Source organism: Cannabis sativa, chromosome 6 (genome assembly GCF_029168945.1).
Source record: "Cannabis sativa cultivar Pink pepper isolate KNU-18-1 chromosome 6, ASM2916894v1, whole genome shotgun sequence".
Taxonomy (NCBI): Eukaryota; Viridiplantae; Streptophyta; class Magnoliopsida; order Rosales; family Cannabaceae; genus Cannabis; species Cannabis sativa.
In genome coordinates, this window is record NC_083606.1 from 17527113 (window position 1) to 17599201 (window position 72089).

The 72089-nt window shown below is 36.1% G+C and overlaps 7 protein-coding genes across 7 annotated transcripts in view; 6 read left to right on the top strand and 1 right to left on the bottom strand.

The window, feature by feature from the left end:
• Positions 1-7730: 7730 nt before the first annotated feature.
• LOC115725700 (2-alkenal reductase (NADP(+)-dependent)-like) lies at positions 7731-14823 on the top strand. Its single transcript, XM_030655292.2, has 5 exons — positions 7731-8076; positions 13382-13562; positions 13743-13909; positions 14015-14097; positions 14187-14823. The coding sequence occupies exons 1-5, from the start codon at positions 7843-7845 to the stop codon at positions 14563-14565; spliced, it is 1044 nt and encodes a 347-aa protein (XP_030511152.1). The 5' UTR covers positions 7731-7842; the 3' UTR covers positions 14566-14823.
• Positions 14824-18223: 3400 nt separating this feature from the next.
• LOC115695656 (2-alkenal reductase (NADP(+)-dependent)) lies at positions 18224-21348 on the top strand. The gene is made up of 5 exons (XM_030622713.2): positions 18224-18737; positions 19121-19307; positions 19424-19590; positions 19703-19785; positions 20729-21348. The coding sequence occupies exons 1-5, from the start codon at positions 18501-18503 to the stop codon at positions 21117-21119; spliced, it is 1065 nt and encodes a 354-aa protein (XP_030478573.1). The 5' UTR covers positions 18224-18500; the 3' UTR covers positions 21120-21348.
• Positions 21349-24248: 2900 nt separating this feature from the next.
• Positions 24249-36068, top strand: LOC133039183 (uncharacterized). Its single transcript, XM_061118017.1, has 2 exons — positions 24249-24782; positions 34881-36068. Exons 1-2 carry the CDS (start codon positions 24249-24251, stop codon positions 36066-36068), a joined length of 1722 nt encoding a protein of 573 aa, XP_060974000.1.
• Positions 36069-36320: 252 nt separating this feature from the next.
• Positions 36321-37759, top strand: LOC133039184 (uncharacterized). Its single transcript, XM_061118018.1, has 4 exons — positions 36321-36748; positions 36845-36935; positions 37011-37200; positions 37263-37759. The coding sequence occupies exons 1-4, from the start codon at positions 36327-36329 to the stop codon at positions 37757-37759; spliced, it is 1200 nt and encodes a 399-aa protein (XP_060974001.1). The 5' UTR covers positions 36321-36326.
• Positions 37760-38110: 351 nt separating this feature from the next.
• LOC133038805 (uncharacterized) lies at positions 38111-39645 on the top strand. Its single transcript, XM_061117136.1, has 3 exons — positions 38111-38744; positions 38853-38951; positions 39030-39645. The coding sequence occupies exons 1-3, from the start codon at positions 38688-38690 to the stop codon at positions 39312-39314; spliced, it is 441 nt and encodes a 146-aa protein (XP_060973119.1). The 5' UTR covers positions 38111-38687; the 3' UTR covers positions 39315-39645.
• Positions 39646-49695: 10050 nt separating this feature from the next.
• LOC133039185 (uncharacterized) lies at positions 49696-50816 on the top strand. Its single transcript, XM_061118019.1, has 2 exons — positions 49696-49944; positions 50017-50816. The coding sequence occupies exon 2, from the start codon at positions 50019-50021 to the stop codon at positions 50814-50816; it is 798 nt and encodes a 265-aa protein (XP_060974002.1). The 5' UTR covers positions 49696-49944; positions 50017-50018.
• Positions 50817-71518: 20702 nt separating this feature from the next.
• The window catches only part of LOC115695022 (uncharacterized), an 810-nt gene continuing 239 nt past the window's right edge, over positions 71519-72089 (bottom strand). Inside the window, exon 1 of the mRNA XM_030622121.1 lies at positions 71519-72089. This exon is cut by the window's right edge and continues 239 nt beyond it. Within this exon, the coding sequence (XP_030477981.1) occupies positions 71519-72089 (571 nt within the window).

Consider the following 72089-nt stretch of genomic DNA (forward strand, 5'->3'; position numbering starts at 1 on the left):
AAATCCCAGCTTAGTGTTGGTTCCTACCAAGTCGAGAGAAAGAGGGAAAGAGAGAAATGATTTCTAGGTTATTCTCCTTATTTCTTCACACCAAGGATATTTGACTTTTCTTCTTCTTTTTTTTAATTAAGCTTATATTCAGATCTAAATAAAACCAAATAAGACAAAATCTTCCCTTGGCAATTTACTAAATTGCCCTTAACTAAAATCCCAATATTGACCAACTACAAAGGGTAAGTTGGTAATTAAAACCCTGGCAATTCTAACGCTTCTAACATCTAACTATAATACTCCGATGATATTCTATAACATATAAAATACGACTCTCTAAAGGCCCAACGTCGCTGTCCACAACCTCCGAACACAATCACAGAAATTAGGTAATTTACATAAAATAGCATAATAACATATATAATAATAAATATATTTCCAAAATATACATTTCATAATTATTAATTAATCTCATACACAAACCTTAATTATTTAATAATTCAAAGCATTAACCATATGCGGTCTTTACATGAGTAGTGTGATCCATTTCAGCACCATGATCCTGGGCTTCGTCATGACTTCAGCACCCGTTTCAGTTTTTGAAAACCGTGTTTTAAGGGAGTCAACCATGCTGGAAAGTATGAAGTATCGAGCTTTATTGTTAGCATTCTGCCAACGCTCGTACTTCTCTTTAACAGCTTTGGTTGCATTGTCACCCGACACTTCAGGAGACGGCTCAGTTAACACAAACAAGGCACTTTCTCCTATGAGAGCAATATTAATGTTCTCATTCCATTTTGGAAAGTTAGATCCATTTAGCTTATTTTCGATCAAGAGTGATAACATGGGATTCGACATGGTTATACAGGATACTACAAAATAATAAATAGAAATCAATAATGGTTTAACACAAAATCCAATTCAGAAATTATAAGCACATAGCTTGTAGGAATAATAAGAGAAAATACTAAAAAAAATACAATCCTAAATAATTTCCAAGGTTTTCAAAAAACTGATATCAGTGTCCCGTTTAGGCGAGAGTCAAAGCTACCATCCATTGAATAGAGTTGTCAGCTCATCTAAAATGTTAAACATTCTAGCAACCTTTTATTCGATCAAGATTGGAATCTAGCGTTGTCTCGTTTAGGCGAGAGTCAAGGCTATTCTATCTTATGAGCTTCTACCATTGTTTCATATTTTGTAAGTCAAATACAGTCGCCACCATTAGGGTGATCCATACCATATAAAACACTTACAAAGCTACTTATCTTTCGAGATTAAACGGTGCTAACTTGCTAATGAACGTTCCTCCATTAGGGAGGATTACTCACTAAAACAAACACTATGTAAAACTAACAATGGAAATCGAATATCTTAATAATAATAATAAAACTCATTATTTAAAATGTATTTTCTTATTATTTATAATAAATTATATTCATTAAATATCGAATTTAGAATGAAATTCTAAATTAGAATTTAATTTAATATTTATAAAATTATACTTAGATGGTGATTAAAATATTATTTCCATCTTAGTAATAATTTTCCAATAAATATTAAGAAAATAATTTAATTTAAGTTGTATCAATTTAAATTAATTTGCAACTCAAATTTAAATTTTCATAAGAATATATTTATTATATTTTGAAAAGAAAGTATAAAACTTTATATTTTCGAAATACTTAAATAATAATTACTTAGAAAAAATACTTCAAGCAAGAATATCACCTATCTAGATTTTCTTTGACTAATTAATTCAATTTCTAATAATATACTTTAATTCATTTATTTTAAATTAATCATTAAATGAAAAATAAAATCATTGATTTAAGTTGGTCCAAAAAATTAATTAAAATAAATAATTAATTTACAACTTAATCTATTTTTCAAGATAAATTCAAAATTACCTTGCATAATTAAATGCAATTTCAAAATTGATTAATAAAATAAAGAAAATATATTTTGAAAATTATTTAAATTTAAGTTGAAAAAATAAATTTCAACTAAAAATAATTTTCTATTTAATTAAGTGTCATGCAAAAGAAATATTTAAGTATCATGATGAAAATCAACTTAGATATTTAATTTTTCAATTTAATTACATGTATTAAATTCAAGAAATAAATAATTAAGTGTAGAGAAAGCTTAATTATTAATCTCTAGTTTAATACTAGGAAAAAATATACTTAACTTAAATTGTACCAAAATTAATTATTTAAATAATTAATTTCACAATGTATAATATTTTCCTATTTAATATTAGAAATAATAAGTAGTCTAGAAATAACTATCTAGAAAATATCTTATTTCAATAAGTATTTTTTCCACAAAAAATTTGAAAAGATATCTAATTTAAGTTGTTATAGAAAAAAAATCTAGAACTTAAATATTTTCAAATTTAAATTTAACTAAATATCAAAAATTAAGTTGTAACCACTTAATTTGAAAAATATTCCATTTTAAGTTTAAAACTAACTTAAAAAAAAATATCTTAAGAATCTTCAATAACTACTTCCTAGAATTCCTCAACTTAATTTTAAATTTAAAAAAAATATTCAAGCTTAAGTTAGATAAGAAAAATCAGTTAAAATAACTAATTTATAACTTAAATAGGAATATTTAATAAATAAGCTTCAGAAAGAATCTAGTTAGTTAAAATTCTTTATTTAATTAAATTCAAGAAAAATACAAATAGTTTGTTCAGAAATAATATCTAAAACTAAGAGTGTTTTTCTTAAAATTAACTTTAAAATATTAAAATGAAAATAAATTTCATATATTTTAAAAGTTAATTATGTTGCTAATCAATTTTATTAGGTTAAACTAATTTAATTAACCTAGCACAGTTATTCAAATCAGGCAAATGGGCCTTCACAATTGGGTAGTTCATGTGAGGGGGAGCTGGGTTCAATATGTCGTACCCACTACTATTGGCCCCCAACTCTCACACAAGGCCCAAAAGAGAGGAATTTAACCTTAAAATAAATAACTGTTATTAATTGAATAGGTCCAAAAACTAAATGGACCTAAATAAAATCTATCATGGTGTGACATTTTATTTAGCAACAACCTATGTGCATCTATATAATAAAATAAACATATAGGCTCACACAGACACACATTTGGATGGATCCTATCATGTTGCTAGGTCATACACAAATGAAAGAAGATTGTAAAATTTACCTGTTACAAATTATTTACTTGACCTATTGACAATTGAACCATGGGTTAAAATGAGATCATTGGATCTGTCAACAAGTTAACCATGGCAATTTAGATCAAGCGATAATAGGTTTTATAAAACTTACACATAAGCTAAAACACATACTCATGCAACAAGATGAACTGGATAGTTGGATGTAGGATTTATTTAATTTTAAATAATTAAAATTTTGAAAAATTAAATAATTAATAAAAAAATATATTTTCGAATTTAAAATAAATAAAATAATATTTAAAATTAAACCTACAATTTTGAAAAATTAGGTTTCAACTAACCTAACTATCATTTTAAAAATTTGCTAACTACTTTTAAAAATTTAATGTTATTTTATAAATTAAATATTCAATAAAAATTAAAAAAGATCAATAAATATCTTTTTCAAATTTTATAATTTAATTTAAATAAATAAAATAACAAAATTTAAAAGTTAGCAAAATATCTTATTTCTATTCAAAATATCATGATTATAGTTATCTTATTTTAAATTTAAATAAGGTCAAATTATTTAAAAGAAATATTTAATTTAAAAAAAAATTAATATCTAACCTAAAATTTAAAAAAAGGATAAAATATAATCAAATTTAAAATAAGATAAAAAATCAAGCAAAAAGATAGAATTTTACTTGTTTTCAAATTCAAATTACACTAATATCTAAGATTAATTTTAAAAAATTCAAATTAATTTATTTCTGATTTTAGATTTGAAAATTGAAAAATAAAAATCTAAATACAAAACTACACAAAAAATCGGAAGTTAATTCCATGAAATAGCATGAAAAATCGAAGAAAAACGAAAAAATTGCGAGCTGTACGGACAGTATGCATTGCATACTGTCCGCGCTCGCTGGGGAGGGTGCATGGCCGAGAAAACTCGGCGAATAAGGACATTTGCAGCATATCCGCGTGCGGATGAGGGGTTTTAGACACCCCTGGGCGTGTTGCTCGGACAAAATCTTCTCCGAACACGCGCCTGACCGAGGAACACTCGGTTCCGCGAGCGTGGGGAAGATGCATCACCCTGATATTTTTCGAAACTTCAAAAAATCATAACTAATTCAAATTAAATCGAAATTGAGTTCTGTAAAAAAGTAAATTGCTTAATTTTTTTCCATACTATCCAATAAAAATAATTTCAGAAACACAATTTCAATTATTTTTCACGAAAATTCACAAACATCAATCAATCATCATATAACACACAAAACAACATGAAACCATCCAAATCACAAACAAATCATTTTAAAGTCCAAATTTCTTGCAAGCAAATCAATTACCATGGCTCTGAGGCTAGTTGTTGGAATTTATTTTACCAGGATCTTAGATCTACTCACAAGTATATTGTTTAACACCCTAAATATGAACTTTCTAAAACGATAATTAAACACATATAAAGTTAAGAAAACCTTACATTGATGCAGCGGAATAATGTCTCCTTCCACTCAGATCTCTAACCCTTGTATCCTTTCTGTCGCAGAGTATTATCAAGATCTGAGCCCGAATGTCCTTCTCTTTGTGTGTGATCCTTCCTAGTCTTCCAATCTATGATTGAGGTACCACTTGCTGTGTGTGGGCACTACTCTATCACTAAGGTTTCGAAATTGAGAAGAGGAAAAGAGAGAGAGGTAGGGTCGGCTATAGAGAGAGAAGTGGAAGGCTCAGCTTTTTTCTGAAAAGGTAATCTCTGATTTTCTGAGAAAAAGGTTATTTTGGACTGAGCCATCACTCTCTATTTATAGGCAACTACTAGGTTTAGGTTAGCAATTATTTGGCATTAAAATAATGAAAATATCAACTGGAAATATCTGCTTAAGTGGCCGGCCACAGGTGTTATTGGGCCCCACTTGGATTTTGTAGTTTTTCACAATTTTATTTCTATTTTCTCAAAAACGCCAATTTTACAATTCTAACTTTTTAAATGCCAAAACTAATTATTTAATAACTAAAATAGATTATTAAATAATATTGTCATTTAATTTAATTATTAATTAGACATATAGAGTCTCTTAATTAATAAATAAACTTAGAATCTCTTTTCTTTACAATTTCACCCCTGCTTAGTGAAATTTCACAAATTAGACATAGTCTAACTTTAGAATTATAATTGATTAATTACAAATCAATTATTGAGTCTTACAAGCAGTATAGTCTCAACTAGAATGGGGACCATGGATCTATATGCTGAGCTTCCAATAAGTGAACCGAATTTACTAAGTAAATCCTTACTTATTAATTCCTCGTTGAATCCACTCTTAGAACTTAGAATTGCACTCTCAGACTTATATAGAGCATATTATATGTTCCACGATATAGATATGCTATCTCATTTAACCATTGTTATAATCTTATTGTGATCAAAGATCCTCTATATAGATGATTTACATCGAGATGGGATAATTTTACCGTTTTCACCCCTCAACGTATTTTGCCCCTTAAAACACTTAGCTACCTGTAAATGATGTTTAGTGATCTAAGAATTAGTCACTTAAACAAGAGCTCATCAATTTACTTCTATTTAGCTAAGCTCGAAGGGAATCATCACTTGACCTCTATACACCAGTAGAAGCTATAGATTCCATATTTATGTTCAGCAATCCCACTCAATCATACTATCATATTCCCAAAATATACGTATCATCCTGACCCAAAAGTAGACTTATTTAATAAATTAAAGAACATGAATAGCACTCCTGAGTTGAGCCTAAGCATATCAGGATTTAGATTCTTTTAATCTTAAGATCAATTACTGATATTGACTTGGAAAGATACAATGGTAAGTTTATAATATCTTAACTAAGTTCAATATCGGTCTAGTCCAATGTATACTCCATACATTCGAAACTAGTATACTTTACCAATGTCCTGGAAAGAACATAACACTTACTCCAAGTGTAAGTACACATCATCGCTGATTATCACATCAGTGTAAATCCAAAACACTGATGAAACAGGGACTTAGACTTTTGAATCATATAATCACAACTACATTCCACTGTGTTGACAATACTGTAATTGTGAATAAACATATGATCTGGACTTAATAAATTTTGTGTATTAACATAATAAACATATTAAACCATAAGCATGTAAAATTCATGCAAACATAAATCACTTCAAATTTCTTATATTGATAACTAATCAGATTGTAAAGGGTTTTATTTAGGGCACAAAACCCAACACTAAGATCCTGGTAAAATAATTTCCAACAATAATATAAAATAAAAATAAAAATATATTGCATGTTAATAAAATTATATGTCATGTCAACAAAAGTATAATAGAAAATAAAACTTAAATATTATTTTAAAAATATTATATACCATATAACAAAAAATATATATATAATTCATCAAAACATATATAATAACAATAATAAAAAAAAATATATATTATTAATATGTATATGTATACTATACTAACTAATTATATACCACAATTAAAATATATATATCATGACAATAAAATTATATACCACTTGTATATAATAAAATAAAAATTAATTAAAGATTATTTAAAATCAATAATATATCGATACAATAAACATTTATAAATATAATAATTAAATATATGCATCATACCAATAAAATTATATACATACATTAAAATATTTGTATTTGTTAACAAAATTATATACCACTATTATACATAGCAAAATAAAAAATAAATATTATTAAAAATAATAATATACCATACAACAAGAAATATAATATACTGTACAACAAACTTTATATATTAATAACCCATAACAACTTATAAAAAATTAAAAAAAAAATCGACATAGTTTTAAGATAAAAAAGATTTTAACAAAACTATATAGATACACGTACATAATCTTTAAGTAATTTAATTCTAATTCCAAAAAAAAATATGAAAAAAGATATTAATTTTTGGGGCTTTTTCATTTTTACACTTCAAAATAGTTTTTTTTTATTATTATTTTTACGTAATTCTACATAGAAACCTTTATTGCAACTAGCGCTGCAACCTAAATTGCAACAAAAAATCGTATAGAAACTCCTATTGCAACTAGCACTGCAACCACTTTAGTAACCTAAACAAACTGTTATTTGATAAAAAATAACAGTTTATATAAATAATAAAAAATAATATAAATAATAAATAGTATAAAAAAGTCATTTTTCTAATAATTTTGAGATGAGAATCATTTACTACAATTTCTCCATTTTTAAACATGACAAAAGAGAAGCCTGCAGCAAAGGAGAGTGAGAACAATGAAATGATTCCATTGATGATGCTGACCTTCATATACTTCTTCTTCATCTTTTTTTAATGACAAAAGATGCTGATCTTGACATTGAATCAAGATATTTGATTGTTAATGTGACCATTTATTTGAGCAACGTTTTGAAGGAGGCTGCCGGCCACATGTAATTTTTTTTATATATAATATAAATATAGTAAATATAAAATTTGGTCATTGGTGTAATATATTTAGTTACATTCATTTGTTTTTATATATATATATATATTTGTTCTACTCTTTAAACGGAGTCTATGTAATTATTTATATATATATAAATGGATATTAGCATCAAACCTTTCAAACTCTTCCAAACTCACATTTAAACAAAAAAAAAAAAACTCTTTCAAACTCTTCTACCAAAAAAATGGAAGTAATGAACAGATATGTTACAATAAAGACTCAGATAAATGGTGATCCAAAAGAGTCAGACTTTGAGATTAAGTGTTCAAGCATTGTTGTATCAGCACAGCCTGGCTCAAACGATGTCGTTTTGAGAAATTTGTATGTGTCCATTGACCCATACCAGATAAACCGCTTGAAGACTCATAGTTCCTCTCAGAACACCTCTAGTTATGCAACAGCCATACTTCCCGGCGAGGTACTAAAAGTTTAACTTAGTATTTTGTAATAATATATGTATAGGTGCACTCTTAATGAGTATTATTCGTGAATGAGTAAAATTAAAATTTTTTAAGTTTTTAGGCTCAATTTTTTTATCTAATTAAAAAAATCTCTCATTTTTACTACATATTAGATAAAAAAAATTAAAAAAAAGTTTTTAACCAAAAAAAAAAAAAATGAAAAAGAAAAAAAATGAGTTTGACTCAAATATATTTATATGAACATATTTTTAATATGATGTAAAAAGAGATATTTTTTTTTATATTATTTTAATTAAGTAGTTAAATTAAGCATAGAAGTTCAAATTTCTCTTTTATTTATCATTAAATCAAAATTTTAATGATTTAATATTTTTAAAATTAATATTTATAGCTAAATTTTTTAATAACCATATATGAGTAATATTAATTGAAAAATATTCCCCATATATACATACTAATTAGAGTATATAATGTATGTACTTCACTACTTTTAATTGTTATTTTCTAAAAATTTGTCCTAACATTATTGTCATAAGATGACAAATTTAGATATATACATAAATATAATTTTTTTAATAAATAATTACATAAAATTATTTATTATTTGGTTGAAGTATTATTAGATTGTTGGAATATAAATTTGTCATTAGGAATCATAAGAAAATGTATTAAGTGATAAAATTAATTAAAAAGATACATATAGTCTTAAAAAAAAAAGATATATATATGAAATTATATAAAAAGATCATACTAATTTCTCTTAGTTAAATACTAGGTGATTCTAGCACGTGTACAATGTATGTGCTTAGGAGTGTTTATAAAATAGTTAATCCAATTCAATTCGTACAATTTAATTCAATCCAATCTGCAAAGTGCGGATATCTGCACTTGTGCGAATTGAATTATTAGATTGGAAAATTTAACGGATTGAATGTTGATTGACATATAAATGTAGCCGATCCAATTCAATCTACACATATTTATAAAAAATTAAAAAATTATACACGCAAATAATATTTTAATGTAAAGAAAATAGTAATTTAAAAATCTAATACATATAATACAATTAAATTTCAAAACTTAATAAATCAAATGTATATTCTATTCTTATATATAATTTTTTTCTACATACAATTTAAAATAAAATTAAACATTTTTTTATACATATATTTTTTTTTCTTCCTTTTATTATTTACTATTTTATTTATTTCAAAATATTGTTGAAGACATGAAATAACTATAGTTTATTTTATTTTGTTGCTAGTTATGTGAAAAAAATATTTTTTTCATAAATATTAATTAATTTAATATTAAAAAGTAATTAATCAAAAATAATCGATCCAATCCGCAGTTTTACGGATTGGATTAGATTGGATTTGAGTCATTCTGCCGATTGGATTGGATCCAAAAAATGAAATCTGCATTTAGTGCGGATCGGATGCACTATGAGCAAAATAGTGCAGATTGGATTGAATGAACACCCCTATACGTGCTTAAGTTTTCTTGTTCCATTTTATTTATATTTAAATTTATTTAATTTTTATTTCATAAATAATTATAACAAAAATGTATATAATTTAATTTTTACATCTTATCTTAATTATAGTACAAGTTACAAAATACATATTTTATTATTATACTAGAGAAAGAATGTAAGAGACAAACATTAAAGTGGATATTTTAGATTGTTTGAACACTGCTTTTTATATTCTAAATTATTTTAAATTTCTTAAAATTTTGCAGAATAACTTTAACAACTACTATGTACACAACCTTGGAAAAAAAATTAAAAGGAGTGCATCCGTACATTCTTTTTTAGGGAGTGCACCATAGAAAAGCTTCCTACTATATATACTATTAAATTTTCAACCTGTAATCATTTAAAAAAAAATTAAGAGAATAAACTTAGAGAAAATCTATAATAAACGGGTGTTGTAGTAGATCCCATTATATTTTTCAGTATCTAAGAAAGTTTTTTAATTCAAGTGTCTTTTATGACCATGTACGTACGATGTAGTATTTTATGATCATCTGTAAATTTTTACAAAATTCTAAATAGTTTACAATATTGAAAATGAAAATCAAACAATTACTTATTACATGTATAAGAAAAAATAGTCACACGTGCGACAAAATATTTGAATCTTATTTTTAGTATTCAAATTTTTTTGAAAATTTACAGGTTGTCCTAAATAACTATAATATACACAATCATGATAAAAATTAAACTAAAAAATTCTCATGTATGCCAAAATAGGTTAGGGGTCTACCGAAATATCTTTTTGGGGTAAATTATAAATACCTAATTTTATAAATGAAAAAATTATTTCAAAATTATCACACCACTAACTTAATTAAATAAATATTGTAAGAGATTTTAGCTTTACAAAAATTATTATAAAAAATTTTGAATCTTTTTAATAGGGGTGTTTACGGATTGATTTGGTCTGATTTTGAAAATTTTCGAACCAAATCAGTATTAAGGTTTTTTAAAAATTTAAAACCAAACCAAACCAATCCACTCAAACACAGATTTGTTTGGTTTAAAATCATGGTTTGTATTTTATAGTTGTTCTAAATTTTTTTGTACAATAATTATTTATTTTTTCGGTATTTCTTTTTATTTTTATACTACATAACTAACAATAAAAAATTATTATCATAACAATATTAAGTCAATATCAATATTCTACTTAAAATTATTCTCAAATATCAACATTTTGTCCAAAAATATATATTAAGTACAAATAAAATAATTATATGGATTGATTTGGTTTGAATTGCTACCGAGATTTCTAAAACCGTGACCGAACCAAACAATTTTAAACGGTCCGAATTGATCAAATCATTGACACCAAATTCATTTGGTCCGATCTCAAATGGTTTGGTCCGAATTAATTAGAGTTTGAAACTACAGATTGCAAATTATGTGAACACTCCTACTTTTTAATAAAAAAATTGTATGTAAAAAAATACTATATATAAAGATTTTTAACTAAAATATAGAGACATAATTATTTTTGTGATAATTACTTAAGAAGATATAAAAATAAATAAGTAAATTAAAAATATTATATAACACAAGAAAAAAAATGGTACAAAAAATACTAAATTATTTAATTATGCATATAAATAATGTGATAATATACATGTGACAAAAGAAATAGAGTAAATTGGCTATTACTCATGTTATTAATAATAATAATAATAATAATAATAATAATAATAATAATAATAATATTGATTTCAAATAATAATAATAATAATAATAATAATATTAATAATTTATGTGTTGTCACAAATTTTTATAGACAGCAACGTCTAAAAATATTACTATTATTATAATTTTATAATTTTATTAGGAGTAAAATTGGTATAATCAAAGAGTAAATACTATTTTGGATCCTGTATTTTGTAAAAGTTGTTGATTGGACACTCTGTTTTGTTAAATGATAAGATGGACCCTGTATTTTTCAAAATGATAAAAATAGGACCTTGAGCTTAATTTTTGACAACTTTTTATTTTAATATAATTAACTTGAAGACAATTTCTAATACGAACAGATACAGAAAATATAAACAGTTTTGTCATAACACCATTAAATCAGATTATTATTAAATTTTATTTTGATAACAAATCAGTTCGGGGTCTTATTTGTACTGTTTTGGAAAATATAGACTCTATTTTGTCATTTAATAAAACAGAGAGTCCAATTGGTAATTTTTATAAAATATAGAATCCAAAATAGTATTTACTCTATAATCAATATAGACACCATTACCACACTTTTATAATAGTAAGATATGTACATATTACTTAAAACTTACTACTTTTTTTATTTCTTTTATTTTGTAAGAAAAACTTATCAAAAAATTTGTACATATTAAATTAAACAACTCAGTATATTCATTCTAAGATGCTCATTTGGCAAACTAACAACATAAAAATAATATTAGAATAAAACCCCTAATTAACAATTAAACCAAATTTAAAATATATTTACTTTTTGTATACTTTTGAAGAATCAATAAATATTTAGAGTATTCTCTTTATCAATGTTTTAACACCTAATCAGTCTTTACAAACTCAATGAACAATATTAGTAACATAATTAACTAACTACATGATAATTGCTTTTAAGTCTCTTTAGAGTCATGCAATTGTTTTCTTAAACACCTGCAATGCCATGCAATGCATTATAAACAAGGCTTATTTTTTTTTATTTATTATTATTACTATTATTTTTTAAGGGTAAATAGACTCATTATTATTTTTATATAACCGTGAATAATTGTCTGTTTTATGAGATGATGCTTCTATATATACTAGGTGATTGTTACGTGCCAAGCCACGTAGTGTTAGTTTTATTTAATATTTTAGTTTTTTATTTGAATTAATAATTAAAATAGTATAATTATTTGAACGATTTGTTTTATAAAAATAAAATATGTGTCAGTATATTTAGTAAGTAAAATATAGTTGTGTTATAATAATGTATGTTATTAATAGTAAAATGTACATTAATCTTCTAATTGAAAAAAGTTCTATTATCTGATTTCATATCTAATAATAGCTACACAACTATATATTTATAGACTTTCACATTCTTTGCAAATTACTAATAAGCACCAATAATATTTTTATATTCTAATATTTTTTAACCTTCTCCTCTTAGTGGTAAAATTAAAAATAAAACTAAAAATAAGCACAAACATATAAGGTAAATACTAATTACAGCCCATTTCATCTTTTTTTTTAAGCCCAAGCCCAAAAATCTCTAAGCCAACACAATCAATCTTCTTTTATATTATCTTTTCTAGATATTAATTTATCTATATTTTTTTTTTAAAAAAATAAATAAAAAAATTATTAATATTCTCCCAAGATAAGTTTGTTAGAGAGATATGTGGCTAAGATGATTTTTTTAATTTAAAATGAGATTATTAATATTTAAAAGATTGTTTATTTAAAAGATTGTTTAATTTTTTGGATTTAATTATTAATATTCTTTTATTTTTAAGTATATTCTGTTAAACCAAGAATGTTAAACCAAGAAATGCCGTTAGATAGGCACTTTTAATATATAAAGATATAAATGGATGCTTTTTTTTTTAATGACTACCTCTTTTGTGAGAGGATATAAATGTTATATTTCTATTAAAAACATTTTTTGTTAAAAAAATACATAAAATTATGTTAAGACGCAACAAAATCGTTAAGAAATATAACAAAAAATGTTAGATAAACATTTATATAATAGAGAAAATATATATACACATATAATGAATTTAATTGAACAGGTCATTGATGCTTATGGGGTGGCTAAAGTTGTGGCATCTGGGAATCCTGAGTTTGAGAAGGATGACTTGGTTGTTGGAATGATTAATTGGGGAGAGTATAGTGTCTTAAAAGGAGAAACGTACATGTTGAGGAAACTAGACACTATGGGGTTTCCATTGTCACACCATGTTGGAATTTTTGGTGATTTTTCATTACTCTAATTAATGTAATTTTTTCATGGTAATTATAATTTTAAAGAAAACAAAAGTGTTGATGAAAATCTCAGCTGAATGAATCTCAGTTATACATTAGTTGATTTTTGAAATTCTAGTCATATACAGTCTTTTATTGTACTTATTTAGTTATTATTAATTATTGCAGCATTTAGTGGATTGACGGCTTATGCGGGGCTATTTGAAGTTGGGAAGCCTAAGAAGGGTGAGAAAGTGTTTGTGTCAGCTGCTGCTGGGTCAATAGGTCATTTGGTTGGCCAATATGCTAAACAATTTGGTTGTTATGTTGTTGGTTGTGCTGGAAGCAAAGAAAAGGCAATTAACCCTTTGTAACTCAATGTTTGATTCTTGTAACAAAATAAGTCTTTCAAACAAATTCATGCTAATAAAAATATTCTTGTTCTTATTATTATGTTACAGGTAGAATTACTCAAAGAAAAACTTGGTTTTGATGATGCATTCAACTACAAAGACGAGTCTGACTTGAAATCAACACTCAAAAAGTAAGTCGAAAAATTGTTACAATACTTAAAATTGCCTAATAATACATGTTTCAAAGACTAATAGTTTTCGTACAAATTTAATATTTTAGGTACTTTCCAAATGGAATAGATATATACTTTGACAATGTAGGAGCTGAGATGCTAGAAGCAGCAGTGGCTAACATGAACACTTTTGGCCGAATTGCGGCTTGTGGGGTGATATCTGAGTATACAGACACAAACAAGAGAGCTGCCCCCAATATGTTGGACATTGTCTACAAAAGAATTATGATGAGAGGATTTTTGGCTGCTGATTTCTTGAACATCTATCCAGAATTTCTTTCGGCTACTGTTGATCACATTCGAACCGGTGTTTTTCAGACACTTGAAGACATCTCAATAGGTTTGGAGAGCATTCCTCAGGCTTTTCTTGGACTATTTCATGGTTCTAATGTTGGAAAGAAGATGGTGAAGCTTTCAGATGACTAAAATCTCCTTTTACATAAGGAAAAAAATAAATTACTTGAACGTTTGTTTCATAACCAAAAAAAAAATATGTATTACAGTTGCTTATCGATCAATACTTTAGAATAGAAATATTAGGGTTTTAAAAAAAATGGTTGACTTTTTGTCTTTTCTATTGAATAATTAATGTCCTATGTATACTAGTTTTTTCTTACAATAAATGTGACTTTGGTTTCTACAAGAAAACAAAATTGTGACTTTGTTGCATTTTATTTATATGAACATTGTATAATAGAATTGAGAATCGATTCTATTTTAGGTAAATTGTAATTTGTTACAAATGAAGAAAAAGAAAGCTCTTTATATACAGTGACAGACCCAGAATTTTTACTTTGTGGGGACTTATTTATCATTAAAAAAATATTTATACATATATTATAATCACTCTTGCTAAATTTATTTAATTTTGTGGAGGCTTTTCTATTATTTTGGTCTATAATTATCAAATTAAAAAATTACATTTAATTTTTTAAAAGGCAATATTTTTGTTAATGGAGCTATAACCCCCACATTGTTACTTGTGGGTCCGTCCCTGTTTATATACATACATATTCTCACTAGCCAGTGAAGTTAGTCATAACTAACTAAATAACCAAAACTATTACCCTGCAATGGACTAACTAACCAAACAATAAGTACAAGTATTGGGTTCTAATACACCCCCTCAAGATGACATATAAATGTTTTTTACATTCATTTTGGACAATAAATCTTTAAACTGAGAAGGGAATAGAAGTTTGGCTAGAGATCAGCCAGGTTGAGCATGGATGCGATGTGGAGAAGCTTGAGTTTCCCATCTTGAATTTTCTCGCGAACAATGTTGTCCATATGGATGGCTCTTGCATTCATAGTATAGGGCAGCAGGTACTTGATGAGAAATAAGGAAATCCTTCTGTTGAGCAATGAGCCAAGTAACCTCATAAGTAGCGTTAGCCATATCCCAGTATTCTGCCTTTGTAGATGAGCACGATATAGTAGGTTGCTTCTTTGCTTTTTAGGATATGAGAGAGTCTCCTAGAAAGATACAATAGCCTGTGACTGATCTATGAGTATCCACACATGTACCCCAATCAGCATCAGAGAATACTTTGAGTGAAATGTTGTTACCAGATAGGCTGGAAGCGACATAGGCAGTGTGTTGGAGTAAAAGAATAAGCCTTGACTAGGAGTTCCTTTGATGTATTGGAGAAGTCTATGAGTCACAAGGAGAAGTTGTTGGGATTATTTTACCAGGATTTAGATTTACTAACAAGTATATTTCATTAATATCCTAAATATGAATTTTCTAATACGATAAAATTAAACACATCAGAGTTTAGAAAACGTTACATTGATTGCAGCGTAATAATATGACTTCTTTCGCTCCACTCTTGTTCCTTTCTATCACAAAGTAATAACAAGATCTGAGCCTGGATCTCTTTCTCTTCTTCGGGTTGGTTACCACCGTCTTCCGCACTATAATTGAGTACTTGACTTCCTATGTGTGGGCATGACACTCTATCACTATGGGTCGATTATGAAGAACAATGAAGGAGGCTCCAAATCACTATAGAAGGTGTCTCTCATCTTCTAGTTGTCTGACAGAGTTAGAAACTAGATTTGGTAGGTTGAAAGTGTTGGATGAGAATAAGAGCATCGTGTTCTTTTTGTAGTGTTTCAACTAGGGCTTAGGATTGAATTATATGGATTAAAAAAGAATAAAATATTGGGTAAAAATCAACCTAGTGGCTGGCCACTTAATGTGTACCTCTCTATTTACAATTTTGTCACCTTATTTTAATCACTTATTCTTCTTTCAATAATACTATATTTTCTTAAAAATGCCAAAACTATTTATTTAATAATTATAGTTAATTATCAAATAAATTTTTCATTTATATTATTTATTAATTACACCATACAAAGTCTCTTAATTAACAAATAAATCCTAAAGCCTCTTTTCTTCACAATTAAACTCTTGCTTAGTAAAAATTCATAAATAAGACATAGTCTAATTTTAAAATTATAATTGATTAATTAAAACCAATTAACTGAGTCTGTAAGCAGTATTATCTCACTAGTGAGAGGACCATGGGCCTATATAACTGAGCTTCCAATAAGTAGATCAAGAATTCACCAAGTGAATTCCCTAACTTATTCATTCCTCTTTGCGCCACTATAAATTCAGAATTACACTCTCAATTATATAGAACGCTCTATATGTACCAAGATATAAATACGTTATGATTATCAATTGTTACAATCCTAATAGTCAAAGATCCTCTATAGATGATCTACATCGAATAGGGATAAATTTACCGTTCTACCCTTCAATGTATTTTATTCTTAAAACACTTAGCTACCTATCAATGATACTTCAAAAAACTAATATAATTACTAAAATGAGACATCAATATCAAGCCAAGCTCAAAGGAAATCATTGTTTCACTTCCAAATCCTTATGGAAGCTATAAATTATATATCTTATATGATCAGCGCTCCCACTCAATTGAACTATCATGTTCCTAAGATGTAAGTGTTCAGCCGACCAGACTTTAACGAACACCTTTAAGAACATAAATAATACAGTTGAGCTGAACCTAACCATATTAGGATTAAGACCCATAGACCTATAAGATCAACCAGTGATATTGACAAAAAAAAATATAACAGTAAGTTTATGATATCTTATCCAAGATCAATATCTATCCAATTCAATGTATGCTCTATAAATTCGATACTGGTAGACTTTGCCAATACTAGAAAGGACTTAACACTTATCCAAGGTGTAAGTATACCTTATTGTTGATTATAATATCAGTCTAAATCTAGTGTACTGACAAATTATGGGACTTAAACTTTTGAACATATAATCGTGATTATATATTCAATCTAATAGTAATTGGTAGTTAAAAATAGGAGTGTTCAAGGATTGGTTTGGTTCAGACTTTTATATTTTTTGAACAAAACCAATATATAACAGTTTTTTGAATTTTAGAAACCAAACCAGACCAATAAATTTCTCTAACCAAACTCTTAAGAACGGTTTGGTTCGAAACTACAGTTTAAGTGAAATTTATAATTATTGATATTTTTTAAATAATTGTACTATTTTTACTAAGTTTTTAATTTAATTTTTTAAAATACATATTTAACATGATAAGTAATAGATTTATAAATATAAATAACAATATAAAAATATTCTCAAAAGTCAAACATAACATAAAAATCTGAAATTCATGTAATAAAAAACTTGACACACAAAAAGTTCAAAATTATATATAAAATATATATATAAATTAATTATTTATTATAAACGGTCCGGTCCGGTTTAACCGTTAATTATTTATTACGAACCACAATCGAACCATTATACGCGGTAAACGGTCTGGATTAACCAGACCACCAAAAATGGTTTCCTCTGTTACGATCTTCAGTAATTCAGATTGTGACGGTTCAAATTTAAATTGCAATTTTTCGATTTCAATGAATAGCCCTAGTTAAAAATTTTAGATTGAGACCATCTATACCAAATTACAAACTGAAAATGTAACCACTGTATAACTTATACCATAGCATTAACATTAAAAATTCTTCCACGTATATATGTAGATTTAAATAGACGAGCAACGTACTTTGTGTCAAGAGTTTTTTTAATGATTGAGTAAATTTTTTTGTTATTCTCTCACCTTTTGGAGTTCTCCTTTATAAATTGTCCTCTTTATTACCCTGTGATCTTTGTCTTCTTCTCGGTCTATTCTCGAATATTAATAAGTTTTATCTAATATTAATTCTATTCATACATATATCTTTTTATAAAAACAAAAAAGAAAGAAAGAAAGTTTTCTTCAACCTCTGTGTTGTGCAGTATATATAATTACTCTAGCACTCACTTATTACCAAAGGCAGCCCCAAAAAATATGGAAGTAATGAATAGATATGTTACAGCAAAGAATTACATAGAAGGGAGTCCAAAAGAGTCGGATTTTGAGATTAAGTGCTCAAAAATTGTTCTGTCAGCAGAGCCTGGCTCAAACGATGTCGTTCTGAAGAATCTATACGTGTCCATTGATCCGTACCAGATAAACCGCTTGAAGAGTTACAGCTCCTCTCAAAAGACCTCATCTTATGTGGTAGTAACCATAGCTCCCGGCGAGGTAACTTAATATACTTTTATTGCTATTTAGAATAATTTATTTGAGTTTCAAATATTTAATTATATATGTATTTTTTTTAAAAAAAATATATATTTATATAGTAAATTATTTAGATTTTTTTGAAAGTAGTAGAATGTCTAATAATTTAAAATATATAAGGAAAAAAATCTAAATATACTTGACTGTTTTAAATTATTTTGGAATGTTTGGCACATTAAAATAGCAAGCGATCACAAATGTTTTTCTTTTGTTTTTTTATGTCCATGTGAAAATTTTTAGCGTCTGTTGATACTTGTACTATGTATCTGATATGGTGATTATACAATATATATAATTAAATATTCTTATTTCATATCTATATATGCATTAACGAAATTGGACAGATTATTAGTGCTTATGGGGTGGCCAAAGTGGTAGCTTCTGAGAATCCTTTGTATAAGGAGGATGACTTGGTTGTGGGAACGACTAGATGGGCAGACTATAGTGTGTTAAAAGCATCTGAATATGTGTTGAGGAAACTAAACTCTTTCGATATGGGGTTTCCATTATCACATCAAATTGGAGTATTTGGTAATTTTATTTCATAACTCACCAGCCACATTTTTCATGTTAATTAATTATGATTTTTAAAGAGTACCTAACACAATTCTTTGTTGTTTAATTATTAATTTTAAATTTGGGTTTAGGGTTTAGTGGATTGACAGCTTATGCTGGGCTATTTGAAGTGGGGAAACCTAAGAAGGGTGAGAGAGTGTTTGTATCTGCAGCTTCAGGATCAGTAGGCCACTTGGTTGGCCAATATGCCAAACTCTCTGGTTGCTATGTTGTTGGTTGTGCTGGAAGTAAAGAAAAAGTAATTAATAGTAAAGAAAAGTAACTCATTACGTACATAACAAAACAATCATTTTTTTTTTATATATAGATAAATCAATCTAACTAAAATGTTATAATTATTGTTATTATAGGTAGGATTGTTGAAGGAGAAGCTTGGGTTTGATGATGCATTCAACTATAAAGACGAGCCTAACTTAGAATCAACTCTCAAAAAGTAAGACAAATCTTGTAATTAATGATTAGGTCAATAATATCTGTTTATTACTTTCTAATCCTACCATGCTATAACTAGGGATTTTGGTGATGGCTATTAATTTATTAAGCGATCACGACCTAAAGTTATTTTTGTATTATAATATATATAATCTGTTCGGCTATTAATTTATTAAGGGATCAGGACATAAAATTATTTTTGTATTGTAATATTTATAATAATAAACCGATACTATAGCAAGAGACACAATAAATAATAAGATAAATGCATTTGAAATTTATCAAAAAAAAAAAAAGTGACACAATAAATAATATATATATATAGTGTATATATAATTATATATTGTATAGATGTATTGTAATATTTGTATATATATTTTTTTAGTTCTTATATTATTAGTTTTATAATTGAATTGTAACTAGTACTTATCTTTCATTAATAATTACTTGCAGATTTTGCTTTTACATAAGGATTTAAGTGTAAAACAATGACTATATAAGAATTTTTCAACTAAATTAATTTGCATGAGAATTTAAGTACAACAAAGTGAATTATATAAATATTTATGTTGTAAATATCTTTAATTTTTTAATAGGGAAAATAAATTAAAAAGAAATACTATACAATATTTATATATTGAAACACATTAGTAGATATATTTATTTTTTATTTAAATTGATATTTATATATAAACTTTGGGGGAATTACTCTATATATATATACTATTTTTTTAATTTTTTTTTTCAAAGTTACGATTGGGTTTCTAAAATGGTTGCAGCGTTAGTTGCAATAGGAGTTTCTATACGATTTTTTTGTTGCAATTTAGGTTGCAGCGCTAGTTGCAATATGGGTTTCAATGTAGAATTTCGTAAAAATGACAAAAAAAAAAAAAAAACTAATTTGAAGTGTAAAAATAAAAAAGCCCTTAAACTTTATTTTGTAGGTACTTCCCAGATGGAATAGATATCTATTTTGACAATGTTGGAGGCAAAATGCTAGAAGCAGCATTGGCTAACATGAACAACTTCGGTCGAGTTGTGAGTTGCGGGACGATATCTGAGTACACTGACCCTAACAATAAAGTACCACCAAATATCAATATGCATGATATGATATATAAGAGAATCATGATTCAAGGATTTTTGGCAACTGATTTTTTGACTATCTTTCCGGACTTTCTCTCAGCTACCATGAATCTCATTCGCTTAGGGAGAATTAAGACTCTTGAAGACATCTCTACTGGTTTGGAAAGCATTCCTCAAGCTTTTGTTGGACTCTTTCATGGTGCCAAAGCCAATGCTGGAAAAAAGATTGTGACATTGGTAGAGAATTGAACTATTTTTAGACTCAAATATGACAACTCTATTTATGGGTAGCTAATGAATAAATAGAAATTACAATAGAATATAGAAAATAATGTTAGGACTACTTGCTTTTCAATAATATGTCACAAAATTAAAATTTGCAAACATATTAAAATTTAACGACACGTTTTATTGCCATATGGCCATGACCTAATAATATGTCTTGTGATATTATATGTAATTTTTCAATTTAAATGATGCATTTGTTATTTCATCAAAAAAAAAAAAAAAATTCTTTTTTCAACGAAACTAATTCAAATTCATTACTACAATATGGGCTTTTAGTTTCCCATTTTTCAATCCATTTTATAAAAAGGGAAGCTAAAAAGTGTGAAAATATCCGCCTGATTCGAAATTGACATTTAGAGGCAGTTTTTTGGTAAGAACCTTAGGGGTATACATTAGTAAATCCTATGTCGTCAGTTGAAAATTGGGAAATTTTAAGAGTTTTTATTAAACCCTATACCATCGGTTCCTAGCAAAGAATCGACGGCATACACTACAACAAATAAACCCAATAGCAGCGGAGTTATTAGCGGCGGGCCCTCTCCGCCGCTAATAAGAGGGGTATTAGCAGCGGAGGGTGGGGTCCGCCGCTAATAGTTGGCCAATTTTTTTTTTTTTTTGAATAGCATTAGCGGCGGGCAGTCCGCCGCAATTGCTTCGCCGCTAATACTAATAGCGGCGGGCCCGCCGCTATTGGTCCGCCGCTATTAGTATTAGCGGCGGAGCCCGCCGCTAATACTCCGCCGCTAATAAATGGGCGGGATAATTCCCGCTCATGTATTTCAAACTATTAGCGGCGGACTATTAGCGGCAGGGGTCCGCCGCTAATAGTATTTTTTTTAATTTTAATACTATTAGCGGCGGACCCCCGCCGCTAATAGTCCGCCGCTACACATATTATAAATACCCCCATCAGCCCCACTTCTCCAATTTTTCTTTCCATTTCAAAATTCAAAACCCTTTAACCCCTCTTCCACCCAAATCCGACCCTTCCCCACCATCAGCCCCACCCCGAAGCACCCCACTCGGCGCACCACCACCCCGGCGCACCACCATCCCGACGCACTCCCGACGCACCAACAGTACATCCCCACGCACTCCCGACGCTTTTTAGTATGTTTTTTTTTTAATCTTATAATCTGAGTATTTGTATTTGTATGCATATTGTAATCTTATAGTTTTAGGTTTTAGATTTGTATTTGTATGCACATTTTGATTTATAATCTGGGTATATATTTATGTTTAGATCGGATTTTTTTTTTTTGTTTTTGTGATAGATCTGTATATGTATATTGTGTATTTGGGTGTATAATTAATAATATGTGTATATGTATACATTGTTTGGGTATTAATTTTTTATTTTTTGTATATATATATTTTATTTATATATATATTTATTTGGGTATTTATTATTTTATTTATTTATATATTAACTGTATATATATTTCTGTATATATATATTTATTTATATATATTTATATATATATATTAATTGATATATATATTTTCTGTGTATTTATATAATTTATTTAAGTATTTATTATTTTATTTATTTATATATTAACTATATATATATTTCTGTATATATATATTCACTGTATATATATATTTTTTATGTTTTATTTGGGGATTAATATATTTTATTTGTATATTAATTGTTTTATATTTGTATATATTTCACTGTATATATATATATTAATGAGATATATTTTTAAAATGTAATGTATTTTTTTTTTGTATATTATATATATAATATATGTTTTTTATGTTTATATATATGTAAATTTAATATATGTAATTTTAGTGAGTGTATATACTAAATAAATATATTTTGTAAAATTTATATATTTATTTTATTGTTGTAATTTTTTTTACTTTTTTAATTTATTTGTTGGAATTAAAAGTATTTATTTTTGTTATTTTTGTTGTTATATTATAATTTTTATTTGATTTAATTTATTTTATCGGGTATGTTTAATATCTAGTATTATCATAATAAAATTAGGATAGTTAAAAAATTATTTGGTATAATTTTAGGTGTTAAGTTTTGTAATTTATTATTTTTTAAATAAAGAAAAATAAAAATAATGAAAAAAATTAAAAAAGTATAATATTATATAAAAATTTGAATATTAAAAATTAAAAAGTTAAATAAAAATAATTTTTTTAATTTTAATAAAAATTGTAATTAAATTATTAAATTTTTATGTAAGTTTTTAAGAAAAAATATGTTAATGGAAATTTATGTATTTTTAAGGTGGTAAAAATTAATTATTTTATATTTATTTTAATTTAGAAAATAAATTTATTTTTATGTAAATGATAAATAATTCGAAAATTTAAAAATTAAAAATTAAAAATTTAGTAATTTAATGAATTTTTATAGTGTAATATGTAAAATGAATTTTTTTTATAATATAATTAGTTTAAATTTTGATAACTAATTTTAAGTTTTAAAAAATAATAATTCATTTAAAATTTAATTATTTTATATTTATTTAAATTTAGAAAATAAATTTATTTTTTTATGAATAATAAAAATAACACAAAAATTTAAAAAATAATAATAATAAAGAACAATAATAATTCATATTTATAATTATATTTAAAAATATATCATAAAATTTGTACTCATAAAATTTCATAAGACTTTACAAAAATTCAAAAATTAATAATAAAGAACAATAATAATTCATATTTATAATTATATTTAAAAATATATCATAAAATTTGTATTCATAAAATTTCATAAGACTTTACAAAAATTTAAAAATTAATAATAAAGAACAATAATATTTATAATTATATTTAAAAAAATATATCATAACTTTTGTACTCATAAAATTTCATAAGACTTTACAAAAATTTAAAAATTAATAGTAAAGAACAATAATAATTCATATTTATAATTATATTTAAAAATATATCATAAAATTTGTACTCATAAAATTTCATAAGACTTTACAAAAATTTAAATATTTAATACTTCATTTGTCGTCGAAATTGTAGATGGCAACAATCGATAAGTCTTGGACCAAAATCAGAAATCGTGGTTGCCATGAATTTTGGAATGGTCTACAAGCCTTTTTAGCAATGGCATCAGAACATAAGGATTGTGATGGAGGAATACGATGTCCTTGTGTGAGATGTATAAATAGTAGGTTTGAAAAAATAGATAGGGTTAGAGCACACGTATTTGATCGAGGTTTTATGCAAGGATATGAGAAATGGATTTATCACGGGGAGCCTGAGGATGCCGTCGTTGATGTAGCAGTTGCCGATGTTGAATCAGAGGATGAAATGATTCCTATTTTAGAAGACTTCTTTCCCTCGACAACTGAGGAACCACAAGGAGAAGATGAACAACCAACCACAAACCCAGAATTTGATGACTTATTTGAGGAAATTGAAGCTGAATTGTATCCCGGTTGTGATTGGATTTCATCTCTTAACTTTTTAGCAAAGCTATTGCATTTAAAAGTTAGGGGAAAAATTCCTAATAACATCTTTGAAGAATTATTGAAGCTTTTAAAGTTTGCGTTTCCGAAGGAAAATAATATTCCATCAACTTACTACGAGGCAAAAAAGAGATTGAAGAAATTAGGCTTGGGTTATGATAATATCGATGTCTGTTTGTATAATTGTGTTGGAAATTATTTTACCAGGATCTTAGATCTACTCACAAGTATGTTTATTAACATCCTAAATATGAACTTTCTAAAACGATGAAATAAACACATATAAAGTTTAAGAAACCTTACATTGGGTGCAGCGGAATAATATGACTCCTTCCGTTCAGATATCTAGCCCTTGATTCCTTTACGTAGCGAGCATTATCAATATCTGAACCTGGATCTCTTTCTCTGAATCTTTGATGCTGAATCTCCTTTGCTGATGATCTTTCTTCACGATCTTCCTCACTATGATTGAGGTATCACTTGATGTGTGTGGGCACTACTCTAATCACTAAGAGAGGTTCGAAATATTGAGGAAGAAAAGAGAGAGAGAGTGGCGGCTAGAGAAGAGAGTGGAGGCTCAGGTTTTTCTGATTCAGAAAGTGTGTTTTTCCTGAAGCCTTCACTATCTATTTATAGCATTCCTCTAGGGTTTGATTTGAATTATATGGCATTAAAATAATGAAAAAAAAACATTTAAAAAAGCTACAAAGGTGGCCGACCATACACTTAATGGATTGGGCCTTGGGCTTTGCAATTTTGCAATTTTAACACCTTTTGTATCTGATTTTCTCAAAAATGCCAATTTCCTAATTCAATCATTTAAATGCCAATTCTAACTATTTAATAACTATAAATAATTATTAAATAATATTGTCATTTATCATATTTATTAATTGAACCATACAAAGTATCATAATTAACAAATATGCCCCTATAAACTCTTTCTTTACAATTTCGCCCTTACTTAGTGAAAATTTCACAAATAGACATAGTCTAATTCGTGAATTATAATTGATTAATCAAAACCAATTACATGAGTCTTACAAGCAATATTATCTCAACTAGTGGGGGGACCATGGGTCTATATAACCGAGCTTCCAATAAGTAGATCAAGAATTTAGCACTAAAATTCACTAACTTATTAATTCTTCGTTGAATCCACGCATAGAACTTAGAATTGCACTCCCAGTATATAGAATGCTCTATATGTTCCACCATATAGACACATCATTAGTTATCCATTGTTATAATCCTAATGTGATCAATGATCCTCTATATGAATGATCTACACTGTAAAGGGATTAAATTACCGTTACACCCTACAATGTATTTATTCCTTAAAACACTTGACCCCGTATAAATGATATTTCAGCTTATGTGAAATGAGTACTCCACCATTTATGTTCGTTTGGTCAAGCTCGAAGGAGATCATCCTTTGCTTACTATTCGCCAGATAGAAGCTATAGATTCCATGTTTATGCTAGCGCTCCCACTCAATTGCACTACCGTGTTCCCAAAATGTACGTATCACCCTGACCTAAAAGTAGGCTTAACTAACAAATCAAAGAACACGAATAGCCTTTCAAGATTGAGCCTAATCATATCAGGATTAAGATCATTTGATCTAGGATCAACTTGGCGATATTGACTTGAATAGATATTACGGTAAGTTTAATAAATCTAAGTCAAAGTTCAATATCGGTCCCTTCCGATGCATACTCCATGCATCCAACCTAAGCTTTACTTTAACCAATGTTCTGGAAAGAACATAGTATTTCTCCAAATACAAGTAAACTCTTGTTGTAGATTATCATATCAGTAAAACCCTGTGTCTGATAAATCTAGGAAACTTTATTCACATAGTCATGTTTACTTTCCAATGTGTTGACGGCACAATAAAAAGATCAAGTATGTGAAAAGGGTTTCAGATGAATTTATACATTATGTACATATAATCAAGAAATAAATCATGTGAACCATGCAACATTAAATGTTGTTTCTGATCTATATTAATAAGTAAATTTGATTATATTGAAATGAGTTTTATTTAGGGCATTAAACCCAACAAACTCCCACTTGCACTAATATAAAACAAAAAGTGCGTTTCAAATAATCTCAACACCTTGATATACAAATCAAGTGTAGTAGTAGTAAACTCCTCGTAATAGGATCTGAAAGGTTAAATTAAACACAACCTTTTCTCCACCATTACTCTTCCTTAATCACAAAACCATTGATAATGTGAAATTCCTCTCTATATGTCTACTCTCTTGGGATACTGGATTCTATACCTTTGGCAACTACTTTTGGTTAATCAGGAAATTAACACTAGTAGTTTAAGGCAATTTGGAATGGTGCCAAAGATGTATAGAACTTTCCTTAGACTGAATAAGTAACTTTCCCCGCAGCTTTAACATTCGGTCTCTCTCTGGTAGACCTAGAGACTTCGTATAGGTTTTTACACTTCTCCGAAATCACTATTCCACCCCCGGAAGTAATCACCATCTTATCGTAAAGATTTACTAGCACATAGGCAAATTTCGAAATCGATATGGTGTAGTCTAAGAGTTTTAAACACACCCTTATTGACTAACATATAGTTCCTCTTCTTTATCTTAGGATTTACTTGATTGTCTTCCAATGTTCTTCTCCCGGATTAATCGATACCTACTCATTACTCCCACTCAACGAGGTGTCTGGTCTAAGGCATACAAAAGCATATCTAAGACCTCTCACTGTTGATGTAAGAAATTCTTTCATGGTTTTATCTTTTCTGGAATAGTTAAGACTTTTCCTTAGATAAATAAAATCTATACCTAAGAAGTTGTGAAGCTTCTATAGATTGCCATTAGAAAGAAAATGCTTCAGCATCTTACTAAAGTAAGTTGCTTGCATTAGAGTAAGTAATTACCAGGTATACCACAAGCCATAGGTTTAGATAAACTCAACCTATAATAGTAGGAACGGGAAGTTTTGTTAAGTCCATAGAATAGACTTATTAACGAAAATTTCCTTTTATGTCCTTGTAATAGAAAACTTTAGGTCATTCCATGTGAATGGATTAAACCATAGTTCTATTGGCTTTCTTCTTAGTTTCTTATCTTGACAATCCATTACTTGTTTAAACTCACAATGGATTTTAATCACTTGTGTCTCCCAAGTCATAAGAAGGTGAGTTCCTAGAAACTCTCCCACTACGACAAGGTACCGTGAATTATGTCGAAGAAAACTAAATGGTATTGATCTCTTCGGTTGTGACAAGACAACAGAGGCAGTGGGATCATCATATGTTATAAGATGATAGAACACTTTTGGAATCAAGAATAAATATCTCCTTTATTTGCTACTTATTTTTCAGACTTAGTCATTTTCTTAGAAAAGTAGTATTTGTTTGAACAAACACTTTCTTATCTATTGACAATGGGATGGTCCACCCCTAATCACTTAGAAAAGCTAACAAACCATGGTTAACAGTTCTAGCCTTTCTTAAGATTTTGATTAGGTCATCCATGAATCTAGTAATGATTTACATTAAGTATACAACCATTACATCATTCTGAAATTGTATTACCATAGAAGGATTTAGGCAACGACTAGTAACTAATCATCAACATGCAACTCGAAATTTCTGGGGAGGTAAGTTTGGATATAATTCAAAAATCAATTTAATGATCTTTGAACTGCATATCTACTAACTATTTCTCCACCCCTATCAGTTCGCAAGATCTTTAACCACTTACCTTAATGGTTTTAACCATTGCTAGAAATTTATGAAATTTTTCAAACATTTCAAATTTCTTTGCATAAGGTATAATCTAGAGTTATCGTTTTAAGAATACAACGAAAAACTCATATCCACCCCTGAATGTACATTCATCTCGCGAATGAGATGAACTACTTTCGGTGGATACGAGCATATTAACTCTTTGCGAGAGATTGATCTTGTCAAATCCACTATGAACAAGATACAAATGCCATAGATTAAGAAAATGTGGTAGTGTCTATGATGACATAGGTTTAGTTACATCAAAGAGTTCTTAGAATACTTCAAGTGGATCCCGGTCACAGAATCACCTAACTCATATTCCATACGGTTTAATCCATTAATAGAAGATGGATATTAAACACTTGAAAAAGTGTAACTGTATGGTATTCTGGAATTAGAAATATAAGAAAATTTCTATTTGGAATCTAAAATTAAAGTCAAAGACTTAAATTTATACCAAATATTATGAGTAATTCTATCTTGGACCAAAGACTACTAATACAAACTCTAAGTCAGATTTGCCCATACAAGTAGGAGATTTCTAAGATTGAGGATTTATATCAATTGGGAATAGAATTTCGGGATTATAATCATATGCGTCATATAAAATGACATGAAATGATTTATAGACCATTCATCCAATGATATGTTTGAAAGCTAATTCGAAATGAATAAGCTAAGAGGAATTAGGATAATTTCGTTTAAAATAAGAATCCAACGATGCTTCGATTAGCGAAAGTCAAAGTAATCTTATTTATATAATCTTCTTGTTTCATATCGTAAAAATACTAGTCTAAGGTGTCATCAATTGATGAACAGCTAGATGTCGCATATACAATATTTATCTTTCGAGATCTAACACTATTATGTATGTCTAATGGTGAAAATCCACTAGGGATTTATCTCATTAGATAAACAAGCCAAGTTAGACCAACAATGAAGATTCGAAATTAAACTACAACTTAATAACAGAAATAACATGGTTCAATATAAATTCATACACAATTCAGAAATTATAAGCATATAGCAAGTAGGAATGACAAGTGAAAATACTAAAACTTACAATCCTAAATAATTTCCAAGGTTTTCAACAAACTGATATCAGTGTCCCGTTTAGGCGAGAGTCAAAGCTACCATTCATTGAATAGAGTTGTCAGCTCGTCTAAAATGTTAAACATTCTAGCAACCTTTTATTCGATCAAGATTGGAACTCAGCGTTGTCCCGTTTAGGCGAGAGTCAAGGCAATTCTATCTTATGAGCTTCCACCATTGTTTCATAATTTGCAAGTCAAGTATGGTCGCCACCATTAGGGTGATCCATACCATACAAAACACTTACAAACTACTTATCATGCGAGGTTAAACGGTGCGAAATTGCTAATGAACGTTCCTCCATTAGGGAGGATTACTCACTAAAACAAACGCGGTGTAAAACCCACAATGGAGATCGAATGTCTCTTGATAATAAAGCTCATTATTTAAAAAGAGTTGTATTTTCTTTTATTCTCTTTATTTATTCTATTTATTTTAAATATATATTTATTTATTTAAAATTTCCAATTTAGAATGAAAAATTCTAAATATAAATTTTAATTTAATATTTATAAATTTTACTTAGATGGATATGAAAATAACATGAATTATTTCCATCTTAGTAATAATTTCCAATAAATATTTAGAAAAAAATATTTAAGTTGTTACAAAATTAATTTAAATTAATTTACAACTCAAATTTAATTTTCTATAAATATATATTGCATTTCGAAAAATTAAAGTATATAAGAATACAATTTTCGAAAAATGCATATTAAAATAAAAAATAAATCCTGGAAAAATTATTCTAATTTAATGTTGGCCCAAAATTAATTAATAAAATTAATTTACAACAAAAAATATAATTTTCCTATTTAATTAAATATATAAGAAAAATTACAAATATTTAAGTATGATGATGAAAATCAACTCAAATATTAATTTTCTATTTAATTAAATACACTAGAAAAATACTTCAAGCAAAAATATCACCTATCTAGATTTTCCTTTGACTAATTAATTCTATTTCTAATAATATACTTTAATTCAATTTATTTTAAATTAATCAATAAATGAAAAAATCATTGATTTAAGTTGATCCAAGAATTAATTAAAATAATTAATTTACAACTTAATCTATTTTTTCAAGATAAAATTCGAAATTCTAGCATTTAAGAAATACAATTTCGAAAATTGATTAATAAAATAAAGAAAAAATATATTTTGAAAATTATTTAAATTTAGTTGAAAAAAAAATAAATTTCAACTAAAAATAATTTTCTATTTAATTAAATGTCATGAAAAAGAAATATTTAAGTATGATGATAAAAATCAACTTAGATATTTAATTTTCAAATTAATTAAATGTATTAAATTCAAGAAATAAATAATTAAGTGTAGAGAAGGCTTAATTATTAATCTCTAGTTTAATACTAGGAAAAAATATATTTAAAATAAATTGTACCAAAATTAATTAATAAATAATTAATTTCACAATTTATAATATTTTCCTATTTAATATTAGAAATAATAAGTAGTCTATAAATAACTATCTAGAAAATATCTTATTTGACTAAGTATCTTTTCCACAAAATTTGAAAAAATATCTAATTTAAGTTGTACTAGAAAAATCTAGAACTTAAATATTTTCAAATTTAAATTTAATTAAATATCAAAAATTAAGTTGTAACCACTTAATTTGAAAATATTCCATTTTAAGTTAATATTTGAAAAAGATATTAACTTAAAAAAAATATCTAAAGAATCTTAATAACCAATGCCTAAAATTCCTCAACTTAATTTTGAAATTTTGAATTCAAAAGATATTCAGATTTAAGTTGGTTAGTTGAAGATAACTAAATATCAACTTAAATAGGAATATTTAATGAAAAATTTAAATTAAGTTCCAGAAAGAATCTAGATGGTTATAATTCTATATTTAATTAAATACAAGAAAATACATATAGTTTAGCTTAGAATATAAAATTCCTTAAACTATATTTTTCTTAAATTAATTTCAAAATAAATGAAATTAATTATGTTGCTAATCAATTTTATTAGGTTAAACTAGTTTAATTAACCTAGTACGATCATTCAAATCGAGCAAATGGGCCTTCACAATTGGGGTGGTTTGTGTGAGGGGGAGTCTTTGAGTTCGGTATGTCGTACCCACTTCTATGGCTCCCAACTCTCACACAAGGCCCAAAAGAGAGGAATTTAACCTTAATAAGAACAACTGTTATTCATTGAATAAGCCCAATAACTAAATGGGCCTAAATAAATTCTATCAAGAACTATGATAATTTATTTTAGCAACAACAACCTATATGTATCTATAATCAAATTAAACACATAGGCTCACACAGGCACACTTTGGATGGGTCCTATCATGTTGCTAGGTCATACACAGATGAAAGAAGATTGTAAAATTTACCTGTTACAAATTATTAACTTGACCAAGGGAGCCATCAGATCATTAGATCTGGCAAAAAGTAACCATGGCTATTTGCAATCAAGTAATAATAGGTTTTGAAAACTTACAAACAAGCTAAAACACATACTCCTGCAACAGGGTTAGTTGGATAGTTGGATGTAGGATTTATTTAATTTTAAATTAAATATTTAATTTCGAAAATAATTAATTAAATAAAAAAATAATTTTTCGAAAAATTTAAAAAAAATTTGAAAAATTCGAAATTTTTTTTTTTTTTTTAAAAAAAAATTAAAATTTAAAATTAAACCTACAATTTTTGAAAAATTAGGTTTCAACCAACCTAAATATCATTTCAAAAAAAATTTGCTAACTACTTTTAAATTTTAAATGTTATTTTATAAATAAAAATTAAATTAAAAATCAGAAAAGATAAATAAATATCTTTTTCAAATTTTAAATTTAATTTAAATAAATAAAATAACAAAATTTAAAAAATTAGCAAAATATCTTATATCATTTAAAAATTACATAATTATAAATATCTTATTTTTAAATTTAAAATAAGATAAGATATAATCAAATTTTAAAATAAGATAGATTTTTAAGCAAAAAGATAAATACTAATTCTATTCGAATTCAAATTACACTAATATCTTGAATTAATTTAAAAAAAAAATTAAATTAATTCAAAATGATAATTAGAATTGAATTAGGAATAGTAATAGTATATATACAAAACAATACAAAAAATTGGAAGTTAATTCCATGAAAAAGTATGAAAAATTGAAGAAAAAGGAAAAAATCCGAAACTGTACGGACAGTTCTGCGATCGCAGGAAACTATCAAGACAAATTTCCGATTTTGTCAAATCTTCAAAAAATCATAACTAATTCAAATAAAATCCAAATTGAGTTCTGTAAAAGGCTAACTTGCTTAATTTTTTCCATACTATCCAATAAAAATAATTCCAGAGATAAAATCGCAATTATTTTTCACGAAAATTTCACAAACATCAATCAATCATCAAATAACACTCAATACAACATGATACCATCCAAAGAACATACAAACAATCGTTTTAAAGTCCAAATTTCTTGCAAGTAAATCAATTACCATCGCTCTGAGGCCAGTTGTTGGAAATTATTTTACCAGGATCTTAGATCTACTCACAAGTATGTTTATTAACATCCTAAATATGAACTTTCTAAAACGATGAAATAAACACATATAAAGTTTAAGAAACCTTACATTGGGTGCAGCGGAATAATATGACTCCTTCCGTTCAGATATCTAGCCCTTGATTCCTTTCTGTAGCAGAGCATTATCAATATCTGAACCTGGATCTCTTTCTCTGAATCTTTGATGCTGAATCTCCTTTGCTGATGATCTTTCTTCACGATCTTCCTCACTATGATTGAGGTATCACTTGATGTGTGTGGGCACTACTCTAATCACTAAGAGAGGTTCGAAATATTGAGGAAGAAAAGAGAGAGAGAGTGGCGGCTAGAGAAGAGAGTGGAGGCTCAGGTTTTTCTGATTCAGAAAGTGTGTTTTTCCTGAAGCCTTCACTATCTATTTATAGCATTCCTCTAGGGTTTGATTTGAATTATATGGCATTAAAATAATGAAAAAAAAACATTTAAAAAAGCTACAAAGGTGGCCGACCATACACTTAATGGATTGGGCCTTGGGCTTTGCAATTTTGCAATTTTAACACCTTTTGTATCTGATTTTCTCAAAAATGCCAATTTCCTAATTCAATCATTTAAATGCCAATTCTAACTATTTAATAACTATAAATAATTATTAAATAATATTGTCATTTATCATATTTATTAATTGAACCATACAAAGTATCATAATTAACAAATATGCCCCTATAAACTCTTTCTTTACAATTTCGCCCTTACTTAGTGAAAATTTCACAAATAGACATAGTCTAATTCGTGAATTATAATTGATTAATCAAAACCAATTACATGAGTCTTACAAGCAATATTATCTCAACTAGTGGGGGGACCATGGGTCTATATAACCGAGCTTCCAATAAGTAGATCAAGAATTTAGCACTAAAATTCACTAACTTATTAATTCTTCGTTGAATCCACGCATAGAACTTAGAATTGCACTCCCAGTATATAGAATGCTCTATATGTTCCACCATATAGACACATCATTAGTTATCCATTGTTATAATCCTAATGTGATCAATGATCCTCTATATGAATGATCTACACTGTAAAGGGATTAAATTACCGTTACACCCTACAATGTATTTATTCCTTAAAACACTTGACCCCGTATAAATGATATTTCAGCTTATGTGAAATGAGTACTCCACCATTTATGTTCGTTTGGTCAAGCTCGAAGGAGATCATCCTTTGCTTACTATTCGCCAGATAGAAGCTATAGATTCCATGTTTATGCTAGCGCTCCCACTCAATTGCACTACCGTGTTCCCAAAATGTACGTATCACCCTGACCTAAAAGTAGGCTTAACTAACAAATCAAAGAACACGAATAGCCTTTCAAGATTGAGCCTAATCATATCAGGATTAAGATCATTTGATCTAGGATCAACTTGGCGATATTGACTTGAATAGATATTACGGTAAGTTTAATAAATCTAAGTCAAAGTTCAATATCGGTCCCTTCCGATGCATACTCCATGCATCCAACCTAAGCTTTACTTTAACCAATGTTCTGGAAAGAACATAGTATTTCTCCAAATACAAGTAAACTCTTGTTGTAGATTATCATATCAGTAAAACCCTGTGTCTGATAAATCTAGGAAACTTTATTCACATAGTCATGTTTACTTTCCAATGTGTTGACGGCACAATAAACAGGATCAAGTATGTGAAAAGGGTTTCAGATGAATTTATACATTATGTACATATAATCAAGAAATAAATCATGTGAACCATGCAACATTAAATGTTGTTTCTGATCTATATTAATAAGTAAATTTGATTATATTGAAATGAGTTTTATTTAGGGCATTAAACCCAACAAATTGTTGCTTATTTTATAAGGAAAATGCATCCAAGGAGGCTTGTCCAGTTTGCGGAACTAGTCGTTGGGTTACTTCCGAGAACGGGAAAGGAAAAAAAGTTCCTTGCAAAGTCATGCGATACTTTCCGTTGACACCTCGACTTAAAAGATTATATAGTTCGAGGATTACAGCGAAAAGCATGATATGGCATCATACTGGAAAATCAAAAGATGATGGGGTGTTGCGACACCCGGTCGATGGTTTAGCTTGGAAAGACTTTGATGCAAAACATCCCGAGTTTGCAAGGGACCCAAGAAATGTTCGACTTGGGTTAGCTGCTGATGGATTTAATCCATTTGGCAACATGAGTCTTGCATACAGCATGTGGCCAGTGGTGTTGGCTAACTATAATCTACCACCTTGGTTATGTATGAAAGATAATTATTTTTTGCTCTCTACCCTAATTCCTGGTGCAAAATCTCCAGGTAAAGACATGGATATATTTTTAAGACCTTTGGTGGATGAATTAAAGGAGTTGTGGAATAATGGGGTAGCAACGAGAGATAGTTCGACCAACTCGATGTTCACCATGCGTGCTGCGCTTTTGTGGACAGTGAATGATTTTCCTGCTCGTAGTAGCTTGTCTGGGTGGAGTGGTCAAGGTTACAAAGCTTGCCCTACTTGTAATGAAGGCACGACGTCCATTCGAGTGATCGGGAAGACATCATATGTTGGTCATCGAAGGTTCTTGCCAAGTAACCATGCAATGAGAAGGGATACTCGATTTGATGGTAAAGTTGAAAGAAGACCTCCTCCAAGACGATTTACTTGTGAAGAAATATTATCACAAGTTAATGCTCTCGAACCCCAAATTCCCGGACATCATGAAAATTTTGGGGGCGTGAAACGTAGAAGAGTTGCAGAAAATTGTAATTGGAGGAAAAAAAGTATTTTCTACGAGTTGGAGTATTGGAGCACGAATATTTTAAAACACAACATTGATGTGATGCATGTTGAGAAGAATGTGTGTGATAGTCTCCTAGGAACCATCTTGGATAATGATAAATCAAAGGACACAACCAATGCGCGCCATGATTTAAAGAAGATGGGTATTAGGGAATCGTTGTGGATTTATGAAGATGGGAATGGGAGGCTAATGAAACCGCATGCTCCTTATGTTTTGACTCGTGAGAAAAGACAACTTTTTTGTCAGTTATTAAAGGAATAAAGTTTCCCGATGGCTTCTGTTCAAATTTAAAGAGCAAAGTTTCTCCAGATGAGTCTAACATTATTGGGTTAAAATCCCACGATTGTCATGTCATTATGCAGCGAGTACTAGCGGTTGGTGTCCGTAAATTTCTACCTCGTGACAACTTTGCAACAACTATTACTCGGTGTGTAATTTTTTTGTCGATTATGCTCTAGAACTCTAAATGTAAAAGATATGGAGGATGCTCAAAATAATTTAATTTCGTTATTGTGCAAGATGGAATTGATTTTTCCTCCAGCTTTTTTTGACATAATGATACACTTGGTATTGCATTTGCCTGAAGAAGCGATATTGGGTGGCCCGGTCTTTATGAGATGGATGTATCCTTTTGAAAGGTACATGAAAAAATTGAAGAATTATGTGGGAAATAAGGCACGTCCTGAAGGGTCAATTGCAGAAGGTTATGTTGCTGATGAGGCAGTAACCTTTTGTTCAATGTACTTTAAAGGGTGTGAAACAAGATTTAATCGGCTTGATCGAAATGAAGATGCGCCTTCTGTTTGTCGCTATCTCTCAGTTTTTAATTCTCAATCTCGTCCTTTAACTAGCGGACTTATCAAGCCTCTTGATCATATCAGTCGTGAAAAAGCTGAGTGGTACATTCTTCAAAATTCTCCTGAAATCCAAGCTTACTTAGAGTAAGTTTGTTACATTTTTATAAATTATTTTATTAAATTTTTAGTTTTTATTTTCTATCTCCCTCTATCGTATCTTGACATTATCATACTTTACAGTGAACATTTGGACAAGATCAGGCATGAATATCCTAATGGTAATCACGATGTCTTGCATAGGCAAACTTTCCGTCCGTGGTTTCATAAGAAGGTATAACGACAAAATTGTAAAGTTTTAATTCAATCATTTATATTCCTCTCATATTAATACATTTTATGTATTTAGATATATGAGTTGCACAAGCTTGGAACTTTACAAAATGGTGATGAGTTACTCGCTCTCGCTTCCGGGTCCGATTACTTAGCAACATTTTACGAAGGTTGTGTAGTGAATGGTGTTCGGTTTATTGCATCAAAGCGAGACCAAAAGCGGAAGACACAAAATAGTGGTGTTACCGTATTCTTGGAACTGAAGGGTTTAATTATTACGGCACACTTGAAGATGTAATCACTATATCTTATACTGGTGCATATACAGTGTCATTGTTTGAATGTAAATGGTATAACACTAATCCATTAAGAAAGAAGACAATCACTGAAAATAATATAACTAGTATAAATACTCGTGGATATTGGTATCAAGATGAACCGTACATCCTTGCTAACCAGGCGAAGCAAGTTTTCTATCTTGAAGATCCACTCAGAGGTCGCGATTGGAAGGTTGTTGAAGATATTAGCCATCGACAAATTTGGGACATTACTGACAACGAAGATGAGACTGATGTAGATGTTGTTAGTGATTCTAACTCTGCCAATTTTGTGTTGACAGTTGATCTTGGAGAGTTGATTATGCAATCGAATGAACCTCCAGTAATTGTTGAATCATCCGATCAGTTAGTGGATTCTGAGATAGAGAATAATGAACTTGATGAAAATTATGTTGCTGAAGAAGTAGATGATTTACTAGTTGAACATGTGGAGGATGAAAATGTAAACTTAGTGAATGATGGAAATGATAGTGATTCTTCAGTGTAACTTTTATTTTGTAAACATTTGTTACTTAAATTTTTTACAATTAAAGGACTATTTTATTTCTTTCGCATTAACATTTGTGTGATATTTCAATTATGTGTTTCACATTTGTGAATTCTTACATTTTTTTCCGTCTTCAAAGTAAAGTAAAATGTCAGCTACGTTAGCGACATACCACGGTGGGGATGGTGATGGCAGGGATCCCCCTGATCCTTCTAGGGTACCGTCGTCTTGCGAAGCAGGTTTCATATTTTTTCAAATCTACAATTGTTCTGAATATAAATAGTGAATGTATGATTTACTAATAAAATTATTTTTTCCTCGAATATATATAGTTCCACCTCCGGTCAGAAAGGGTCGTGGGGTTGCCGCAAACGCTAATCTCGAAAAAAAGGAGAGATGCTGGTAAGCCCTTACCGGTGGAGGTAGATCTTGAAACAGGCAAAGTTGTTGGCACTGAAGCAAGCAATTATGTTCGATTTCTTGGCCAACAAGTAAGCATGTTGTGCCCGGGTGGTCATCTAAATTTTTCTGATGTACCCCAACAATACAAGGATCAAGTGCTCAATCGAATTAGAGTGAGTGATTTTTAATTATTAAAAGTTGTAATAATTTTATGTCCTCATTTATAAATTAACATAACTTTAAATTACTTTTATTACATAGTTCTACTTTGATATCGATGGGAATCCCCATCGAGACCTACTTATGGGGACTTTATATTCGGTGATGGCGGAGCGGTATAGTGAGCGAAAGACACTCAGACACAAGCATTTCAAACAACATTACAAAAAACCAGAAGATTGGGACACAGTGCTCAAATTCCCCCCCTGACTACTTGAATACCGAGACTTGGAAACCGGTTTGCGAATTGTTCGTTAGCGAGGCATTTTTGAATCGTTCAACTAAAAATAAATCGAATCGGCAACTAATGAAATATCCAACAACGCAAGGCACAAAATCGTTGGCGTCCATACGCCACGGAATGGTATGTATTAATTCTTTAATTGTTAAATGTTTCATAAAAAAAATTCTTTAATAGTTAATAATATTTCTTTCTTATAATAAACTAATTTAATTGTTTATATTTGTATAGGGGGGTCCTCCTGGAGAGCATGTAGTTGAAGCATGGAAGGAGATCCATGTGAAAAAACCGTCTGGAACTTTCGTTAATGAATTAGCTGCAAAAGATTATGTAAGTGATTAAAATGATTTATTATTAAAATTTATATTTTATATTAATTACATATTCTAATAATTTTGATTTAAATAGGAGGAACTGATCAAGGAGCTTGATAGGAAGCGACTGGAACGACAATCCCAGAGCGATACTGGGACTGAATCTGAATCTGATACTGGTTATCAGTTTGACGTTATGGAAACAATTCTAGGCCAAAGATCTGACTATCAAAGAGGCGTGGGTAAAAGGCTCAAGGGCAAAGGAAAGAAACCAATCCCTCAAACTCAATCAACGGTGCCTCCCCAACCAACTACTGAAATGATGAGCACTGTGGCAGATATATTCTCAGCTATGCGTGCCACTTGGGGGGTAATTTGACGCCTGAACAACGTGCCCAAATATTTAACCCACGTTTTGACAATTTCATTCAAACGTATAGTCAGTCGCAGTCGCCTGGTGGTTCGTCTTCTCAGAGTCATGCCGCTCCTCCGGAACAGCAACAACAACCTCCTTCGCAACCACAATTTCAGCCTTCCTCGCAACAACAATTCCAAAATTTGTCACAGCAGCAATTTGAAAATTTTTTGCAGCAGCAACCCCAATCTTTTCCTCAGCAGTTTCCTCAGCAGCAACAACAGTCTGCTCCGCCAATGGGAAATCAGTTCTTATACCGAACACCGTCAGAGTCTCCTCCGCTCGGCTCAAACTTTGCTGATTTATGATTATTTGGGAGTTCATCGCAGGAGAACCAATTTTTTTCAACTCCCATTTTCAACCAAGCTGAGCTCGGTAATTTAACGCTGGGTTTATCATCAGACCAAGCGTATGTGCCTTCTCCGCCACGGGCTTCGGGGACTCGTACCGAAAATAATCCAGATCAAGACTTCATAATTAGAGACCTGAATGAAGATGTTAATGAATAATTTATTTATGTTTTGTAATAATTTAGTTTAATTTTGAGACAATATTTTATTAGGATTAATATGTTAAAGTTAATTACTTTGGAGACAATTTTAAATTATTAATAAATTTTATTAAATTGTTTTAATTATATTAATTAGATTTATTTATTAAATATTCGTATAAATAATTAATTATTTATTTTTATATAAGATTAATATATATTTATTATTATTTATTATTTATAAATATTTGTTATTTTTTTTTATTCTAATGGGTATTAGCGGCGGAGCAATAGCGGCGGGACCCCGCCGCTATTGCCCTTTGTCAGTCTCGAAACACGAAACTGACAAAGGGCAATAGCGGCGGGGTCCCGCCGCTATTGCTCCGCCGCTATTAATATTATTAGCGGCGGACCCTGTTTTTGGCCGCTAATACTATTAATAGCGGCCAAGCAATAGCGGCGGACCAATAGCGGCCGAGGTCCGCCGCTATTACCCTTTAGCGGCCAGGAATGATACTAATAGCGGCGGAGAGGTCCGCCGCTATTAGTGATAAATGTTGTAGTGATATGTGAACACTTTATTGACACGTGTGCACCTATGCCGTCGGTTCTTTGCTAGTAACTGACGGCATAGAGTTTATATAAACAGCCCTATGTCACCTTCTTCTTCCCCACTTTTTCTTCTTCACACGATAACTAGCAGCCACTAGACCCCCTGAAAACCCACGAAACCCTCACCGACCACGATTAAAAACCACCCTATCTCCCTCATTTCTTCACCATTTCATCCCATTTTTGTCTTTAAATTTTCTATTTTTAATATCTAATCTCATACACTAAAAAAGTTTTGTTTTTTCACCCATTTACACTGTACCTGAACCTATTTTAAAAAAAGGTAGTGGTATAACTCCGGCTATCGATTTTAGCGGAGAAAACGTTGAATGCCAACGTCTATTAATGTATAAATATGCTTTCTATTCATTTTATTAATGTACATTAATATTATTTCCTTTTTTTTAAATTTTTTTTGGAATTTTTTCATTTTATTAATATTATATTGTGTGTGCTATAGGTGACCCGATTTTTGTCGTAATTTATCGCTGAATTACGTTTATAAGGTAAATATTTATAACTTGATATATATAATAATATATATGCATATATTTTGTGTTTTATTATTGAATATGTATTTTTATATATATTGTGTATATACTATTTGTGTATATTTTGTGTAAATGTATTGTATATATATATTTGTTGTGAATGAGAATGAAGTAGTAGGGATTTAATTAGTTTAGAATTAAAGTTTTTAAAATTATGTTAGTGTGATATATAATTGATTGTATATGTAGGGACACGATTTTGTCCCGTGATGTACTTTCACGGAATGTATTCCGTGATGTACGACAACCGTTAGATGGGGAGTTATTTGATCTGAGGGCTGGGGTTGATCTAGGGGTAATTAGGGTTAAAAAATGGTAACGTACCCTGAGACCCATCTAATGTATCTTGAGACCCATCTAATGTACCACGGAATACATTCCGTGAAAGTACATCACGGGACAAAATCGTGTCCCTATATATATGTATATGTTATTTTTTTAAAAAAATTAACTATAGAATCTAGTAGCTAGTAACTTGTTACATTTTTTAATAACTAGTAAGTAATTTAATAATTAAAATTCTAATTTGGTTGTGTTGACCGAGGTTTTCGACAACCAATAAAATAATAAAAGATTAAAAAGCTATAAGAAATTAAGAGAAGGATTTTTACGTGGTTGGGGCGTTAATGAGCCTTAGTCCACGAGTCTGTATATTTATGAGTGCATTTAATGCAAAGAGAATGTTCTTTGTGAGTATCTACTCTTCTTGCACTTATGCAACCCAAAAATTCTCGACCCCATTAATGAGCTTTGAGGGGGTATTTATAGTGTTTTTGTGGGGTGATTCCCAGAATTATAGTACATGTATTTCTGTAGCTATCAATAAAGTTGGGTAGTCCCAATGAATATACCATGGGTAATGCATGGTCAAATCCCTAGGTGCTGTAGGGATTTTATGTGGATTGTCCTTATTGCCTTTTGACTGATGTGATTCTTCACAGTGTAGCCGTCATTAGACTTAAGTGGTCATAGCCTTGTAGGTGCAGATCGGGGGTTGTGTCGTCAGATTTTATTGCGTGTGGCAGTTCCAACACGCTTCCTCTCATGCGGCATTAAATGCGAGATGACTGCTCAGTGGAAGCCTGACATCTCCCGGAGGTGCTTTGATATCATTTAGGTCTCCGGGAGCATGGAGGACTTTGTATGCCTTCTCCGGGAGGAAGGTCCCGGATAACACCTTTCTTTACAAAGACTTAGCCATTAATTTGAATGTTAAGGTCTTCGTGTCCACGTGTCCCTGTGTGGTTGTTCCACGTATATTGGGCAAAATCAGGGGCAATATTTACCCCAAGCCTTGTTTAATTGAAAAATGAACAAGGCTTGTTCAGATGCCTCCGGTCGGCTCCTCGGTTTCTTGGCACGTGCTGTGGGCGCGTGAAGGTGTAATTAATGATAGCCATTACTGCAGCGATTCACTTTTTGCAGGCGTCGATTCGTTTCACGTCCATTAATTGATACGGCGCATTAATGGGTGTCAGACGGACACTCAAGCGTTTCCACCGCCTTGATTACAAATCAATCTAGCCGTTGGATCTTGGGAATGCAAATCGTGTGCCTTCCCAACCGTACGATTGGTAGGTGATCGTGCCTGTTCCACATGCACTTTTGCCTATAAAAGCCACTATTCTTCTTTCATTTTGGTTACTTTCAGCCTTTCACCAAATTTCTTCGAATTTTTCAAAGAGAAAGAAAACCCTCAAACCAGGAAACCTTCAAACACCATAGGTTTCTTACTAACCTTCATTCGTTACTGTCAATCAACATTTCGTCGTCGATCAACAACAACTCTCAGTTCTAACATTTTATGTAAGTTTTTCGCATTATCATGGCATGCTTTACTGTTCATCTTCTTTTTCTGGGTTTAATGTTCGAAGTTTCTGGGAATTTTTTGCCTTGAGTTTTTGTGTAACACGTTTAGATTTCTCTTTTCTTGTGTTTGAGTCACTCTTATTTTGCACATTATATTTTTTCAAAGGCCCATCTGTTCTTTGCGTGATGACCTTTAAGGGTACAGAGAAGACTTTGTCTTTCTCGATTTTTACCCTTTCTCTTTCTTTTCCTTTCTTTGCTTATGTGTAATGTCACTATCTGTAAGATTCTTGCACCCGACTTTTGTCCAGAAAAACCTTTTGAGGCTTTCTTGTTGACAACCGTCTGGAGGGGGCCTCTTTCCAGCGGTTAGGGGACCCCCATTCCCTTTTTTGATTTAGGGTTTGTTATGGGGCCTGACTACTGGAATTTTAAATCTTTTTCAGAACCAAAATGTCTACTTCTGGTTCCAAATCTTCCAAGAAAGGAAAGCACCTGGCCACCCTAGAAGAGATGATGATGGTAGCCGTCGCCCAGGAGGGGTATAAGCCTCGTGCCACGGGGTGGGAAGCGGCCGAGCTTCACTCCACTTTAACTTGCCCTCATCAGTTGGAGCATATTGTGGTGGTGGCCGGCATCAAGCCTGCTACTTCCGGGACGTACCACCGGCCGCCCCGCGACGCGGAGACGCCCAATCACAATTACGGAGGCTTCGGAGCTTGGAGCCAGACACATTTGATGACCGGGGCTATGCTTCCCCTTCAGGATTATTTCATTAATTTCCTTGTATTTGTCGGCCTTGCGCCATACCAACTTATTCCACAAGCTTACTGCCTACTTTCAGGCTTATTTATTTTTTACGCTGCCCGGGGCTGGGGCTCTCCCAGTCCAGCAGAAATATTATATTTTTATGAACTCGTTTCTGTCCCCAAGAAGGGGGACAAACTTAAGGACGACTTTTATGGCTTCTGGGCCCACCCTTTGAATGAGGGCCCGGTCCCCTTCAACCAGCAAAAGCACGTCAAGGAGTACCGTCACCGCTTCTTCTTTTCCTCTGGGTTCCTTGCTGTGGAACATCCGGAGCTTCTCACAGAGTGGGTTAGGATCCCTCCTTATGAGCGGATTGCGCCTGCTCAGCTCTTCCTCCAACGGGCCAAGACCTTCGCCACATATGACAAGAAGGACCTTGACGTCGGGGGGTTGGTCACGACGGAGAATTGCCGGAAGGCCAAGCTGATCTTGGGACACCAGTCGGTGGAAGACTCCAACCTTTCCAAGGTTATCTGCCCGAACGTAAGGGTTCCGACCGCGGAGAAGACCTTCCGGGAGGAGATCATTGCCACAGCGGAAGAGGAGTACTGAGAGTACCTCTACCGGAAGGCCCAGGAGAAGGCTTACACTAAGGCCCAAGCGACTGCTGGGAGGCCGCTTCGCGTTGGGAGCCCGGTCGAGAGGAGGACCTAGGCGACTGCCGGGAGGCCCCTTCGCATTGGGAGCCTGATTGAGAGGAGGGCCCCCAGACCAAGGCCTACTGTCCAGATGCCGAATACGGGGGCTCCTGATGCCAGCACTTCCGGTTCTGGTAAGTCTCCTTTAACAATTCATTACGTCCCTCCTGTCCGTGAGTACGCTAGCCTTAGGCCTGTAGGGTTCGATGAACGTCTCTTTAAGTTTAGGATGCTCTCTACTCGGTGGGGGGATCATGCAAAGGAGTATTATTTCTCCAACTTAGGAGATTATTTGGGTCGGTCCCGGATGGGCTCTGGACCTCCGGTGCCCGTTCTCTTGGATCCTTCGACCTATCTTTCTTCTAGCTGGTTCCGTCCCTCGGACAGCTATCTCGGGGACGATGCGGCCAGTGCTAAGATTCGGGACTTTGCTAGGGCCGAATTAGAGAGTCAGGGTAGGACTAGCTTGATTACTTTTTTAAGTGTTCACTGCTTTCACAGATATTCTAACACAACTCTTTTCTCTTGTTGCAGCAGCTAATCCCATGGAGGCGATCTTGGCCACCCTTGCTGGAGCCCACAGTCCTGATGCTGCTTCCCTTCCTCCCACTTCTTCCCGGATGGTCACCCCCGTGAAGGCTTCTTCCAATGCCCCTCCAAACACTATTGACTTAGTGGATGAGGAGGAGGTACTTCTTGAGGAAGCTAAAGAAGGTCAAGAAGAGTAATGGGCTCTTCCTGGGGAAGTTGAAGAAAGTGAAGAAGAGCAAGAGGTTGCTCTCGTGCGCAAGCGCAAAGGCAAGATGGTTGTAGAGGAATCCTCCAAAAGGCCGCGGAGGGTGGACACTCCGGCCCCGAGCCATGATTCCGGGATCCCTCCCAAGGCGGACAGTTTATAGTGCCTCACGGCATTGTGTTGACTCCGGTCCCCGGAGATGAGGCGAGGCAAGAGCTTCGGATAGCCAAGTACAATTACGCCCTTGACGAGTACTCTCGGGGGCATGCTGAGGTGGAGGCCTTGAGGAGTGTTTTGCGAGAGAAGGTGCAAAATTCCCTCAACGAGGAGAACTTTCAGAACCCGTGGGATCTAAACCTGGACCCCCTGACGGACTGGTTCAACCGTTTCCTCGAGCCTACCTTGGCTCCTTTTGCCGCTGAGATGACCGGTGAGTACGTCTCCCAGCTGACTCGGTGCACGCCTAAGCGGTACGCTGCTTGAGCATCCTTGAACTCCGTCTTCCAAGTTCAGGATCTCAGCCACTCCTTGGTCGCGGTAAGTACTTTGTGATTTACTTCTTTTCTCATTATTTTATTTAAGGCCTTCACTCACTCTTGCTTCCTTTTCCAGATTACTGCAGACGCCGGCCGCCTTTCCAAAACCATAATTAATCACGGCTTCGTCTTGTCCGAATTTGGGGGCATAGACGAAGTCGTGAAGATCCTGCAGGACCTGTCTGCTGAAAGGCGGGCGCTCCAAGAGGAGGTTGCGCGGCAGGAGGCCCCTTCTAAGGCCAAGTTCAAGGAAGAGGCTAAGCAAAGGGAAGCCCAAGCGGAGGCGATGATCCGAGAGGAGGTCCTTCGAAGGGATAGGCTGGAGGCGAAGCACTAGGAAGCGTTGAGGGAGGAGGGCGAGGCTGTCGCCAAGGCCAAACGCGAGCTTTGGGAGGCCAAGGAGGCCTTAGACGAGATGGTTGCCAAGGTGAGGTCTTTAGAGGAACTGCACCAGGCGGACTTGGAGTCCAGGGCTAACTTGGCCGTGGAGCTGAAGGAGCTCAAGGACTTTAAAGTCCAAGCCTTGAAAAAGGCTAAGAAAGATGAGCTCCTCTCCCCTATCTCCTGCAGCCGTTGCATCAAGCGTTTCGATGATGGCGTCTAAATGGCCTGGTCGACAAATGGCCAGAGTATCAAGCTTGACTTCTACCCAAAACCTTCGGAGATGATTGCCAAATTCCGGGAGAAGAAGAAGAAGCTTGACGCCATGCTTGAGGCGCGCATTGGTCCTCGCCTTCCTCCTCGCATTGATTAGGTCGTTCCGAATCCAGCCCATTTCAACCAAGATTTTTCATATCTCTCTCTCTTTTTTTTTTTTTTATTTACAGCTATTTTGCTTTTATTTAAGACAATCTTTATTTAATAGCTGTTTTATTTTCTAAGGGGAGACAATGAGTAAGGCCTGTCCCCGGGCCCTTTGTATATATTTTTTTTTACCTGCCCTTAGGGCCAGGATTTTATATATATATGATCTTTTTTGACGCACATATATTTTTCTTTTTGGACCTGCCCTTTGGGTCAGGATGTTTATACATACGCTCTTTTTTGATGCATACTTTTTGTTGTTACTGATATTTCGCAACACCAAAAAGTACAATTTAACTGGAAAAAGAGAGAATAATTTGAGAGATGACAAATGCGAGTATTCAACCTAGAATGGCGAGTACTCGAATAGGAATGCGAGAGTAAACAACAAAGCTGGAAAAATAAATGAGACGGTGAATTATAGTGGTTCAGTCAGATTTCGTTCTGCTTAGTCCACTGTAGCAAGGGATTCGTAGGTGCATTTTCACGGTGGATCACCCCTTTATATACAAAGCAGGTGCCCAATCGGTTACATGAGGATCACATTTATTGTTAATCCATTATTTACACATTGAATTGCAATGACTAAACTCAAACAACGTTAACATTAATAAATGTATGACAGTTACTGAATTCATCAACGTATGCGTCTTTCGCATCTGCGAGTTGACCGTTCATGTACCGTCTGTTGAGCTCGTAGGATCGCACATACGTTTGGAACGTCTGCGTCCTTAAGTAATCGCCCGTTGTAGACGTCACATATTGAAACTGGTAACATCTGGACATGCGAACTTATACTGGTCTGTTAGGGCTGTTGGGTCGCTGAGACCAAAACTACCTCATAGGGCATCGGTCTCCATACTCGTCGCGGAGGTATAGAGGGAGGCACTCGCACATGTTCTGACATATGCGAGTTGGGTCTACCCTGCGTGATGAGGATTACGGTTATGCGGTGTGAATTAGGTCGCACCCGCAATATCTCGCTTGTTTTATCCTGGGCGAGGTCTAAACTTCGAGAAGTCTCTCACGGACATTTCAGCTTTCATTGGGAATCTGAATACACGTGTCCTCTTAAAGAGGGGTCTGGTCTCGAGTTTCTAGGTGAGAGAAATCTCACTATAACACATGCCCCTAGTTTCGCGACGTGACTAGAGCGGTCACTGAGGGAAACTATTGCTCGAGAGACAGGTGAAAGGTTGTCACGAGGAGGTGACCTTTTGGTTGTCCCATCGAGGGTTTCGAAAAATGACGGCTGTAATGATTAATTTTCATTATCTCTAGGATGCCACGTCACAAAACCCTTCGGCTTTCGTGTAGGCGTGGCCATAATTGGCCGTTAGATTGGGCGACCTTAGGCATTCTGACTGCCACGTGTCACGATCCCAATTAATAAGGGATATGGGTATTTAAACGCTTTGATACGAATCAAATTTCCCATTTTTCCCTCTTTTCTCTTAACTTCCCTCCAGTGCATATACTTCAGACAAAATCCACTCCCAGATTTTCTGCCACTTTCCACAACATTTTCATTCTCAGAAGTGATCGAGAATAACCGCAGGAATCAAAACTAAAGGTTAGCTTCTAAATCACTGCATTTTCGCTTTCTGTTTTTGGAGATAATGTGCTTTGTTTTCTGGGTTAGGATGTTTTTGAAAACTTTTAGGAGTGTATGCTAGTGGGTATTTATGTGTTCTGGGTCCATGAAACTGGGTAACATTCATAGTGTAGGACCTGTAAACTGACATAACCGTATACAATTCATAGGCACTGATTCACGTCTCGAATGCTCGTGGACATTCGGATGAACAATTTGAATGTTCGCGGGTATTCGGTTGAACAGCTTGAATAATCGCATATTTCCAAGACTTATTTCCGCTTTAACTGTTGACTAGACTTTTTAGAATCTTTACATGTCGCGGGCTGAGTGGTGAGAGCATTAATTGCCATTCCAAATGGTGGGTGTGTCACAGTATTCTAATGGCTATATATGCGAATATATGTCCCTTGAGATACTGAGATACACCCAGCCATTTGTTGACGTGCGTTAATACTCGAATGATCGTACTCTTTGGTTGGTAGGTTGTCTCGAAACGGTGGGTGTCTCGTAGTAACTTCAGGGTTATGCTCGAAAATGCATACTTCTTGAGTCACTGCGATACGCCCAGCCGTTTCTGGAGGTATACCGCATAACCAAGGATGCGTGAATTACTCGCCCAAAGATAGTTACATTTCTTCTCGCATGCTGATAGGAGGGTCAGTGTTCGCATGGAGCCTGACTTTCTTGTCGAATGCGACTTTTATACTCTACTGCGGGTGAGATCACTTACCTTTATTTTTCCACACATCCATCACGCTGAAAAGATCTTCTATCTTTCAGATGAGCGATCTATCGGACAGCCAGCAGCTCGGCTCAGGAGGTCGCGCTTTTGACGGGGAGTCGTCACAAGAGAGAGACAGTTTTCTCCCTACGGACATCTCCGAAATGGAGGCTGCGGAGATAGAGTTAGGTCCGATGTCTTCTGTAGACATCGAGAGGATGGTACAGGAGCTCGCTGAACCTGGGACAATCGATATCCGAGATAGCGAATCCACAGTGTCAGCACGCGACTACCTCATCCATACGAGACACGCTCCCGACATCGAGGTCGAGGAGGTGGAGGAGGAATGGACTACTCCGGTCCGCGAATCAGGTGAGGAAGAAGAGGAAGCGGAAGGGAGTGGGACGGACTCAGTCGACGACTCCCAATTGAACGAACCCTTCTCATGCGAAGACCTAGTCTCGAGAGTTGTCAAATCTGACTTCACTACCTTCGTGAGGTTGAATTTGTTGCGACTCGCGTTTCAAAGTCCCAAACCCTCTCAGAGAGCGCATCTTCCGTTCACCAACCCTGCGATCATCCCTACAGAGGACGTGGTCATCTCAATACCCATTCTTCGATGTGGTGTATCGGTCCCGTTTCATCCTTTCGTCGCAGCCATTCTCAGACGTTATGACGTATCGCCTTTTCAGCTAACACCCAACAGTTATCGCACTGTTCTAGCATTCTATGCGATGTACATGGAGTACGCCCATAGGGCTCCGTCAGTAGAGGAGTTTAGTTACTTCTATGACATAAAGAGCGTGGGTCTTCATAATGGCTTCTTTTGCTTTAGTAAATGGGCGACTTCTGAAATAAACGGTGTTGAGGGGATGGTCTCGAATATGGGCGACTGGAAGTCGAAATGGTTTTATGTTTTTAAGGTTCCTGGGATCAGGACCGACTTTAATCGCAGACCCAGTATGTCGCATATTTGTTGACTTAGATAAAATCTGTTACTTTGTTTTTCGAGATCTTTTGCTAACTCGTTTTTTTTTGTTGTCATCGCAGATAGACCAGCTCGACCAACGCTTGACGCGAATAAGAAGGGGGTAGCTGAAATTCTTGGGAGTCTTCCGGTACAAGATCGCGACTGGCGATTACTGTGTACGACTGCCAAATTGCGAGAACACAAACTGATCCCTGAGAACGCGAGTCTTCAACGGGAGCCAGTATATAAAGAACCATCTGAGAAACAGCAGGAGCGGATAGATAAACGTCTTTCTAAGCAAACTCCTCGACAAACTTCAGGTAATTCGTCCTTTTGCTATAAATTGACGGGTAGGATTGTGATTGTTACTTATCTGTTCTTTGTGCTTGTAGACATGACTTTCTTGAAGTCTGCCCCTGTCCTGAAGATCAAGCAAAAGGGTGGAACACCAGCGACTTCGCCGGTCGTTGCCCAGAAGAGGAAGAGCGATGTGATGACTTCGCTTGCTGCAGATTCCTCCAAGAAGTTGGCTAAGACTACTCAGGACAAGGGGAAGAAAGTCGTCATCGACTCTCCTGTTCGTGCTCGCGATTTTCTGGCCATGCAGGAAAAATTACTGGCTGAGATTCCTTACGAGGATCTTGCTTCTCGATCTACTGAACTGGCCGTGCAATCCATGGCTTTGTTCATGAAAGCCGCGGCTACTCCTTCGAAGGAAACTGATTCGCTGAAGAGGCAGAACGTCCATTTTCAAGAGAACATAAAGAAGCTGAAGCAGGAGGTGGCGAGGATGGAGGAGCTTAACAAGGCCAAGGAGAAGGGACTCGAGGAAGTCAACAGGGCAAAAGAACAGGTGGAGCTCGAGCTCAAGAAGTCGCAGGACACGATCGCTGAGATGGCTCGCGACTTGGAGGCTGAGAAAGAGAGTGGGAAGAAACAGTACGATCAGGCCGTGTCTGACTACATTTACACTACTCTTTCCAAGGTCCCTGACTTCGACTTCTCGCTGCTTGGAGCCGAAGCTGCAGAAATGGCTGAAGCCTTTCGCGCGATGTCTCCTACCCAGACTCAGGGTAACCTTCCTGATGAAACCGAGGGAGTACAGGCTGAAGAGGTCGAGAATGAAGTCGTGAGCAAGATTGCAGACGAGGCTGCTCCTGATGAGACTACTCCCATTGCTCCAGGCGTTTGATTATTTTCTATCTTATGTTGTTGTTTAATTTCACTCTTACTCTTTTTTTTTATATATATGCGGTACACGGGTACTCGTACTTCTGTACTTAGAGAATTTTATCTTACTTTTTGGACACATTTTTCTATCCTCGCAGGGATAGCTTACATTTTAATATTTACGCAGTACACGGGTACTTGCGATTTTATATATATTTAACTTTGATCACAGCTTGGTGTGAATGCAATTATATATATATATATATGCGATTTTAATTACAGCTTGGTGTAATAAAGTAGGAAAAACTCGGTAAATCAAATTACTCGAAAAAACTTAATAAGTGATTTTATTCAAGCAATCAGTAATACATGCGGGTACCATGCCCCTATACTTAGGAAGTATTTGGAACAAAAAATATCTAAGTATAAGTACTCGAATTATCATAACTGAATAACGCGAATATTACTGATAATAAAATTTCAAGCTCTCGCTATTCCATGCTCGTGGAATCGCGGTTCCATCGAGTGTTGCGAGTCGATAAGTGGCATCACCAATTTGATCTGCGATTTTGTATGGTCCTTCCCAATTGTCTCCAAAGACTCCGTGGGCTGGGACTTTGGTATTTGGCATTACTTTTCTAAGGACCAAGTCTCCTACTCGCAGAGGTTTTATCTTTACTTTCGAGTTAAAGTACCTTGCTGTTCGTTGTTGATAAGCCGCGTTTTGTAGTTGCGCTTTATCACGCTTTTCTTCTAAAAGATCAAGGCAAAACAACTGATTCTCGCTGTTCTGCGAGATATCGAAAGCATCTCTACGCAAGGATCCTGCCCCAACTTCTACTGGTAACATGGCCTCGCACCCATAAGAAAGTGAGAAGGGTGTTTCGCCAGTTGTAGATCGAGGGGTTGTATTGTAAGACCATAGGACTTGCGGTAATTCATCTGGCCATGCCCCTTTGCGGTCTTCTAATTTTCCCTTTATTGTATGCTTAATTATTTTGTTGACTGCTTCAGTCTGCCCATTGCTACGCGGGTAAGCGGCTGCAGAAAAGGCTTTTTAATTCCTAAATCATCGCATAGTCGTCGCATCTCTTTACAACAACTGTTTCCCATTATCTGAAATGAGCTTGTGCGGAATGCCAAAGCGACAGATGATGGAAGTGTAGACGAACTCGCGCAACTTCGTTGCTGTGATGGTCGCGAGTGCTTTCGCTTCAGCCCACTTTGTGAAATAGTCAACCGCGACTACAGCATATTTGACTCCGCCTTTTCCCTTGGGTAACTCGCCAATTAAATCAATTCCCCATATTGCAAAGGGCCAGGGACTCGTGATAAAATGGAGGTTACTCGGGGGCTGGTGTGTGTAAGTGGCTATTCGCTGGCATCTATCACACCTTTTTGCAAATGCGAGGGCATCTTGTCGCAATGTTGGCCAGTAATACCCTTGCCGCATAATTTTTAAGGCAAGGGAATTACCTCCGGCATGATTGCCACAAATTCCCTCGTGTACTTCACTCAGTATGTAACCGCAGTCTTCTCCACTGATACATTTGAGAAGTGGTTGACTAAAACTTCTGCGATACAAGCTCTGGTCATATATCACGTAGCGGGCTGCTCGTTGTCGCAATTTCCTTGCTTCTATTTTATCATTAGGTAAGAGCCCCTTGTCAAGGTATGCGAGGATAGGGGTCATCCAGGTAATCTCCTGAACGTCATCGATCTCCATGATTGTTTCTCGATCTATGGTTGGATGAGACAATACGTCTACCGGAATTACATCGAGTAATTCGGCTTCTCTAGTGGAGGCCAGTCGGGCCAAGGCGTCTGCATGGGCATTTTGAGTACGCGGTACTCGAGACACAACCACATGTTTGAACTTCTGCATGATTTCGCGAACGATGGCTAAGTATTTAACCAATCTTCCGCCTCTCGCTAGGTATTCTCCACTTACTTGACATACCACGATTTGAGAGTCGCTAAATGCTTGTAGGTATTCGACTTTCATCTCGAGAGCCAATTTCAGACCTGCGATTAAAGCCTCATACTCGGCTTCATTGTTAGATGCAGAGAATTCGAAACGTAGAGCAGCGTGTACCTTGAAATTATTGGGACTGATTAACAATATCCCACTGCCAGAACCTTCATTATTTGAGGCCCCATCGACATACAATGTCCATACCTCTTTGTCTATCATGGCGATGTCATTTCCACCCTCTACAACCGCTACCTCTGTGCTCGGGAACTCAAGTATAAAATCTGCTAGGGCTTGCCCCTTGATCGCGGTTCTTGGTTTATACTTGATGTCGAACTGACTCAACTCCATAGCCCACTTTAATAATCTCCCCGATGCCTCTGGCTTTGCCAAAACCTGTCTTAAGGGGAAGTTTATCAAAACTTCAATGCTGTGAGCCTGGAAATAAGGTCGCAATTTTCTTGAGGATATTATCAAGGCAAAAGCTAATTTCTCCATCTGAGGGTAACGCGTCTCGGCGTCCAATAATCGCTTACTGACGTAGTACACCGGGTGCTGACGTCCTTGGTCCTCGCGAACAAGTACTGAACTGATTGCATACTCGGAGACTGCTAAATAAATAGACAAGACCTCTCCGGGCAACGGTTTTGAAAGAATTGGAGGTTGCCCCAGATGCGTTTTTAACGCTTGAAAAGCCTTCTCACATTTCTCATCCCATTGAAACCTCTTGTTACCCTTCAGGATCTGAAAAAACTCTTTACACTTGTCAGAGGATCTGGATATGAAGCGGTTTAAGGCCGCGACTTTACCTGTGAGGCTCTGAACCTCCTTTGGCTTAGTCGGAGACGGCATTTCTACCAACGCTCTAATCTTCGCAGGATTGGCTTCTATTCCTCGCTGATTCACCATAAAACCGAGGAATTTTCCGGAACCCACCCCAAAGACGCATTTTAAGGGGTTTAGACGCATCTTATATCGTCGCAATATGTCGAACATGGCCTGCAAGTGCGTGATATGATCCTCCGCATGTTGCGACTTTACGAGCATATCGTCAACATATACCTCCATTGTCTTTCCAATCAAATCTGCGAACATCATATTCACTAGCCTTTGATAAGTCGCACCTGCGTTTATTAAACCAAAAGGCATGACCTTGTAACAGTATAATCCTCGATCAGTAATGAACGAGGTATGTTCTTGGTCTGGTTCGTACATCGGGATTTGATTGTATCCCGAGTATGCATCCATGAAGCTTAAAAGTGCGTGGCCTGCAGTGGCATCGACAAGCTGGTCGATGCTAGGAAGAGGAAAGCTGTCTTTGGGACAGGCTTTGTTCAAATCTGTAAAGTCAACGCATGTACGCCATGAGCCATTGGGCTTTGGCACGAGTACCGGATTGGCTAACCAGTCGGGGTAAAATGACTCCCGTATAAAGCCGCAGGCAAGGAGGCGGTCAACTTCTTCTTTCAGCGCTTGGTACCTCGCGGGGTCCATTTTGTGGCGCTTTTGTCGGACACCTCGCATTTCAGGGTCAATGTTCAAGCGATGACACATGACCTGTGGAGATATCCCGACCATATCTGAATGTTTCCAGGCAAAGATATCAAGATTTTGTTTCAGAAAAGTTGTTAATTGTTCTCGCAACTGTATGTTTAATCTAGAACCAATTTTTAAAACCTTGTTATTATCTACAGGATCTATAGGTACCTCGATTGTATCTTCCGCGGCTTGGGCTGCGGCGGTGTGATCAAGGATTCTCGGATCCAAGTCTGGTTTGTCTATGTGCGGTACCTCCTCGATCCTGAGGATCTCCTGGCGAGGTGGTGGTGCGTCCAAAAGGTGGATAACATTCACTGTCCTTTTTTCTGCGAGCTTGACCGCATTGTAACATTCTCGAGAGTCGATTGGACTCCCTCACTGATCCTACTCCAGAGGGAGTAGGGAACTTCATTGTTAGATGATAGATCGAAGTCACGATCTTCATCTCCTTCAGAATTGGCCGTCCAATTACGGCGTTATATGCTGAGTATTGATCAATTACTGCGAAGTCGGCCATCGACTTGGCAGTTATTGGGGCAGTTCCCAAAGTGATTGGGAGTTTGATCATCCCTTTGATAGCTATGACATCTCCCGTGAAACCGTAGATGCTCGATGTCATTGGCCGCAAATCTTTTTCTTGTAGCCCCATTTGCTTGAAGGCTTGGAAGTTCAGTAAATTCACTGAACTTCCATTGTCGACCAATATGCGATGGACATTGTCTCCACCTATATTGGCGACTATCACAAGTGCGTCAGAATGCGGGTGGTGGACCCATCTCGCATCGCTCTCCATAAAGACAATGTCCTCACATTCTCTCTTGAAGAGCTTCTCTGGCCGTTCACCAAGATTGTTCACATTGGTAAGCGGCTTCTCTTTGGCTTCTCTGGCATATCGTTCTTGTGATTTGCGAGAGTCGCCTGCGATGTGTGGTCCTCCGATTATAGTCAGGATATTGCGAGGTGCTCTGGAGCCACTCGCATTCTGGTTTTCTTCCTTGTCATCCGCTCGGGGGTGACTTTCCTCGCTCCTTTTATACTTGTCGAATTTTCCCCTTCTGATCAATTCTTCAATTTCGTCCTGCAAGACCCAACACTCAAGGGTAGTGTGGCCGATATCCTTGTGGTACTTACAGAACTTTTTGGGGTCTCTTCGGTCGCGATTTCCCCTGATGGGGGGCGGCTTCTTGAAGACGCCGTTCCTTTCCTCAACCGCATAGATGTGGTCTCGAGGTACGGCAAGTTCGGTATAATTAACGAAGCGTGGTCCTCATTTTCTTTTGGGCGAGGACTCCTTTTTTGGAGGCGACTTGGCCAACTTCGGGCTCCGCGGTTTGCGTGGGCTGCGTCTTCTGGGGCTTCGGCCCCTGGAATTCTTTCCTCGCGGACTGCGGGACCGCGACCGCGGTATGGGTGATCGCCGCTTGTTCTTGCCCTTCTCCAATTCCGCCAAGGAGTTCCCGATTCTCTTATGAGGTTCGGCCATGGCGAAGAATTCTACCAAGGATTCTGGCCTTCGGGCCTGTAGCTCTTTCCAAAAGTCGGTTCTTGGCAAGACACCTGTTATTAACATACAAACAAGCGAAGACTCGGGGGCCTTCTCAACTTTTGTTACTTCAGCGTTAAAACGCTTGAAATAATTCTGCAAAGACTCACCAGGTTCTTGCTTGATGTTCGCCAAAGTCGTATAGGGTGGCCTATACGTCATCGTGGCCTGGAAATGTGTGAGGAATAGATCGACGAAGTTCTCCCATGTCGATATCGATGCCTCTGGTAATTGGGTGAACCAATCATGGGCATTCTCCTCGAGTGTGGCCGCGAGAATGCGACACTTCGCGAGTTGCGGCACCTGGTCCACTTCCATTATGGTGTTAAACTTTTCTAGGTAGTCTAACGGGTTAGAAGTACCTTTATATTTGAGGGATTCGGATAAACGGAACCCCTTTGGAAGTTGGGCCTGCCGCACTTCTGCGGTAAAGGGCGAGGTGCCGTGCAGCTTGTATATGGGCTTACGCTGCTGCTCGAGCATCTTCAAAGCTTGCAGAAGCATACTTTGGTCGATTCCTCCTGTCGCAGGAGGCGGAGTTGCTATAACAGTGGGGCTCGCAGCCACTGCGGCAAGGTTCGAAGGGATATTAATCCCAGTGGTCGCGATCGGCGCGATGGGCGGGTTGTTAACTGTGTTGACACCCTGATCGCCCGTATGGGGATCATGGAGCGTCTCCGTGTTATGCGGGCCGCGGGAGCGCGCCCTAAAGACTGCATTGAGATGATCACGCAGATCACCTCGGTGTACACGGTAGCGTCCTCCTTGCTGTGTTTGCACAGAGCCAGACCTCGTATACCTGCTTGGAGTACGGTCATGCGAGGATGAAGAGGCTGACTCTGCATCGTTATCCCGAGGGTGACGACTGCGAGGGTTGCGGCGCTCAGGATCCTCGTCGGTTTGTGCGCTCTGGTTAGGCAACCTTGCGTATTGGTCTCTTGACGTCGGGTGATTCAAGTCCAAGACTTCAGGATCAGTTCGTCGTTCCCTGCGTGCATGGTTAGTTTGACGTCGAGAAACCGTTACCTGAGGGTTTTCGTTACGAACGGCAGGGACCCGAGGAGGGCGTCGAGCTCGGCTCTGTCCATCCACCTCGGCTTGTAGTGCTCGCAGCTGATCCTGGATTGCGGCGTATTGATCAGTCGTGAGCTGGACCACTCCTTCGGACACGACCGCCGGGGTGACAGGGGGAAAGTGCATGGTTGCTGGTGGTGTGGACGTGCCTCCGACTTGAGGACCAGTCGTTTCGGGAAATAGGTTGAGTGGTCTGATGTTGCTCCTCCCTACCCCGCCGTTGATGACGTCTACAGGTGGCACTCCGGTTCCAGGCAATGGTACGCTCATCGTTCCAATGTTGATGGATTCATTGTTAGCTCCGTTAGCGTGATTTCCAGCCATGTTGAGTGATGTTCTTTGAAGTGAATAGAATCTTACAGTCGGATTCCCACAGACGGCGCCAAATGTTGTTACTGATATTTCGCAACACCAAAAAGTACAATTTAACTGGAAAAAGAGAGAATAATTTGAGAGATGACAAATGCGAGTATTCAACCTAGAATGGCGAGTACTCGAATAGGAATGCGAGAGTAAACAACAAAGCTGGAAAAATAAATGAGACGGTGAATTATAGTGGTTCAGTCAGATTTCGTTCTGCTTAGTCCACTGTAGCAAGGGATTCGTAGGTGCATTTTCACGGTGGATCACCCCTTTATATACAAAGCAGGTGCCCAATCGGTTACATGAGGATCACATTTATTGTTAATCCATTATTTACACATTGAATTGCAATGACTAAACTCAAACAACGTTAACATTAATAAATGTATGACAGTTACTGAATTCATCAACGTATGCGTCTTTCGCATCTGCGAGTTGACCGTTCATGTACCGTCTGTTGAGCTCGTAGGATCGCACATACGTTTGGAACGTCTGCGTCCTTAAGTAATCGCCCGTTGTAGACGTCGCATATTGAAACTGGTAACATCTGGACATGCGAACTTATACTGGTCTGTTAGGGCTGTTGGGTCGCTGAGACCAAAACTACCTCATAGGGCATCGGTCTCCATACTCGTCGCGGAGGTATAGAGGGAGGCACTCGCACATGTTCTGACATATGCGAGTTGGGTCTACCCTGCGTGATGAGGATTACGGTTATGCGGTGTGAATTAGGTCGCACCCGCAATATCTCGCTGGTTTTATCCTGGGCGAGGTCTAAACTTCGAGAAGTCTCTCACGGACATTTCAGCTTTCATTGGGAATCTGAATACACGTGTCCTTTTAAAGAGGGGTCTGGTCTCGAGTTTCTAGGTGAGAGAAATCTCACTATAACACTTTTTTCTTTTTGGACCAGCCCTTCGGGTCAGGATGTTTTACTTTTGGCCTGTGTTTTGTCTGTCCGTGTGGTATGCCTTAGTACCCCCCTGAGTGGCACGAAAACTTAATTTTAAGGCACTCAGTTTTATTTAAAATACAGAGGCTGCATACACTTAGACGGTACAAACCCTTTAAACAAAGCCTAAGTTACATATTTGGACTATTGGTAATATTTTCGGAGGTGATCGGCGTTCTAGGCCCTTGGCACAATGGTTCCATCCATCCTTTTTAGCTTATAGGTTCCTGAACCGATTTCGTCCCCGATTTCATATGGCCCTTCCCAGTTTGGCCCAAGTACCCCCACTCCGGGTTCTTGGGTGGCCGGGAAGACTCTTCTTAAGACCATATCCCCAATAGTGAATTTTCTGTTTTTAACTTTGGAGTTAAAATATTTGGTCACCTTCTTTTGATAAGCTGCCATTCGTATTTGTGACTCGTCCCGGAGTTCTTCAACTTGATCCACCTTTTCTTGTAATAAAGCTTGGTTTGTAGCTGGATCGTAAGTCGTTCTCCTGTGGGATGGGAATAACGTTTCTACCGGGACCATCGCTTCACAACTGTAGGCCATTGAGAAAGGCGAGTGACCGGTCGTGGTTTTGGGGGTCGTCCGGTAGGCCCATAACACTCTTGGCAACTCTTCGGGCCAGTTGTTTTTGCAGGCCAGCAGCTTTTTCTTTAGGGTGACCTTTAGAATTTTGTTGACTGCTTCTGCTTGTCTGTTTGTTTGCGGCCTTGCCACCGCGGAGAAGCTTTTTACGATTCCGTGTTGGTTGCAGAAGTCAGTGAACTCTTCCCAATCAAATTGCTTTCCATTGTCAGAGACTATTTTGTGAGGCAAGCCATATCGACACACTATGTTTTTGATAACAAAGTCTAGTGCTTTTTTAGCAGTTATAGTCTTCATGGGCTCGGCCTCCGTCCATTTGGTGAAGTAGTCTACTGCTACTATTGCATACTTTACTCCTCCCTTTCCTGTCGGCAGGGATCCAATAAGATCTATCCCCCAGACCGCGAAGTGCCAGGGGCTAGTCATCAGGGTGATCTCATTGGGAGGAGCTCTTGGTATGTTCACGAACCTTTGGCACGAATCACATTTTTGGACGTAGTCTATGCATTTCATTGTTGGCCAGAAGTATCCTTGTCTCAATATTTTCTTTGAGAGACTCGGTCCTCCTGTATGATCTCCACAGAACCCTTCGTGGACCTCTAGCATTATTTGCCTAGCTTCAGGGTCTGATACACACCTTAAATAAGGCAAGCTGAGTCCTCTTCGGTAGAGAATTTTATCCATCATTACATAACGATGAGCCTGATATTGGATCTTTCTGGACAGTGCCCTTTCTTGGGGCAACTCACCTTTTGTTATGTATTCTATGATGGGGACCATCCAGTTGGGTTCTTCCCCAATCGTTACTATGGCATCTTTTATTTTGATGCTTGGCTCTGCCAAGCGTTCCACGGGTACTACCCCCAGTCCTTCAATTTCACTGTCTGAAGCTAACTTAGCCAGGCAGTCTGCGTGAGCGTTCTTTTCCTGGGGGATTCTTTCTACTTTGTAGTCCGTGAACTCGTGGAGCAGTTCCCGGACTATTGTTACATATGCGGCCATTCGTTCGCCGCGCGTTTGATACTCTCCCGATATCTGGTTTACGACAAGTTGGGAGTCGCTGTAGACTTCTACTCTTTTGGCCCCCACGGCCTTTGCTAACCTCAGTCCTGCTATCAGGGCTTCATACTCGACTTCGTTATTTGAAGCCGAAACGTCGAACCGTAGGCCTGCCTGGAGTCAAAGTGCGGTTGGGGATATCATCGCAACCCCCGCTCCGGATCCGTTTTCGTTGGAGGCTCCGTCCACGAACACTCTCCATGTGGGGACCGATGGTACCGGCGCATTCGCAGTTGCCTCGGCTTCATTACATTCAGTGATGAAGTCCGCCAATGCTTGTCCCTTTATAGAGATGCGGGGTATGTAGTGTAAGTCGAATTGACTCAACTCCATCGCTCATTTGAGGAGCCTTCCGGACGCCTCTGGCTTTTGCAGGACTTGCCGGAGTGGGTGATTGGTCAACACCTTGATTGGGTGCGCTTGAAAATATGGCCTTAATTTTCTTGAGGCTATTAGGAGGCAGAAAACTAGTTTTTCGATGATGGGGTACCGTGTCTCCGCCCCTATCATGCGCTTGCTAACGTAGTACACGGGATGCTGAGTTTTCTCTTCTTCCCGGACTAAGGCCGTGCTGACTGCGTGCTCGGAGACGGCCAAATACAGGAACAGGTCTTCTCCGAGGACGGGTTTCGATAGGATTGGAGGCTTGGCCATGTGCTCTTTCAGCTTTTTGAATGCCTCCTCGCACTCGTCAGACCATTCAAACTTCTGGCACTTCTTCAATATGTTGAAGAAGGGAATGCACTTATCTGTAGACCGGGAGATAAAACGGCTTAGGGCAGCAACATTTCCAGTTAGGCTTTGCACGTCTTTATGCTTCTTGGGGGATGGCATGTTCAGGAGAGCCTGAATTTTTTCTGGGTTTGCCTCAATCCCCCTCTGGCTAACGATGAAGCCCAGGAACTTTCCTGATTTGACCCCAAATGTGCATTTCTTTGGGTTGAGCTTCATTCCGTATCTCCGGACTACCTCGAAACACTCTTCTAAGTCGTCTGCATGGCTATTGCACGCTTTAGACTTGACTAGCATGTCGTCTACGTACACCTCCATGTTTCGCCCCAAGAGGCCTTTGAACATCCGGTTGACCATTCTTTGGTAGGTCGCACCAGCGTTCTTTAGTCCGAAAGTCATGACCAGGTAGCAGTATACCCCCTTATCGGTACTGAAGCTAGTGCACTCTTGGTCCGCCGTGTGCATCTTTATTTGGTTGTACCCGGCGTACGCGTCCATGAAGGACAGTAACTTGAATCTGAAAGTGGCGTCTACCATCTGGTCGATCCTGGGCAGAGGGAAACAGTCCTTTGGGCAAGCTTTGTTTGGATCAGTGAAGTCTATACAAACTCGCTAGGTTTCGTTAGGCTTCGGCACCAGGACCGGATTGGCTAGCCATTCCTGGTAGTAAACGTCGCGGATCATACCGCTTGTTAAAAGCTTATCCACCTCTTTCTCTAGGGCCTCGACCTTTACTGTATCGAGGGGTCGTCGCTTTTGTTGGACTGGCGGCATGTTCAGGTTGACGTTGAGGACATGAGTGATGACGTGGGGACTTATGCCAGTCATGTCCTCTTGGTGCCATGCAAAAATGTCGATGGCGCCCTTCAGTGTCTTTATTATTTTTTCTTTTTCCTCCGGGTCTAGGCTTTTTCCTAGCCGGAGTACCTTGGTGGAGTCGAGGTCGCACACTGATATCTCCTCGACGTCCTCCATTGGTTCTACAATTTTCTCGGACCCCACGCGGGGATCCAATTCATCTTCTTCAGCTATTTCTGGCTCAATGGTTTCTCGGACCATCAGTACAGGCAGGTGGGTTGCTACGTTGTAACATTGCCTTGCCTCCCCCTGATTTCCTCTCACCATTCCTATCCCAGCTTCCTGAGTTGGGAACTTTGAACGTGCTCTGGGGGGTGTCCGGGCACAAGGTAACTGGAAGTCTTACTTTCCCCATCGGGATAAGTGTTGTTCCGTTGAACCCTGTGAGTTGGGAACCACTTGGTGAGAGGTCTCGATCTGTCAGGCCTATTGGGGGTCTCTATGACCAACGGGTCATGGTGGGGGAAACGCACAGTCTTGGCGTCTTCTTCCGTGAATGTGATGGGTTGATCCATCAGTCGGGGCCTTTGAGCAGGGAGTTGAGTAACCTCCCAAACCTCATTGTGCTTCACGGCCCCTGCGTACCGCTTTAGTTCTTTGCGGGTTGTTCCTCCGATATGGGGTCCTCCTGAGATCATGACCACTCTCCCATTAGGTCTGGGTGGCAGACCACAGGGATATGCTGGGCATCTCCAGTGGGAGCAATTGGAGCCAATACTCCTGTCGCACCCCATGGTGTTCCTTGTGGCAAAGCTCCAGTCGCCTGACCTGGGTTGAGATGAGGCAACCGATTCTTGATCCACTCGTAGAGGTGTCCTAATCGGATTAGGTTTTCGATCTCATCTTTGAGATTTTTGCACTCATTGGTACTGTGCCCAATGTCATTATGATACTCGCATCTTTTGTTGGGGTCCATCCGGGAACTATCCTTGTACAAGGGAGGTGGTCTCCGATAGTGTGTATTTTGCCTAGTAGCAAAGTACACACGCTCTTGGGAGTCTGTCAACTCCGTGTACTGGGTGTATTGGGGAGTGTACCCCCTTTTCTGTCGTTTTCCTCCGTCCAGGTGCTGCTTTTGGAGGACCTTTTACTCCTCGAGCCCTGGGAATGACCGGCCAGACTGGTAGTCAGAGCGGAGTGCGAGGGAGCTTGTCCATTTATCCCCGAGGGATTTCCAAAATGGGACGATGCGGGGGCCAAGGCTTGACCCTGGCTGTATCCGGGAGTAGCGGAGAATTGTATGCTGCTCATAGGTGGAGTTGCGGTCGGGACAGTACCCGACGGCTAGGCTCCGGGCATATACCCGGCTATCCCGGTGGGATAATATCCTCCATAGGCCACTATATGGACCTCTTCAAGATTGATGTATTTTTGGACTCTCTTCTGGAAGTCCTGAAGGTTTGTAGCTCCTTCTTGTTATAGTTCGTTCCATAATGGAGTCCCTGTACGAATGCCTGCCTGGAGAAGGGCAAGCTGTTGTCCGTCATCAACTTTCTTGGTCTTCGAGGCTTCCTCTCGGAACCTCTTTATATAATTCTTTAAGGTCTCCGTAGGTAGCTGCTTGATGTTAGTCAAGGCACTGACCTCCAGGTTAACCTTTCTTGCGGCAACAAACTGTCTCCGGAAGTTGGTCTGCAACTTATTCCAACAGCCTACGGATCCTGGCTCCAGTTTTTTGAACCATTCCTCCGCGGACCCGCTTAGAGTAAGCGGGAAGCACAGACTTTTTGCGTCATTGTTGACTCTCATGACCGTCATGACACGGTTGAACCGCGACAGGTGGTCGCTTGGATCGGAGTTCCCGGTATAAGCCGCCATTTCGGGCATCTTAAAGTTCTTGGGGAGCTCTGCCTCCAGGATGTGCTTAGCACATGGCTCCCGGTCCTCACAGTCTGAATTAGAGTCGTCGCCCTTTTGTCTCCGGGAGACTCGGGCGATATCTCTTCGGAGTATGGCGAGTTCCGCCATGATTCCTTCATTTAACGTTTCCATGGAGACCGCGGGCCCGTATTTCTTTTGGTCAAGGTGATCCCGGAGGTCACCTTGATTCCCATTGATTTGATTTCTCAAATCAACGGGAGGACATTTCTGTCCTCTTCTTCCTCTACCTCCGGGCTCCTGGTGCACGGAAACGCTTTTTCGGACCTCTCGATCCTGAGGGCCAAGACTCCTTTTTTGGAGTTTGCCCCTCTGCGGACCTTTCCCTTTCAGGAAATCTGAGCGGACCTTTCACGGATCCTGCGCCTTTTTCTTTTTCCCGGGAGTAGAAGTAGGGTTTTTCTTTTGGTTCCCTTCAGCGGGATACCTTATAGGGCTTGGTTCCCTAGATTTTTGCCGTTGGGTACTTGGTGAGGATTCCTCTAGTTCCTTTCCAAGTCCAGCAGACATGGCTTCTGGATGTACGTGGATGCCAGCTGCCTCCATGGCTTTTTGCATGGCCAGCATTACCTCTTGCATCTTTTGGTTTTGTGCTTTTTGGGCTGCGATCTCAGCTTCATGATCGACAACCTTTTGTCTTAGAAGCACCAACTCTGAGTAGCTACCGTCATCATAGGCGTACTCATCGAGGTTTCCCTCGTAATCATCATCAGGAACTCCTTTTTCTTCCTCGGAGCCCTCAGCTGCTCTTGAGGCTACGTCTTCCTCATTTGGATCTTGAGCATCTTCTAGAGGGCGAGGTTGGCGAGTGCTTCGAGTTTCCACCATTGTTGTAACGTAGTGTGTGTTTACAGAAGCTTTCTTCAGCTCTCAATGAAAGCACCAAAATGTTGACCGAGGTTTTCGGCAACCAATAAAATAATAAAAGATTAAAAAGCTGTAAGAAATTAAGAGAAGGATTTTTACGTGGTTGGGGCGTTAATGAGCCTTAGTCCACGAGTCTGTATATTTATGAGTGTATTTAATACAGAGAGAATGTTCTTGGTGAGTATCTACTCTTCTTGCACTTATGCAACCCAAAAATTCTCGACCCCATTAATGAGCTTTGAGGGGGTATTTATAGTGTTTTTGTGGGGTGATTCCTAGAATTATAGCACATGTATTTCTGTAGCTATCAATAAAGTTGGGTATTCCCAATGAATATACCATGGGTAATGCATGGTCAAATCCCTAGGTGCTGTAGGATTTTATGTGGATTGTCCTTATGGCCTTTTGACTGATGTGATTCTTCACAGTGTAGCCGTCATTAGACTTATGTGGTCATAGCCTTGTAGGTGCAGATCGGGGGTTGTGTCGTCAGACTTTATTGCGTGTGGCAGTTCCAACACGCTTCCTCCCATGCGGCATTAAATGCGAGATGACTGCTCAGTGGAAGCCTGACATCTCCCGGAGGTGCTTTATATCATTTAGGTCTCCGGGAGCATAGAGGACTTTGTATGCCTTCTCCGGGAGGAAGGTCCCGGATAACGCCTTTCTTTACAAAGACTTAGCCATTAATTTGAATGTTAAGGTCTTCGTGTCCACGTGTCCCTGTGTGGTTGGTCCACGTATATTGGGCAAAATCAGGGTCAACAGGTTTTATATTGCATTATATTATAGGTTGTGAGCTAATATTTAAGGTTTGACATATTTTGGTGTCGATTAGATTTGCAATAGGTATATCCATTCGCTAACTTTTCGTTATTATAATTAATTATCAATGCATGCTTAGTTGAGTTTGAATATCTTAAATATTCATCCGTAGTGAAGTAGGTTTTGCGAATACATGTACTGCGGTCGGATAGGTGGAGAAATTTTGTATTGTTTATGTTATTTTGTTTGTTCTGTGTTGTTATATTTGTTTTGTTTGTTACTTTAGGCACTTTTAAAATTTTTGGAAACGTCCAATTACAGCTGTTATGTTGCCGAAATTTCAATAGAATTAGAATAGATTTTAATAAAAAAAAATGTTAAAAGAAAAGTACATAACATAGTTAATTACTCGCTAGTTGTAAGAAATTAGGTGACATAACACATTTATATAAACTTTTCAATTATAAATGACAAACCAAACAAATGAATGGATTCACTTTAGAAAAAGTCATTCCAATTCTACCAACATTCCAATCAGCTAAACACTATACTAGTTAGTTAATTAAAATAACTTTTACAGCTTATACAACTTAATAATATGAACCAACCTAAAACAAGAATTTTAGTAATATATAAATTAATAATTTTAAGACAATAGAGGAAATTCATTAGTTTGTTTTGTTATTATTAATTAATATGTTTAGAAAAGTGATTATTTTTTTTTTTAATATCTTAATTAAAAAAATATGTAAAAATGTGATATTTTAGTTATGAGATGCTAAAAGGCAATCCTTCTTGGTATCACCATTAGTGTAATTAAGTAGCAGATCTCATATAACTTAAAAAAATATGATTTAGGAAATATAGCTAACCAATCGTAGGGTGCCACCTAGGAAATAAGTAGCAATGCTCTTTTTTTTTTGATGAAGTTGGGGGTGTTAGCACACCCCAGGAATATATTAAACGGAAAAAGATAATACAGAGTTCAAAACCATAAAAAAACAACAAGGCCTAAGAGGCCATAAAGCAAATTGAAAAACAGACAGTGGCAAAACATTAAACTAACTAACTGAAGAAAATTAGAAAAGGAAAAACAGACAGCTTGACATGCTGCCGTTGGTACCCCAGTAAATTAACTTGCATGTTTCTTCCATTCGACGTAGTCATTCAGCACTGATTTATCCAGTTCTGTGCTTCGAATGAGCCCAGTGACCCGAAACTGTCTCGCCCATTTGGCAATGTTATGAGCCATGAAGTTGCACTTCCGTGATACATGCCCAATCTCCCAGTTCTTAAAATTCCTGCAGAACTTGTGGAATCGTCTTCTGAGGTGAACTAAGTTGAAGTTGATCCCCCTTTCTGTCTCCATCGAGAAAGCATTGACAACATTAATGTTATCACATTGGAAGACGACATGTTCAATCTTCCTTTCCACCATTAGTTCAGCTGCGATACACGCCGCGTAAGCTTCACCTATCAAAGGGTTAGTGATGTGACGATTCTCAGATTTTATTGCAACTATTGTTCCTTGATCGTTTCGGACAATGGTTGCTGTAATTAGACAGTCACCATCAGACGCAATATCACAGTTGCAGCATAGCCAAGACGCGGGAGGGGGGCTCCAAGCACAGAAGTCCTCAATATCATTAGAGGCCACATACTTATGTTCCTGAATTTTACAATTGACACGAGAGATCAACTGCGAAATCTGACTTCAAGACTGGCCATGAACAATGGAGTTTCTCTCTCTCCAAATAGCTTCCACCACACACAGAGCAGCAATCAAGATGTCCTCAAAAGAGATGTTAGGGGGTCTGTTACAATCATCAAGGAACCACTCTTGCCACTGCTTCCAGTCCCCAATACTAACCCGATCCACTCTGATTCCCAAAGAAGAATTAAACCAGATGGCTTTAGCGATAGTACACTGCCATAACAAATGGAATATAGTCTCTTTCTCTTCGCCACACACAGGGCAATTGTCGTTAGTTATTTCCATAAAACCAGCAAGTTTGCCTCTGGTTTGGAAGGCATCTCTTTCCAATTGCCTCCAAAGCAGTTTCAGTCTAGGATGGAGTGTTGATTTCCAAATCCTTTTCCACCTATGCTCTGCCTAGATTACAGAGCCTCCTCCATTGACAATACGGCACGCTGATCTAATAGTGAACTCCCCACTTGAGTCACCAAGCCACAACCAGTCATCCTTAGTATCTTCTTCAGGGAGTTGTATATTGAGGATCGCTGTCGCATCTTCCCGTGCGAACCATCTTCTAATCATCTCCTCATTCCAACGAAGGTTATCATCCATGAATTGATTCACCCAAGCCACTCCATTAGTTGCATCCATGAGCGGGGTAGGACATCTATTTGCGGAAGGCACCCACGGGTCAAACCATATGGAAGTTTCTTTACCATTACCAATCTTTCTGCACACATGATCAGCTAGGAGGGATCTGGTTCTTAGAATAGCCTTCCAAAAACTTGAGTCCTTACTATTGGATACAGCATCAATGAAGTTACCATTCATCAAATATTTAGTCTGTATGGCTCTCCCCCAAATGCTTGAATTGTCGGTGAGAGCCTTCCAAGCCCACTTAAGGAGAAAAGCTGAGTTTATTGTTTCCAATCTCCTGAAACCGAGACCCGCTCTCAGTTTCGGTTGACAAAGAGAGCTCCACGCTATCATGTGGCAAGATCTTCTAGTTTCAGAATCACCCCACCAAAAATCCCGTAGTTCCTTGTCCACTTTCCTGACTATAGTTTTTGGAATTACATCCGAGGCTGCCACATAGGTAGCAATGGAAGATCCAACCGATTGGATGAGGCAAGCTCTACCCGCTTTGGATAAGAGTCTCGTTTTCCAGCCTTTTATTCTCTGCATCACCTTTTCCACAAGAAATTGGAGGTCTTTGGATCTTCACAAGGATCTGAATAAAGGCAATCCTAAATAAACAGAGTCACTTTTCAGCCTTTTCATGCCTAGGATGTTCAATACATCATCAGCCATTCTGTTGGGAACCCTTTGTGTGAAATGGACTGTAGACTTCTGATAATTAACCGCTTGTCCGGACCAGGCACAGTACTCTTCAATGCAGTTGAGAAAATTTTTTGCTTCCTTCACCGAGGCTTTTCCAAATAAAATAACATCCTCCGCGAACATTAGGTGCGTGATCGCTGGTCCATTTCTGGTGAATTTGAACCCAGCGATCTTTCCTTCCTCAGTTTTTGCCATGAGAAGTCTGGAGAGAACATCCGCGGCAATAATAAATAGAGCCAGAGATAGGGGGTCACCCCATTCTCTTAACTTCAATACACACCTGAACCCACTTGATGAAAGTATCGTCAAAATTCATATTCCGAACCACTTCCAAGATAAAACTCCAGCTCATTTTATCATAGGCTTTTTCCATGTCTAGCTTGATCATCATGAAGCCTTTTTTTCCTCGCTTCTTACTCATAGAGTGGACAATTTCTCTAGCAACCGCTGTATTTTCCGCAATTTGACGACCTTTTACGAAGGCAGTTTGGGCCGGGGAGATAATACACGGCAGGAGATTTCTTAGACGCAGAGCTAAGATCTTGGAGATGCATTTGTAGGCCACATTGCACAGTGCTATCGGTCTGTAATCATTCACCCCGGTTGGATAATCTTTCTTTGGAACTAACACAATGTTCGTGTTGTTTATAAACTGCGGAAGCTCAAAGTTCCTGAAGAAGTGAGTAGCCATATCGAACACATCCCTTCTAACCGTCGGCCAATGTTGGAGGTAGAACCCTGTGGACATTCCATCTGGCCCGGGAGCTCTATCTTGTCCCATAGATCGCATACACAATTCAATTTCCTCCTTCGCAGGGATAGAATTCAATTTTGCATTGTCTTGGGGCGAGATGTGACAATCATCAAGGCACCGTAACTTTGGGAGAGAAGCCGTTCTCTTGTCGATGAAGATATTGTTGAATTTCGTGGTGAACATTTCAGCAATATTTTTAGGATCTCTTTCCCATGTACCATCATCCGTCTTAAGTTCTTGAATGAAGTTTCTTCTTCTTCTGATTACAGTTGATGCCATGAAGAATTTGGTACAACTATCACCCTATTGCAGCCATTTAACTCTTGACTTCTGCCTCCAGAAAATCTCTTCTCTTGCAAGAGCCTCCTTCAACTTGTCCCTCGCACTATACAGTTCTTCCACCTCCACATCATCCCTGCTCTCTAGTTGATGTAACAAGGATCTAGCTTCACTCACCTGGTGCCCGAGCATTTTGAAATGGACTTTGTTCCAAATTGACAGTTGATCTCTTGTTTTCTTCAGTTTACGGTAGAAGTTGAGCATCGGATTGTGATGGAGTCTGTCCTTCCAAGCATTCTTAACAACCCAAAAGCATTTCGGGTCGCGCCCCCACATTAGTTCATACTCGAACTGCGTTCTTCGGCAATTGACACCTCCATCGATGTCAAGGAGGATAGGACGGTGGTCCGAAGTAGCCGAACTAAGTACTTGTGTAATGGCATTCGGGTGCAACATTCTCCAGTCTATCGAAGCCAAAGCTCTATCTAGGCGGGCTCTTTTCAGGCGGCAAGCTCCCCCGGTGCTATTCGATTTTTGAAACCAAGTGAATTTCCCACCATGGGAGACCAGATCAACCACTCCAGTTCTTGCAACCATCCGGCGTAGATCAAAGGAGTATCTAGCCGCGTTCCTCCAATTTGAGTAGTTAAGATTTTCATGGTCCGCAAGGGTGCCATTAAGATCGCCAATAAGCACATAAGGATGCGTTGTATTCAGGAGTAAATCACCAATTCCATTCCAAAAAGCTTCTTTACCAGAAAAGTTAGGAGGACAATATATCCCCAGCAAATTCCAAGGAGTACCAGGTGGGTCGGATTCGATAATCACGTTTATTAGATTCTTATCTCCACTTTGAACCACACATTTAATTCCATTTCGCCAATATAGACCGAAGCCCCCTGCTAAGCCAATAGGGGGGATATAAACACCTTCAATGAAATGTAACTTCAGACACAGTCTATGGAATTTTTCCTCGATCAATCTAGTTTCAGACAGGATAATCACATTGGGATGGGCTTGACGGACCAACGCCGTAAGTTGTCGAACTACCACGAAATTCCCGAGACCGCGAGAGTTCCAAGCCAAAATCTTCATTGGGTATCTGGAGACTTTTGAGGGCAAGTCTCCGTAGCCCCAAAGCAAAAAACCTGCTGCGTTGTTTCCTTTTGGTCATTGTCACAGGTAGCACTTAACTGAGGGTGTTGATTATCAAGTTCAGATATCTCTTCGATCACACAATTACTGGGAGCGTTTATGTTTTTCTCAATAACCACAAAATGATTTTGAAGATCAATTGCTAGCTCCACAGAGGCAGTGTTCCATGGGTTAGAGTAGTGTTTACCAACCTTTTTCTGCTTTCGGTTGCTGCCTTCCCTTTTGAGACGAATCGTTCTTGCTGCGAGTGGAGATGGGTCCTTCACCGGTCTTCCTCGTTTCCTTGTAGTAGTAGGCTCTTGAGGCTTTGGAACTGGGCTTGTACCTTTTCTTGGCCGTCCTCTTTTCCTATGACTCTGTTTAATTTCATATGATCCTGGCGAGAAGTCTCCCTCAATCTCAAGCATAGGCGAGTCCACTTTTTCTTCACAGTTGTGGATGACATCATGTTTGTTTGGAGAGAAAGCCTCATACTCACGCTTCTCAGGTAACATAAGGAAACCATCAGTTGAATTTCTTTTCCTCGGACCATGCTCAGCCTCATAGCACCTTATTTCTTCGATGTCGAGTATGGGGTTGAACAAAGTAGGTTCACGGTGGTACTTGTCAATTGTTTTTGCTCCCAACAATTGATCAAAGGCAATTTCCCAACATTCTTTGGAAGGCCAATCAATGAGATGGGCCTGGGTTCCTAAAAGGTTTTGTTGGTCAGGGCCCAATTTAGTTGAATTTGCTTTTTTAATTATCACTCTTGGGCTTTTCACACTCGGACCAGAAATGTTTTGGGCCTCCACCTTCTTTGGCCCATGACAAATGGACTTGCCAACAGTAGATATCTGTTCTCCAACGGCTAGTTTAGTTGACTCATCTATTTTTTCTTCATTTGTTGTGTCTTCCACCAAGAGCCCTTTGTCTTTTGTTGCAAAACGGGAGGTTGAGCCAGACCGCATGCTTCCGTTGTTGACAGGCATGGCCTCTGGACTACTGCAGGTTGGTACATCTTTATGCTGCATTGTCTCCTTTAACTCCAAAGAAGGAAATTCAGGAAGTATCTTTTCCACTACCAGGTTTGTAGTGTTCTCAAAAGGAGTAACTTCACCTATCCCCGGCAGATGAATCGCTGGGAACCGGTTCAGCACTACTTCTTCGGCGTCGACTCTGGTTTCCACCACCGTCTCCACTTGACGCCTTTTGCCTGGATATTGATTCCGGAGTTCTCGCATATCCGCGGCTTCAATCTGCAAACTTATTTTTTGATTCTGTAGGAGATGTCTCACTTTCTCATCCTTCGCTGCCTGCTGATTAACTATCCACTCATTGAACCAGTTAGGAATAGGGGGTGGAAAGGCGATTTTTCCTTTGCCTCTTCAGCCATCCAATTCCCAAACATAGGAAAGAAGCTTCCTTTATCATCTTTTATCACTGTTGGTTTCTTAAAACAAAACCTATGTTCATGTGTCATGAGACCACACTTGTAACAAATTTTGGGTAGCTTTTCGTATTGGTATTGTAACCACAGATCTTTGATGCCTGGACGTCTTAGGAAGAATCCCGAGAATAGAGGTTTGGATAAATCTACCGTGGCTCTGAATCGTAGAGTGCCCATACCGAAGGATCCTCTTTCAAAGTTTTTTTCAATAAACCGGGGAAGCTCATAAACCGATGAAACTTTTCCAGCCAACTCTTGGAGGTTTGTTTTGTTCCAGTAAAATGGGGGAATACTCTTCAGACGAACCCAGATTGGGGTATGGTCAAATGAGACCTCCTCAGGTGTGAGCCATGAAGGCCATGGCATAAGAACCAGTAAGTATCCACACACCAGCCATGGCCTTCGCAGTAGGACATTTTCAGCATCAAAACTAGTTCTGAAAGAGAAC

What these genes read in the sequence shown, in the direction of transcription:
- LOC115725700 (XM_030655292.2), top strand. Translation starts at nt 7,843, where the DNA reads ATGGAAGTAATGAACAGATATGTTACAATAAAGACTCAGATAAATGGT. An exon ending in CAGCCATACTTCCCGGCGAG is followed by an intron (nt 8,077 to 13,381) that starts GTACTAAAAGTT and finishes TTAATTGAACAG; the next exon opens with GTCATTGATGCTTATGGGGT. An exon ending in GTGCTGGAAGCAAAGAAAAG is followed by an intron (nt 13,910 to 14,014) that starts GCAATTAACCCT and finishes ATTATGTTACAG; the next exon opens with GTAGAATTACTCAAAGAAAA.
- LOC115695656 (XM_030622713.2), top strand. Translation starts at nt 18,501, where the DNA reads ATGGAAGTAATGAATAGATATGTTACAGCAAAGAATTACATAGAAGGG. An exon ending in TAACCATAGCTCCCGGCGAG is followed by an intron (nt 18,738 to 19,120) that starts GTAACTTAATAT and finishes GAAATTGGACAG; the next exon opens with ATTATTAGTGCTTATGGGGT. An exon ending in ACATCAAATTGGAGTATTTG is followed by an intron (nt 19,308 to 19,423) that starts GTAATTTTATTT and finishes ATTTGGGTTTAG; the next exon opens with GGTTTAGTGGATTGACAGCT.
- LOC133039183 (XM_061118017.1), top strand. Translation starts at nt 24,249, where the DNA reads ATGGCATCAGAACATAAGGATTGTGATGGAGGAATACGATGTCCTTGT. An exon ending in TGGGTTATGATAATATCGAT is followed by an intron (nt 24,783 to 34,880) that starts GTCTGTTTGTAT and finishes TTATTTTATAAG; the next exon opens with GAAAATGCATCCAAGGAGGC.
- LOC133039184 (XM_061118018.1), top strand. Translation starts at nt 36,327, where the DNA reads ATGGAATTGATTTTTCCTCCAGCTTTTTTTGACATAATGATACACTTG. An exon ending in GTCCGTGGTTTCATAAGAAG is followed by an intron (nt 36,936 to 37,010) that starts GTATAACGACAA and finishes TTATGTATTTAG; the next exon opens with ATATATGAGTTGCACAAGCT. An exon ending in CGTATTCTTGGAACTGAAGG is followed by an intron (nt 37,201 to 37,262) that starts GTTTAATTATTA and finishes GTGCATATACAG; the next exon opens with TGTCATTGTTTGAATGTAAA.
- LOC133038805 (XM_061117136.1), top strand. Translation starts at nt 38,688, where the DNA reads ATGAAATATCCAACAACGCAAGGCACAAAATCGTTGGCGTCCATACGC. An exon ending in CGTCCATACGCCACGGAATG is followed by an intron (nt 38,745 to 38,852) that starts GTATGTATTAAT and finishes ATATTTGTATAG; the next exon opens with GGGGGTCCTCCTGGAGAGCA. An exon ending in AATTAGCTGCAAAAGATTAT is followed by an intron (nt 38,952 to 39,029) that starts GTAAGTGATTAA and finishes TGATTTAAATAG; the next exon opens with GAGGAACTGATCAAGGAGCT.
- LOC133039185 (XM_061118019.1), top strand. Translation starts at nt 50,019, where the DNA reads ATGACTTTCTTGAAGTCTGCCCCTGTCCTGAAGATCAAGCAAAAGGGT.